Source organism: Zosterops lateralis (genome assembly GCF_965231275.1).
Source record: "Zosterops lateralis genome assembly, chromosome: 3".
NCBI lineage: Eukaryota > Metazoa > Chordata > Aves > Passeriformes > Zosteropidae > Zosterops > Zosterops lateralis.
In genome coordinates this window covers 103,627,058-103,699,146 of record NC_139764.1, presented here as the reverse complement: position 1 = coordinate 103,699,146, position 72,089 = coordinate 103,627,058, and the positions used below count along the sequence as shown (strand labels likewise).

The 72,089-nt window shown below is 41.1% G+C and overlaps 1 protein-coding gene and 1 long non-coding RNA gene across 2 annotated transcripts; both read left to right on the top strand.

The window, feature by feature from the left end:
• The first annotated feature begins 23,338 nt into the window (after nt 1-23,338).
• OSR1 (odd-skipped related transcription factor 1) lies at nt 23,339-32,232 on the top strand. Its single transcript, XM_083858524.1, has 3 exons — nt 23,339-23,857; nt 29,110-29,802; nt 30,324-32,232. The coding sequence occupies exons 2-3, from the start codon at nt 29,156-29,158 to the stop codon at nt 30,457-30,459; spliced, it is 783 nt and encodes a 260-aa protein (XP_083714650.1). The 5' UTR covers nt 23,339-23,857; nt 29,110-29,155; the 3' UTR covers nt 30,460-32,232.
• Nucleotides 32,233-33,452: 1,220 nt separating this feature from the next.
• LOC310908000 lies at nt 33,453-63,085 on the top strand. Its single transcript, XR_014589760.1, has 3 exons — nt 33,453-33,557; nt 60,092-60,153; nt 63,004-63,085. It is a non-coding gene; the product is annotated as an uncharacterized lncRNA (long non-coding RNA).
• Nucleotides 63,086-72,089: the final 9,004 nt, after the last annotated feature.

Below are 72,089 nucleotides of genomic sequence, written 5' to 3'. Positions count from 1 at the left end.
GAACTGCAGACTTTTGTTGGGGAAATTTCTGGGGAATTTAGAAAGGCTGTGGAATTAATGACCTTGGTCAGAAACCTTTGACCCCAAAAAAATTTTTAAAAACAATACCTGATATTAGTATCATTAAGAATAATAGATCCTACCAATGTGTTTCACACTCTCTCTCCATAAAAAATACTCATTATACATTTTTGAAATCTCCTGTAGTTTGTTCTCAAAACTACAGACCCCACCTGCATGAGAATATCTCTTAATCTGGATTCATTTGAAATATCAAAAGCATCCATATAAGAGGAGACTGGAGATTTACTCCTTTGCTAGTTTTGTTCTGCTGAAAAATGTTGATTTATCAACATGAAAACTTGTGTCCATAAACATAGCCATTTTCCAGAAAATGTCTTTGAATATTTTTTCCTGTTAAGGAATTTCTTATCCTTAGAAATGTAACTAATTATCTGAAGTAAATAGTTCTTTTATAAAGCGCCTGAAGGTTATGGGGAAATTCATGTTCCACTTGATTCATGCAGGAAATTTTAGTCTACTAGAAACTGGAGGAAAATTATCTTAATTACATAAAATTGAAGAGTCTGTCTACATACTGGAGAATAAAGTTTTGATATCTTCAAATTTTTTCCAATTTGATAAAACAATTTCCTATTCTGTTTTATGCTGATCTCATCAGCAATTTCTAGAGAGGTTTATAGAAGATTCAGCCACTGTTTTCCTTTTAATGAACAGTTAATAAAATTTTAAAACCAAAGATCATAAACACTGACAGTAACACTTTTATTTGTAATCTTTGAGGTCCTTATCTCACCTGCCTCTAGATTTTGTAATTAGATTTTGTAAGTGCTCCCAAGTGTAATGTTGAACATGTCATGAGCCACTGCTGTTCACCCACTATGTCCCCTATGCTGTCTATTGTTTGAGCTAGCAAAATGTTAGATTTACTTTGCCTCACAGCTGTTTCCCTCTTGGTGAGGTCTGGTGCTAAAAGACCTTTAAAGCATCATCACTTATCTCTTGGTGAGTTCTGTCAGCTGTAGCAGAAAGGTTCGTAGTTCATGAAATGGAGATATTTTGCCAATGAAGAGGGTTATGAGTTCTGCCAGCTGTACCAACAGAAAGAGAGATGCTTCTGAGCCAGCCAAATGAGATATTCAAATGTAAGGCACTTCAACCATTAATGATCCAAGGGATGTACCAGGCCCACCAGTGCCTGCAAACTTGAGTTCTCTGTTAAAGACATAAGCTTTAATGGCACTCTCTACACTCCATTTCCATGAGACAATATGAGGCACAGATGGGGCTCCAAATGATCCTTACCACTGCTTGATTGGTAACAAGTACAGTAGATTTGACAGGAAACAGCCCCTGCCTTGCCTTTATAACGTGTTTCCTCTTGCAGTATTGCCACAGCTACTTCTATTTTGGTGATGTGATTGGCTTGCAGATGCTGGCTTAATGCTTTTGTTTTCTTCCTTACACTGAAAATAATTGGGATTTAATTAGTTCCCAGTTTAGAAGCTCTGACCAGAGAGAGCATGGTACACAGCTTCAGCCTGGTCTTGTCTTTTTATTTACACAACAATTGTACCTTCCTTCCTATGCATCACTCGGGGCTTCTGAGCAGAGGCAAAGTTCAGCTACCATCAGACAAACAGACATGAGGGAGTTGGACCTGTACACCCATATAAAAAAATCTACTCAAGTTAAGTAGTGAATAATGGGCAGCTTGAAGTAATTTTCCTATATTCACTCCTCACTTTCATTTGTATTGCTGACATCTGTAGTTGGAACTGAGATTGTGTCAGCAATCCCTTTTCAGGTGTTTTGGCTTACAAGTATGATTTCTTAATTTTGTTAAAAGTGAAGGCTATCAAGACACAGCGGATAGTTGATAATTCACCATATTTTTGAGATGAAAAGTGTCCTTCTATCTTTGAAGGTTCCGTTCCCTAGATGAAAAATTAAAATTTCTCAAATTCTAAATATTGTCTCAAAATAAAACATTTAGTAGGGATTTTAAGGAGTTTGGAAAGGGATGAACAGATACTAAGAATTAAATATTTTGTAATGTTTTGCTCCATGTTTGTTCAGCTGAAAGGAATTTATTAATTCACAATGGCCTCAGCTAAAACTGTGATTAATTTTAAGTTTCATTTTTAATAATTTTAATTAAAAATACTCTTAAATTTATTATTATTGTTGTTATTATTACCATTACTATTTGGACATTTAGAATGAGAGGCTGGAAAGCAGCGCTGGAGAAAGGGACCTGGGGGTCCTGGCTGATGGCAAATTGAACATGAGCCAGCAGTGCCCTGGCAGCCAGGAGGGCCAACCCTGTCCTGGGGGCATCAGGCCCAGCATGGCCAGCCAGGCAAGGGAGGGGATTGTCCTGATCTGCTCTGGGCTGGGGCAGCCTCACCTCGAGTTCTGGGGACAGTTTTGGGTGCCACAATGTAAAAAAGATGTTAAGCCATTAGAGAGCACCTAAGGAAGGTCACAAAGATGGTGAAAGGCCTTGAGGGGAAGCTGTGTGAGGAGTGACTGAGGTCACTTGGTCTGTTCAGCCTGGAGGAGACTGAGGGGAGACCTCACTGCAGTTACAGCTGCCTTGTGAGGGGGAGAGAGTGACAGACACTGATCTCTGCTCTCTGATGACCAGAGACTTGAGGGAAGGGCCTGAGGCGAGTCAGGGGTGACTTAGATTGGACATTAGAAGTAGGTTCTCCATCCAGAGAGAGGCTGGGCACTGAACAGGCTCCCCAGGGAAGTGGTCACAGCACCAAACCTGACAGAGGTCAAGAAGAGTTTGGACAATGCTCTCAGGAGCATAGTGTAACACTCAGGGTGCCCTGTGCAGAGCCAGGAGTTGAACTCAATGATCCTGATGGGTCCCTTCCAACTCAGCTTATTCTGTGATTCTATAATAGGCCTCCTATTACCCAAGATTTTCTGTTATGGACCTCTGAGCTCTCTGCTTCCCTCATGCTATGCTTTTAGCACTCTATCCCCCAGACTGCCCAAACCTATCTGACCAATGCAAAGTGTATTGTCTGACTCTCTGGGCAGCTGTATGTCTCATTGTTGTTGTTGTTTTAATTATTATGCAAATATTTTTGTTCTGTAAATGATCCCACTGACTCTTGCAGTAGAATAGCTTCTTGAATTTTCCTCTCCAGTCAGCTGACGAGAATAAACATAAGATATATTCTCTTACAGTGCAGGCATCTGTGTTTCAGGGACCTCTCTGCCTCTTCCTTCACACCTCTGTGTAGTTTCCTCTCTTTATTGCTCCACCTTATGTAAATATACTTATTTAGCTATCTGTGCTCTCAGTGGAAGATTTACTGCTGAGAAATAAAACAGTCTTATCACAAGTGACTGAATGAGAGCACTTTTAAAGGATTCATCTGGAGTTCATTAGGTGAAAGGAACTCTATCAAGTTATTTTCTTTATCTCAGAACTGGACCTGAGCAGACTTATTTATTCCTTGATAGCAAGAATAGAGGACTAATTTGTGTATGATGTTCTATCATCTCCTGAGCATGACAGGGGGTAAAATTTCAAGCTGTAGTCCAGACATCATTGAGCCCTTCTATTTTTGTGAACAACTGAGATCTAATAATGAGACTCTTATTTTATTTTAATAAGATAAATAAAGAACTTTGAAACAACTGTGTACCAGAACAAAGAACATGTGCATTACAGAGAAAAAAAAATAACAGGACCATATCTAGCAAGGAGGGCATTACACACATTATGGACTCTGCTAAGGTTGCATATCTGTGGAGGCCCCTGCCTCTGAAGAGGACATTGAAAGGGTCATGCACCCTGCACTCCCTTGGAGAGCAGATAGTGCATGAGCACCCCGCAGCTATGGATTGGCTACCCCAGTTCTGTTCCCTGGTTGGTCAGTTCTGTATCCTTCCCCTGATTGGTCAAGTTTCGATGCCCTAATTTGTTTATTAATGTTCTCCCTGATTGGTCCATTTCCTCAGTTTCTAACCCCATTGGCTGTTGGTAAAACCCCACCCCCTTTGGTAGGTGCATAAAACCCCAACAGCTGAGCCCTTCGGGGTCTTTGGCCCGTCGGCAGAGGTGAAGTAAAGAAGCCTCCCGAAGACCATCCCTGGCTTCTGTGTTTCCTTCTGCGCCGCTTGGGATCACCCCCTCAGGAAAAGCAGCCTCCAACAGCTAGAGCCTTGTCCGGACTGATAGTCTTGGACCTCACAAAAGAGCTGAAATCTACCGAGGCACCCTGCGCCACCTGGGCTGAGGCTGCCTTACTCAAGGCAACTTGCTAGGGAAGGTCGCTGCCCTCAGAAGAGCTAGCCAGAGGCAGAGGCCGGTGGCGATACATATCCATTTCAAAGGCATCCGAATAAGGTATTCTTCAAGGTGTGGGGAATGTCAAGAAAAATAAGACAGGCCAGAAGGTCACTAGGCACCTTCCAGCTCTAATCTTTCTAAATATCAGACAGAGTGTAATAACTTTGCTCATAATGTTCAAGGAATAAATAATTTCTTCCTCTATAAATGTGGTTGCTGGAGTCAAAGGACTCTGGTGGGCAAGAGTGTGACTGGAATGAGGTAGGCTATTCACTTGAGATAACTGAGTTGTGTAAAAGTCATTTAAGATGAAGCATCAAGAATATATGGCAGTAATCTTCAGTCATGCACTGCCCAGTAGTCAACATTCTCTTAGGCTCTTACAAGGTTTGCAGTTTATGAAAAACATTTAAGTGTTTCTGTTACGCATTTTGGTTGCCATGTTAACTTGGCTTCCATCAGACTGCAACAAACCCAAAACACCTCCTTACATACTTGCTTTATGACATTTCATTAGAATGCCAATATAACAGTTTTATAGTAAATGTAGGATATGGCAGGAGACTAAAATAACACTATATTCTCTAAACACTTTAATCTAGGTTTAATAATTTTAAGGTTTTTAGACATTTGTAACTTAACCTGTGGGCATAATCTAGTAGTAACAGTGCTTGAAAGAAGTTATGAGCACTGTGCTCTGAGATTATAAGTGGCTCAAATAACATAGTGGTTCCAAGGGAAACTAAATCTTTTTAAAACCCCTCAAACATCAGTTTAAACTGTTAACTTTAATTTTATTTTAAATTCATGTTAGAGTAATTGCATCAAGCTGGGATTATGTGTGTTCTCTGATTCTGTCTTACAGCACTTCTGCCTCTTTTAACCATTTCCTGTATGGGTGATTCTTACTTGTTGTTTATTAATGGAAGTTTCTCCCTCCCAGAGTGTATTCAGTTAAAACAATATCTTACTGATGAGAGCTTTGCTGGAACATTATTGGCAGCACATGTAATTTATGCATTATGAAGGGAAGCATGTAATGCTTAATGTATGTGAGGATAAATTTTATTTTGCAGAAGATTTGTCAATTTAAATATAGGTGTTCAATATCCAAAAAATAGAAGATTATCGTTATTACAGAAATAAGTATTTCTCTTTTATATAGAAGAAGATTGCTACTTTTTACTGGATATATCTTCTTTTCAAACACCAAGCAGGAACAACAAAAGCAGCACTTTTTACAAGTTTTGCATATGAATGTGGGTCCATGTTGTGGTGCTTGACACATCTCACAGGAGTCCAAGATGGAGAAAATGTTGGGCAAGCACCTCTGAAAATCACACATCCTTTTTAGCCAAAATATTTGTAGCTTGGGGGAACTAGAATTGTTCTGTGAGTTACTGTAGACCTCAAAATAGTCTTAGGGAGAAAAACCCCTAAACTTTATTGCCTTTGTTTTACAGCAGAGGAAACCAAGAGACAGAAAGGTGAAAGCCAAAAATGTTACTGAAGAAGTCAACAGAGAATGTGGCTCTTTGTTGGAGCACTTTGAACAAAACTCCCATTTCAAGAAAGCTAAGGAGCCTACAGTGAAAGAAGCAAGAAGGCTGAGAACCTTATTTGGTTAGCAGAGTAGGAGAAATCTAGCACCAGGAATATCGCAGTCTCTAGAGAAGAAAGATAGGGCAAAGAATTAGCACTAGTACCATGGTCTAGCACCAAGAATGCTGTTTATGTAGGATGTACGTTAAGTTTTTGTTCAATTTTTCCACAAAGTCCAGCAGCCTTAATTTAACTTGATCCTACTCTGAGATTAATTATGTATTAGCTATGTCCTCTAAAACAACAATACAAAACACTGCTTAATGAACAGCCGAGAAAATAAGCAGATGCCTGGAAGAAACATTTCAAAAATCAGTCTGGCTTTTAAAGGAACCTGAATGTGTTCTGCACCTCTTTCATCCCAAATTCACATACAGTTCATATGTTTATTTACAATTCATTTAATGCCTTGCTTATAGAAGTTTGATGTTTTAGATTCCTCAAGCCTTAGAACTTCTAAGTGTTTTCCTCAGCTGCTGAGTTAAGATAATAAAGGATATATCACAAAAGCACGTTCATTGATCTTCCATGAATCCTGTGTTCTAGTACTGATGAACAATGTTGTTATTTAGGTTTTTATATATCCTGAGCAGCATTTCTATACCATCTTAATAATAAGGAATTTGTTTTTCTGTGGAACCGTTAACCCCAGAAAACATGCTAAGTGACTCTATACATAAGTGACTAAGAAAATGCTGTCTTTTGCTTATAACTGCCTGGACTAGTAAAAAAAACCCAAATATACCCAAAGAAGACATTGAATTCTCCTTCTGTCCTTTTAGGGAGTGACAGCCTCCCTCCATATTGCAACACCAATCTGAGACTTATCAGAATCTTATTTCAAATGAGAGGTACCATTTCAAAGACAAGAATGGCCTGCTTTGCTCATGGACTTGGACATAAAACAGAGGGAAAATAAAAGCCTGGTGGCTGAGGTCTGCCATAGAAAAAGTAGCTAGAGTAAACACTGGGTTTTTATGGGTTTCCAGCTTTTGGTTGCTGCCCTACTCCATGTGTAGATTAAGTCAACCTCTGGCTTTAAACTCAGTGCTCTCTTGAAGTTGTGTGCCTGCCCCAGATTATGTCTTTTCCCCAATGAATGGCACAATATTCTTGTGATCTGAAGGGCAGCGATTAGACAAGTTATTTGGTGTGCAAGAGCCCCATGTATTCTCCTCTCCCTCATTTATTACAGGAATCTGAATCACAGTATATCACTCCAGGGAGGAGGCACCTTTGCTCTGTATGTGAATGAAGGCTGATGCTCTCCCTAGATTACTTGGTAAAAAGTTCTGGCTTGGGGTGTAGTCTGTGTTTTAACTGGCAAAAGCTGGGCTGTAGACCCATCAAAAATACTTATGAAGAGAGGCTGGGAGTTGTGTATTTGTGCAGAAAACATATTTTCCTCACGTTATATGTATGGAAGCATTGACACAGTGGATAAACCCTGGATACCTCCAGGATTCATCCAAAAAGGCACCTTGGAGTTACAGCTGGATTTAGGTGTTTAATCTAACTGTTGTCTGGATTATTTATCACTTTTTTCCTCACAAGTACTCTTTGAACTTCTCTTACTGGAAAACCAGCATGTTACAAATAAGCATATCCCCAGCAGCTGGCAGTAAGTTAAAGAATACTCACCCTGCAGCATTTCAGGTCTTAATAAAGCCACTGACCCAAGAAATAGAAACCTATAAAATTTAGTGCTGGCGGGTGAAGAGCTTTCCACTGAACCTGTCTTCTTAGATCATGGGGTTTGGCTGTGCTGTGTTTATACACTCTAACCATGATACAATATATGTGTATGGGCCACTCTCTTTTCCAGATCCTGCCCAACCAGGTTGCAAAAGCATCACAATTTGTCCCCACATCCCACAGCCCTGGTGGGTATGCTAAATTTTGTCCCAACAGTCTAAACACACAAAAAAACCCCTCACTTTCTCTCTAGCACAAGCACTGTTTTGTGGGGAGCTATTCCCCTGCCTGATGGAGAGAATTCACTTTGTAAACACTTTTACTGTCAAAACTTGGCTTTTGAAGCTCTGCACCAGCTCCTGTTACTTGCCTTTGACTCTGCTCCCACCACAGACAGATCTCCTCAGTATGTCCACGGCTTCATTGCCTCAGCCGAAACCTGGAAGCAAGTGCTGAGAAAAAAAAAAAAAGCTGTTGTGAGGTAGGAAACATGTCAGTACAAAAAGAAAAGGGATGGGAAGAAAGAACAAAACTAACATCAGTCTGAACAGCCCTACAATTGAGGAGGGAAAAGTTTTTCCTCCTTGTTCTTGCAACAAGCAAATACTGAAAGTCAGGCGGCTGTGTCTGTTCTAAAGATTTAGGGGTTTATAGTTTGATTCCAACTTTATTAATTCCAAAAAGCATGTAAAATAATTTGACTTTTTAGTGCTTCTGTAGATAACCAAGACAGATACACAGCATCCTAGATAGGACACTGAGTATTGAGTCCAGCCTAAGCACTGGTAACCTACAGACATAATGCCTAGAACCTGAAAGGGAAGATAATCTGAGCATACTTATGCTCAATGCACAGTCACTTTTCTTAAAAAAACCAGATGAAAATTAGACAAACATCTTTAGTATATTGCTTGTTCCTGGGATGCTGATTCAGACCCACCCCAGCCCGAAGATGTTTGGACCTTCTGGTTCCACCTTGAGTGAAAGTACCCAAAGACTGCCAATAAAAGAAGGCGAAGTGTGTTACTCTTCTGTGCACATATACATACACACATACACATGCCAACACCCAAGTGTATCTCTGTGCACCCACAGATGGTGTTTAATCATGAAACCAGCTATTGGAACTACTCCCTGAGGACTGTGAAAATCTGTCCTTTTGGTCCTTTTTTCCTAACATTTGTAAGAAATGTTATACTTTGACCTTAAATGGGACTAAACACAGCCTGTAAGTGAACAGCATAATACCAGGATAGAAGATATTTACACTGAATGAAGGGCTAATGAAAGCAGTGTAGCCTGAGGCTGAGCCTCCAAACCTCAGCCCTGGCTATAAACAGTCTATCTAGCCAGGCTGTTCTCACCTGCCATGGACACAGCAAGAGATCCCCCCCCTCCCTCTGATACCTTGTTTCCTGTCCTGTGATGTGATGGTGGCAAAACTTGTGTCCCCATTGCTTTCGTAATGTGAGAAACACCTATATCCTACAGCAGGGAATAGGACATAGGGATTAATGTCTCTTATCTAGAGAGCCTCTAACTCCATCCCACCAGGAAACGTCTACCTGTTTAAAAGGCAATGGCATAATCAATTAACAGATGGCAGAGGAGGAACATTGAATTTGGATATCTTTGATTCCTTGGTATGAGACTGGCATAGAAGGCTAACAAGAGCCATTTGTCCTCCCACACCTACACACAGCCCTTTCAAGAATGAATTCTACATCTCCTGCACTTATACTGATTAGTTCAGCTTTCATGACAAATAAATGGTGTGGTGATCCTTGCCAAAAAGAAAACCCCTTCAAATCATTAATTCTTAATAAAATTTTAAAGGCTTAGGCATATTCATGTGGTATTTGGAAAGATATGATTAAGAGAAGTCATCGAGTCATAATGTCACCTTCACTTAACTGAATATGAATCAACAAATTTGATGAGTCCAGGCCAAGCCTTAGCAGAAAGGATTGTACATTGCAAAGGCTGTGCCCTACCACTGGAATAACTTGGCAAGGCTTGCTGGAAACATCAGCAGAGGAGCTGTAGATCAAACGAGGAGGGCTATCCTTATTACCATCCTGTATCCCGAAGGGCCAAAGGCCATGAGCAATATGAGAGAGTGATTCTGTGCCAAATACAGCAGGAGTGTGTTTGTGTGCAGCAGGTGCTAAAATAATGGGCTTTAAAACAGGTTAGATGAATAGCACTCTGTGACTGCCTGCTTCTTCCCACTGATTCCAGGGCAGCTTACTCCAGAGGCAAACTTCTATCTACACTGCAGATTTCTAAAAGTGAATAAGACAGTGCCATTCCCTGTTGTTTTTCACGCTTCCTCCCCAGAAAACAGAATTATTTCTGTTATAATTGCTAGTGACTACCAGTGATCACTCTCTTGGTCACTGAAGTTAAGAAAGAAAACAACCAAGCAAATACAAACTGAAAAAGAAATCTTTTTGCTAATTCCTCTATATCACCTACTTTTTTAGGTCATACTAAATCCTATACATATTACCAGAGTGGAAAGCCATCAGTATGTACCTACAGAGTCCATCACATATGGAATTTACTTCCAACATAATTCAGTTATGACTTCCCTTATAAATTCATAGAGACTGAAGGAAAACTCAGTTGCAGGAGATGGCTTTAAAGTGAACCTTTAGCCTGACAGTCAAAATCAGGCTGTGTAAATTATGCAAAAGTAATATCTGAGAAGAAGCATTCAGCTAAAAATTTTGAACTTATTTTTTTTGGTCATGATTTTTGGTAAAAATGTCTTAAAGAGTGAAATTCTGTTTTTATGGAAATCTGGGGAAAGTAGGGGTTTAATGAAAATGTTTACAGATTACATGCCCATATTGAGAGCCCTAACACAACATGTTGAGTTAAAGTAGAACAACAATGTCTCATCAGAGAATTAATGAACATGTGAAAACACAAAGAAGCCTCCATTGCAAGCAATTCAAGCAATTCATTGTCAAATGAAAAACTTAATATACTATCCATCAAATGATATAAAATAAAGCCAGATTAGGAAGAGCTTCCATTCAGAATCCATAAATGTCATGAAGTGTGAAATATTAAAGTTTCATTTGATTTGAAATGTTAAGCTCAGTCAATTATTCCCAAGCATCTCCTTTAGCAATACAGTAGCTGTGCTAAATCTAGAAATAGTTGGCTTAAACACTGGCTTTAAAATCTAAAGTAAGAAAAAACACCAATATAAGCTTTATTAAAAAAAAAAAAAAAAAAAAAAAAAAAAAGGAAGATCTTTGACAAAGACAAAAAAGGTGGAAAGGATACTATGGTCCTCTAAGACAGGAAGTCAGGATTGTATGGTCACTGGAAATCAATACTGTTAGTTCCTGTGAGAAGTAGATGAAAAATATCTAAAACCAACCACAACTACAAACATCTGGATGTTCAGCTGCCCTGTTGGATGAGAGGAAGCAGGTGCAGTTGTCCTCTTGGTTTGAATTAGCCTTACACTGCTGATGGCAGACATTCCTGGAAGAGGATAACAGCCCCCAGATGGAAACATGAACAGTCCCAATGCAGTGGACAGGACTGTCTGGATTTCAGTAGAAGAAATGGTGCTTGGGTACAGTTAGCCACAATAAGGATCTCATCTTTGAAAGTCATAACCTTTTACATACCCTCTTTCCTCAGTAAACACTCTCCCTTGAGCCAAGGAGAGATGAGAGAGCCTCAAGCAGATGGAAAAGGAAGAGCAAAGACACTCAGCTGGCCAGCACACAGCAAGGCTGCAAGAACTGAGGTGTGTACAGACAAGATGTATCTGTTCAGAGAGGAGATTTGTAACCAATATTGTTCAGGTCAACTGAGCTGGAAAAATAGCTAAATTGTACAACTGTCTGGTTTGTGAATAACACAGTCTTACTTCAAAGGGGGCTTTATTTCAGACAGTGTTTGTTAATCAAGTTTATTTGTATGGATAAATGGGACTGTAGATGCAAACATTGCATAATGATATATCTTGGGTATCAAGTATGTTTGGCACTTAAATTGCTGTAGAAGCACCATTGGGACCACTAATTCAAAATGAAGGAGACTCAGAGGAAGTTCATCAAAAGGAAATTGGACATGAAGCATCCATCTTTCTGAACAGGATTTGTTTACCTTAGGATACAAAAGCCAAGGAAGAGGAACATCAATGAAGATAAACAGTTTAAATTAGCACAAAACATATGGGTATAATAAAGTGCCCATGAGATGTAAGATGTGGGACATTAGAACCTGAAATGGCTTTCTAATAGAGATAAAACCATGAAAACACACCCAAAGTAATTCTCAGCAAATTTACAATTATGTTTAAGAAATCCATGTGAAGACAATGGTGCTGGTTTTGATTGGGACAGAGTTAATTTTCTTCACAGCAGATAGTGTGGGTCTGTGTTTTGTATTTGTGCTGGAAATGCTGTTGATGGTGCAGAGATGCTTTCATTACTGCAGAGCAGCTCTTAAACAGTCAGGGTCCTCACCCCATCCCACCAGCAAAGAGGCTGAGTGGGCACAAGGAACTGGGAGTGGACACAGCTGTGACAGTAGACTCCAACTGATCCAAAGGATGTCCTGTATCATATGGCATCATGCTCAACATATATAGTAGAGGGGAAAAAAAGTAAGAGGCGGAACATTCAGAGTGATGGCATTTTGTCTTCCCCATCACCATTATGTGTGATGGAGCCCAGCTTTCCTGGGAAGGGGTGACCACCTGCTTCCTTTTAGACCTGGGGAAATAGTTTTCCAAATCCTTGTTTTATTTTCCTAATGCAATTTTTGTTTGTGAGGCTTTTAGTTTACCTATTAAGCTGCCTTTATCTCAACCCAAGAGTTTTCCCACTTTTGCCATCCCACTTTTCCCCCCCATTCCCCTGACAGGAAGTGAGTGAGCTGCTGTGGGGGGTCTAAGTTGCTGGCTGGGGCTAAATCATGACAAAAATACAAAACTGGACATTCAGAGAGCAGAGACTGAACCACTCTGACTCAGGAAAACCATTCAAGTTCAGTTTCTAGCCCTAATTTTCTCCTGTAAGTAAAAGTCGATTTGTACCTTTAAGTTATTTTCCTTCCCATAAGGATTATGCTAAGAGTCATGACTCAAAAGGAAGTCCCTGCAGTTTCCAAAGGAGATCAAGAAATGTAAGTGTAGACCTCTCTCTTGGATAACGATCCACAGGTGAGAAAAGCAGCATTATCTGATTTCAACTTTGCCCTTCTTCTTTGGGAGGGGGTGGTGACCACAGGGTCATCTGGTGACCAGTCAGAAGTCATGATGCCTGAGCAGAGAACAGCTGTTGTGGAAGGGGTAGGGTTCCACTTTGAAGCTCCACTCCTATCCAGGACACTCTAAGACAGACATAATGTCCTGATTGTTTTCCATCAGCATCAGAAAGAGTAGAGCAAGGTATAAATCACAAGTCCATGACTCTGGTCCTGCCCCAAATCTGCCCCCAAAGAGAGCCTAGCAGTTAAGAAATTTACCACTGCTTTGTGTGAGGGAGTTTTGTGAAAACATTCACAATTTAGGAAGTAATTTTGGCAAGCTGACAATTCCAAGCAAATGCTCCCCAAATTCCTTAAAAATTGCATTGTGACTAAATTAAGACAGGATATAACAGTAGCTGAGACAAGGCCAAATTGAAGAAAATGCAGATTGCCAGCAGCTATTTTCCCCGCTGTGAAATATGATAGCTAATATTTTTCTTTACATAATCCCTGGCAGTTATGTGAACATTTTTAACCACCTTTTACAGATGTATATACCAGAGCAGAGAATTGATCAAGTGCTTTGAACAAAGCTATACATGAATTTGGTTGAAGCAATTGATCTAATTCTGCACCTCTTCATAGCCACTTTTGTCACTTTTTCCCCTTCCTTGGGTAGAAAAGTGTGGTTTTAGCATTCACGTTCACCATTACACCAGGGATATCCTCTCCTTAGTTGCTTCACTTGAATTTGTTTATTGTGCTACTGTTCTCTGATCATCCTTATTACCACACACTGAGCCAAAATTATTTTGAAGTTGTGAGAGACTGAACTGCTAATGGTTAATGACTCAAAACAATTGCCCATTTTTAATTCTTTTGGCTCTTCTAGCCAGTATTTCTATCTTAGTTTTTCAGTATTGTGTTTACATTTATGTTATATACTTGGGGTTTTTAAATAGTTCCACTATTCCTGCTTTCTACATTTTTTTTAAACTTCAGTACCTTTGTCATTTTTGTTATGTAGAGTATTGAATTGAAATTCAAATGGAATATTAATTGGAATTAACAGGGTTTAAGTCTCACCTGTTTGTCTATTTCTCTCTTCCATTTTGGAAAGCAAAACATGGCTTATTTTCCTTCTCCACTTTGTTGCCTATATTGATAAAATAATTCCTACACCTTGCTGCATGCCAGCCTCACACTGACCACTGCCCCCTTCCATGGGACACTTGGTCACTGAGTCTGGATGAACCCGGCCTTCGGTGCCTCTCCCTTGCTGTGTCCAGAGCCTGTTGGCTGTGGTTAGGGTGTTTTTTTTTTTTTTTTTTTTTTTTGTTTGTTTGTTTTTTTTTTTTTTTTCTCCTGTGGCTTATGCATTCACAATCCTCATCAAGAGATTGTAAACTCAATATTAGTTCTGAAGTATGTTCACATTGTATTTTGGTTTATTGTGTAATGATCTACCTAAATTAGATTGGAATCAATGGGATCTGTCATCTAATTTAGCTGACTGGAGAGCAGACAGTAATGAAAAAAGGCAACGTTATGTACCTTACTCAATTGACAAAAAAATCCTGTTATCACTACTAAACAATCTAGAATTCCTAACTAAAATGTCAGCATAAAAAAAAGTTAGATGGTAAGCTTTAGCATTGAGGGGTGTTCTCTTTCCCATTACAGGAAAGAGAACTATTTATAATGAGATGTCAAAAATCTCCAGTTACTGTTTAGTAACAGTAAATAAAAGTAGTAACAGCAAATAAAAAACTCTGTGGCAACACAAATATCACAAAAGAAACCACAAAGATTCCTGATGTAATCATAAGGGAGAGAAAGAGGATATATACGTTTTAAAATGCAGTTAACGTAACTCGCTTATACAAAAATATTTAAGCCCCAAGAGACAATTATTCATGCTGAAATATTTGTTTGGTAGTATTTTCAAGCATCAGCGCAGCACAGTGTCACACGGAGATTTCAGGCGAAAGTTATTTTTTGCTTTAAGACAGAAGGTCCCAAAATGAAGGGTTTGACTGGCGAGAGCCCGGGCTGTGGGTTATCTCAGCTGCTGTGACTGGTCAATACCCACTGCAGAAAACGCTGATGGAGAAGGAGGCGCGGGGAGGCGTTCGCCAGCAGGTGGCGAGTTTTCTTCAGGATTGCACTTCCAGGAAGATATTTTTATGGTCCCGTCTGTTGTTCAGTGATGCCCTGACTGTATTATTCCTACAGCTTCAAACGCAAAAGCCTATCTCAAAATAACCTTAAAGGCCTGACCTCAAATCACCAATAGCAGGAAGTTCTGAGTTAGGGTTGAAACTCTGTCACTACCTAATCTTCCCCTTGGGCCAGTTTATTGCAGCTTATTTGATATTTAGGATCACCTGACAGCACAAAGCCCCCCTGTTAGATGACCTTTACCTCTAACACTTCAACATGACTGTGTATGACAGAAAATTGTCTTTCCAGCTTGACTCTTAACTTCCTTTGCTTATGTGACTTTTAGTTGGCCCCTCAGGTTTATTCCCATGTAGTTTCAAGGGGAAGTTATATAGTTTTTGAAAACTAACATTAAAAAAATACCACAAAAAAACCCCCAACCCTAAATAACCTCTTTTTTTTCCCTATAGTGCTGCTATATATTTAGAAACTGCTAAAAACAGGAAAACCATTGTGAGTGATTATACAACTAAAATTTTGGTTTCTTATATGTTATCCTAAATAAACACAATTTTAGGGTTGTTCTAAATAATAAAATTCTCACCAGATCAATATTTCTACATACTTTAGCCAGGCACTAGTTCTGTATTATTAAAAACAACACTTTGTGTTAAAATAACACCTTTCCACCAAGTAAAAGCCAAGAAATTGGATCTGCAGTGACAAAATATTACAGTTGCTAGATATTAATGTCACTGAAGTCAACCATAAAAAGATCATATAGTTTTCTGTGGAAGAAAGAATACTTAAACTCCATGGCTGCTTCAATGTCCTGCAGTCATGTCAGCAGTGTACCTGTGGCTGAGGACCAAGTAGCCTCTGGTAATCATCATATTATAGAAGAGAGGGGGCACAGATGTGGTTTAGAGGACCAAGGACTGATGTAATTGAATTTAAAATGTCCTTGTCCCCTGCAGAGAGTTGGCCATTGTATCTGCCAGCAGCACTGGTCAATGAGTTTGCAGCCAAGGGAGCAGCTATGGACTACATATTTCTTTGGAGCAGGTAAGGTGCCTCCAGTGCATGAACCTCTCAGTCCTGTAGAGAATTTCTATCGCTCTACAGGTCGTGAAATAGTGGCAGTTTCAAACATTTTGCTGAAACAGTGAAGGGCAAAAACTTGTTTTTAAAGGTGACTCCCACCGACTACCAAGCCAGGTTCTGCCCTCCCTGAATGCCTTTTTAAGGTTCAGGCTTGGGACATTTAAAACACCACCCACATTTCTGGGATGTAGCTGTGATTCTACAGACCTGACCCAGCAGATCTGCCCCTGGAGCCTGTCCAAGACTGTGGAGTGGGTTTGCACAAGATCCTCCTGATCTTCAGCACCCCTTCTTCCTGTTGGCAGTGCCAGACAGGCATGGCAGCTGTTGTGTCAAAGGCATAAAAGCTCACAGCTCTTGACAGATTGTTAAGAGCTCTGTGGCACAAATGATGGCTCAATCACCCCTCATGGACTGCATGTACCTTTGGCCCCCAGTGTCCAGTCTGTTGGAATGAGAGGATGGGAGTATTGGCAATTGACTGAACTTAGAGCCTTGTTCCATTACATACCTATGCAGTGGACAAAGCCCAAACAAGATCCCAAATAATTAGGATGCAAATTGTGGAGTCCTGTCAATTTGTATTGCTATCTCTAGTTCTGCTAATTCCAAAGGAGATGCTGAACTGCTGCCATGAAATGTTGCTGTAATCAAGTCCTAGGAAAAGCTTTTCTAACCACTTCTGGTGCAGAAAATGTTTCATATTTTCATTTGTAACAGGCTTGATGTCACATAGGTGTATGACCTATCAACCACTGCAGATATGTACTTCATTAAGTCCTGAAGATAAAGCCTGATAAAAATGTAGAAATAGAAAAGACTTATACACATCCACTAACCTTCAGGCTATGAGTTGAGATACCTAAAACAAGGACCATTGGGTCTGTGTATGTGCCAGTGTATGGTCAATGAAAAAAAGGGAAATGTTTCTCTAAAAATGATCACAACAGGAAGTTCCCTGCTTTCAGGAAGTGCTGAATCCACCGGAGGTTACTAGCCCAATGTCACTGTGATAAAATGACTCCATGGAAGATAAATTTTGTGGAATTCTGATTCCAGTCCTGTGATTGACAGACCATGGCAAGAAAATGTTGCCTTTATTCACTGAAAGTTATTGAGTCCTCTTTTAAGTGTTAACAATAGTAAATATAAGCCTTATCAACTTATGTATCCTTCAAAAAAAAAAAAAAATCACTGATATTCCTTGACTCAATATATATATATCTTCCTACTTCCATTATGCATCCTGTAAAGCTGTCTGTGTTAATCTCTCTCTGTACCTAGATATACATGCAAAGGTTCTTCCCTTTTCTAGTGCATATGTATTTATATGTATACACATGTAACTCTAATTCCATATGTATCTTTTGGTACTACCTAGAAGTAATTCTTTGAAGTCTGAGAGATTGCTCTTGGTGATCCTTTTTCATAGACAAACCAGAGCTGGATGAGTTGGAGGATACTCCTACTGAGTTTCCAGGCTAGCAGAAGTGTGTATTTTATAGCAGTAGAGAAAGGATTTCCCTTTAAAACATGTGGCACAGGCATAATCCACAACAAAATGATGTGATGTCCAGGCTGTGCTGGCATTCCACTTCAGTGTCCCAATTCACACTGGTCTTTGTCTCACAGGCCCCTTTGGAGCTTGTGTCACCAAAGCCTTCAGTTCCTCTGGGATCATTAAATCCTTATTCAATTTCCAGCAGATATGGGAATTGTATGCGAGCAAATGTAATGTACACAAATCATTCCAGCCACCCTTGTATTAAATGAACTTTTTTAAGAAGCTGGTTTTGACCTGATAGAACATAATGGTTTCAAGGGAACCATATAGTCATTACAATCCATCATATAAATGAATACTTAGGGACACCTAAATCCAAAGATTATTTGACTGTTGTACATATACTTGCTTAGAGGAAGCTGAAGGATAGACCCCTCAAATCTGCAGTGAGAACATCTGTACTTTTAATTTTTTTTTTCTTAAAAATGAACACATACAAAAACTTTCTCAGATTTCAAAAATGATCCGTTAAATTTGAATCAAAGTGACCCCAAGCATCAAATTACATTTTGGATGTATTGCTAATAAATTATTGGTTTAGAAAAGGAAAGGATTTCAGAATGATAAAGAGTATTTTACATGACCAGTTCTGATTGTAGACTCTGGTTTCTCTATAACCTGATGGTTTTTCATGTGTTTTTAATTACTGTGTACTGTACTCCTTTAACAACTATGGCAGATACTGTAAAGCCGAGGAAAAGCAAGTGATATAAAATACAAAAATGTTCTGCAAACCCTGCTTTTGCTTCCTTTTGTTGCTCTCTCGCAATGTAAAAACAGATAAATGGTTTCCTCTTTCAAATACAACAAAAAGAAATGACTCCTGGGAGGAGCCCTAGGATGCCAAGTTTGAGCCTGGATTGAATTTTTATGACCACTGTAAAAACTCCTGAAAATAGGAAATTATAATGGAAATGCTGACTCTCACTGCACCAGTGTGAGCAGCACCACCACGGCATTATTAGTGATCTAAAGGGGCTGGAAGTCAAAGTGGAATCATTTACACAAGCGGCTTCACACCGCTTTGCAAACAAGGGGTGTGTGGGGCGGGGGACGAGTGCTGGGGGGAGATCTTGCGCTAATTAGTCGCTTGCAAAATCCATTGTGATTCTTGAAGAAGACAAATCCCCTATCACTCTATTCCGTGCTCTGGATTTTCTTCCCTGAGCCGCAGAAGTTGCTGGCAGAGGGTTTTCCCCGCCGGCTGGGCGGGGGGAGCCGGGACTTGCGCGCCCGCGGATCTCCCCCGGCCCCGGTGACTCTCTAGAGAAGGGCGGCGATATATCAAAGCGCCGGCTTACATCTCGGCATGGCAATCAGGCAAAAACGATTTTCCCCTTGTTAGCAAAATGGAGATGTTCCAAAGTTTGGCTTTTATTTTTCAAGGAGCCCTAGAAGTTTGAAAAAAAAAAAAAAAAAAAAAAAAAAAAAAAAAAAAAAAAGCTTCGAAATTGGCAGAACAACGTTGTATCCATCTCTGCACCGGTTTTTTGTTTGAGGGATGGAGGCGGGGGTTGCTGTTTGAACCGCGTTTACTCGCACCGCGGGAGCAGTTTCCACCCGCGTTGTTTGCCGCTATTCTTCCCTTTCTTGTCATTAGCAGCTATTAAAACACAAAGGCTCCGTGGAACCTGAGGAGCGAGCTGTGGTGGGGAGGGAGGGGGGGATCAGTTTGGGGAAGGGGTGCGGGAGCGCCTGCGCTGCCTGCGGGCCCTGCCCCGCGCCCGCCGCCCCCAGAGCCCGTGCCCTTTGCTGCCCCTCTCTGACTCTCCCTTTGCATCTCAGCCCGGGCCATTCCAGGGAGGGCAGAGCCCACACACTCCAATCCTTCACCGCGACATCGTCGGAAGAAGAGGAGAGACCAGGCAAAGCGCAGAAAACCAGAATACACACACACACCACACACACACACATATATCTGTATCCTGGGTGCCACAGATAACGGGGGCTTTACACCTTGTCCCGGGAGGAGTGAGGACAAGGAGAGGAATGCTGAGTGCACTTGTGCCTGCTCTCCCCTGCGTGTCTGCCGCCGGGGCTGCTCCATCCTCCCGGTGAAGCTCCGGGAGCGGGGAAGCTTTGGAACCTCCGCCGAGCGCTGCCGGCTGCTCGGTCCCGCTCCCTTTCCCCGGAGCGCCGGGAGCTGCGGGGCCGCCGAGCGGAGGCGGCTTTGCCCGGCCATCCCCACCCACCGCCCTGCGTTCTCCGGACCCCAGGGGCCATGGAGCCCCTGGACTGGCCGAGCGCACGGACCTCCCTCCCCCTGCTCCGCCGGGGCCGCCGCTCCCCCCAGCCCCAGCGGCGGATGATGCTCCGCGAGTAGCGCACTTGATTCTTCTCAGTAAAAGAATTTTTTAAGGAACAAGCGCAGTTCCCCGGTGGAAAGAAAGTCCCACGGAAGCAAAAGGGAGTTTTATCCTGCCCGTGGCTATGGAATGGGGCCGGGAATCGTTTTCCCTGCAAAGGTTAAGCGGGTGAAGCTGCGTATCCCAGGTGCAGCAGGGAAGAGGAACACCAGTCAGGCAGTGCAGCCCTCTCCCAGCACACGTGTAGGTGCGCCCAGGGGTGACCGGCACCCACAGGAGTTGGAGCCAGAGGAGGCGCGAACCCCGAGCCCGCGGTGCGCAGGGTTAGCCCTTGAACCCAGAACTCGTTAGAGAGGAGGAGACAAGCGGAACAGGCTCCCCACGGGAGGGACGGGGAGATGCCCTCAGATGTGTCCCCCGTGCCCCCCGAGCCGGCTCCGCGAGGGCCACAAGCCGCTCCCCCGGTTCGGGCACCAGCAGCGGCACCGCCGGCCCCGGGGCGAGGCGGCAGCGCCCGACGGCGGCTCCGGACTGCGGGGGGACAGACAGACAGACAGCCCGACGGCGGCTCCGGGCTGCGGGGGGACAGACAGACAGACAGCCCGACGGCGGCTCCGGGCTGCGGGGGGACAGACAGACGGCCCCGGGTGCCGGGAACGGGCTGGTGCCCGGGGTGCTGCTCCCCAAAACCGGGGTGCACAGAACTGGGGGCCTTTGACTTGCACATACATGGGACAGGATAGGGACGGAGATGATTTTGGGAAGGGGATACAGGTAGGAAATAGGAATGGGGGCTCCGGTCACTCCAGTCATCACACAGGTTTTTCTTGAAACGAATTGGGTTTCGCTGTCACGTCTAAATCCTACAAACGTGGCTGGCTTTGGGAGCAGATGCCTCCACTTTCCACAATTCTCTTGAAGTCGTAACATTCCTAATCGACAGCAGATCTGTGGAAAAGCGCAGAGTATTCCCCGCGTGTCAGAGCGGTTTTGTTCCCCGTTCCCGGGATTAGGTTCCCCACCGCTGCAAGTTGACATAATGCAAATTAGCAAGGGACATCATAAAAATCCGTTCGAGAATAAAGGGTTTGGAACACCATACGCTTCATAACTTAAACACCAGATATTTGAAACAAATGCACTTAACAAGACAGTTAACCTGAAACTTCAGTTCTGTCGCCAGCGGGCTGACAAGTCCAAATATTTTTATTTTTTAACAAATACGTAAATATTAGACGACACATTATCCAGGCAGCTTTCAGCTACATCTTCCAGGGCTACTCTAGAATAGAATGATATCTCAAAGACCTGCTTTGATTATAAACTATTTTCGCGTGGGAATATTTTTTTGTCTCCCTCCCCCGTAGACAATTAGATCACTTACTGCCACTTATTTCGATGCTTAAATATTTATTTCGGAATGATGGGGTTTGTGTCTGGAAGCGCGTGGTTTTTATTTTGTTCCCTCAAAGGCAGCACGTGCAGGTATCAGAACTGGTTTTGTGTTCACTGTCTCAGCAAATCCGCTATTTCTCCAAAGTGAACTGCGATTTTTGTTTTATTAGTGCATGCACCCACCCTCATCTAGAACAAAACCTTTCCTATGGGAAGAGACACATCTCCAGTTAAAAGAGCCCGTCTGCGATCTGTATCTTGGTCTGGGGACACTTGGGAGTCTGACATTCATGTTCAGACAACTGGACTTAAACTATATTTAAAAATTCAAACTTATTCACAGAAGTCAGCTTACAGCAGCGAATCACAGGCTCGACAAGAATGAAAATGCGAGGTTTAGGGGTTTGGGTTTTGAGGGATTTCTCTCTTTTTTTTTTTTTTTTTTTTTCATGTTCGGAGAGGGGGGTTGTGTGGTTTTCTTTTGGGTTTTGGGAGGGTTTTTTTGAGTATGTGTGAGTATAATAAACAAAGAGTGAAAATAACAGCACGAAATGCGAGAGAACTGAAGAAGAACAGGGAACGTCTTTGCTTCGCCTTTGCCTCATAAAAATGCCACTCGTTTACAAAGAAAGAGAACGAAAATCTCTTTGCCTGCCTGGAGCAGAGTGCAATGTTGGACCCCAAGTTGTTCATAATAACAGAGAGAATTTGGGGCTGAAATGGCAGGGCTGGGCTTGCTTCGCCACGCTACTGTGATGTTCATGTATCATTCTGCAGGATGATAACGTCGTGTTTTCTTGTTGCTGTTTTGTTGATTTTGGTTTTATTTGTTTGCTTGTTTTTCCTTCGGAGATGAAAAAAAAAAAAAGTTAAAAAAAAAAAAAAAAGAGTGTAATTACAGGAGTGTCATGAACAATAAAAAGCCACACGCGCGCCCCTGAGCGCGGTGCCGTGTTTTCCCGGTGGATCTGTCTTCGCTCCCGTGTTATATTACCCTGCCTCCTCGGGACAATGTAATATACCCGAGCAATTTTCCCCCTTCCCGGATCTAAAGGAGTGTGAATGGATGGATGAATAGAAAAACAAATAACCGAGGAGATTACGGCCTCAGGATTAATTATAAAGCGCGTTTAACCTTTTTTCTTTCGAGGGTTGTTTTGCTTTTCCTGTGCCGCCCGGGCAGTCGCCCCCGGACACAAGCAAAGCTCTGCGGCTCCGCATCCGCGGGGAATCCGCGGGGAATCCGCGGGGAATCCGCGGGGAATCCGCGGGGAATCCGCGGGGTTCGCTCGCCGTGGAACCCTCCGGGCCCGGGGGAGGAAGGACAGAAGGAAGGCGCCCATGTCAGGGGCGCTGGAGAGGAAAGTGGGGATCAGCAGGGATGACGGGACGGGCGGAGGAAGCGGCTCTAACCGGGGGTGGACCCCTGACAGGTAAGCGGCTCCCGGGGTCCTCTCTGAAGATCTGCTCAGAGAGGCAGAACAACTCGAGATCCCTAAATCCATCGAGCGGGAGCAGGTTCCCTCCCCCCATCATACCCCCAACTTTTGCATCCTTTCTTCCTTTGTGCCCCTCCCGCCCCCTGGGCAGGTCCCGGTGGGTCCCGTCCCGGGGCTCTGCTCGGCGGGGAGGGGGCGCAGCGCGGCGGGCGGGAGCGCTTCGGGCGCGCTTCGGGCACGGTTCGGGCGCGCTTCGGGCACAGTTCGGGCGCGGTTCGGGCGCGGTTCGGCGCGGTTCGCGGCCGTGAAGTGCAGAACGGAGCGGCGGGGCCGGATGGGCTCAGGCAGCGCGGCCGGGGCAGGGTCCCTCCCGTCCCCGCGGAGCTGCGCGGGGAAGCCCCGGCCCCGGCCCCGGGAGGACGGTCCGCAGAGCGCGGCGGGCCCCGGGGAGATGCTCCGGGGGAGGCTGCGGGAGCGGGGCGGGGGGGCGAGGTGAGAGCTTTGCGGGCTGCTGCGCCTCCGGGAGAAGCGGGTTGAAAAGTTGGTTCTTCCCAGCCAGAAAGTTTCTCCCCGCGTGCGCATGCCCGGAGTGCGGTGGGAGGCGGAGGGGGGCGCTGGGAGGGGGGGTTGAAATAAGGAGGAGGCAGGAGGGAAGGGATCGGTTCAGTCTGAGCGCGGCTGCTCCCGGGCGCGTTGGCTCTCAGCGCACGCAGCGGCTCCGGGAGCGGGAGCGGGGGCAGCGCCGCCGGCCGGGCCACCCGGACACCTGGCCCCGCTCGGACCTGCCCGTGCCCGCCGGAGGAGCGCTGGGGTGGGTGGGGTGAGCTGTGCCCCCCAGGGCCAGCGCAGACACTGACCTAGCCCAACCTCCTTTTTTATTATTATTTTTATTTTTATTTTTAATTTTTTTTTTATTTTTTTTTCTTCCCCTATTTTTTTTTTTTCCATTGTTTTATTTTACCAGCTCCAATTTAGCCCAGGATCTTTTAACTGCTGCCAGCGGTGGAGCACAGATCGGGATTAGGTAAATAAAAAGAACAACTCATTCTGTTTGGTTTTTATTTTGCCAAGCCTCGGGGGTTGGGGATATCGATTCAAACACTTCCTTTACCTCCTTTCTTTCTTTGCCCCCATCCCCTCCCACGGTGCACTGGATGGGGCAGAAGCGTGAACGTTGTGTTTCACGTGAGGAGACTGTTCTCCCTGGGGCGGGCTGGGGTCAGCCTGCACACGGGGCTCGGATATTTTGATGCTATTTAAAGATTTGTCCTCCCCTTCCAAAGTTGTGTCTCCCCCCTTGCGGAGAAGTCGTGTTTCTAACCCGAGCTAAAAATGACACATACGAGCAAAACAGAAGCTGCATGTCCTTTACGGCCTTGAACTTCCAGCTTTTCTCTTTTCTGTTATTGGCTTCTCTTTCTTCTTCAGTCTCTTCTTTCTATATTTCTGCGAAGATTCTACTTTCTTTTTTTTTTTCTTTTTTTTTTTCTTTTTTTTTTTTTTTTTTTTTTTTTTCTTTTTTTTTTTTTTTTTCTTTTTCTTGCAACTCCAGTGTTTTAGGATCTGAAAAGCCTTCCCTCTTTCTTCCCAAGGCCGTAACAGAATTGAGCCTGATGTTTATATTTGTCTGAATGGATTGAAACAAGCTCAGGACAGGAGAAACGAAGCCTCTCTAGAGGCTGAGCCTATAAAGTGTCGGTGACAAGCCGAGGATTAGAGTACAGTTGTTATAGCTGGCTTTTGGGAGGGAACCTGTAAAAGCAGAGCATTGTGGAGATTCTCGTGGCGCTGCAGGGGCTGTTCGGTAGATCGCGAGGCAGGCGGAGGCTCCGGGCAGGTGCACGGCGGGGCCGGTCAGTCAGTCCGGAGTCAGCGGGACAGAGCCCCGGCCCTGAGGCTGCCCGGGCCTGGGGACGTGCCCTGCTGCCCCCGGGGCTGTCACCGCACAGCCTTGGCCCTGCCCGCTGTGGCCGTGGGAAGAGAGAGGAACGGAGGAGAGAAATCCTCCCTGCGGCCGGGACAGAGGAAGGATTTATTCCCGTGTAGGGGAAACACCGGCTATTTCTCTAGGGAGAAAATCAGGGTGGACGTTGTGCTGGGGGCCTTTCAATACCCGAGGGGATTAAAAAAGCACACACAGAATTCCCCCGAACCCGCCTAAAAACTGCGGGAGGCGGCGGAGGACTCGGCCCTGCGGCCGCCCGGGGCCCGCAGCCTCTGGCTCCGTCCAGGGCCCAGCCCGGACCTTTCCTGCTGGGGATAAAGGTGCCCCGGGCACTGCTGCGCTCGGCCCCGGGCGTTATTTATTATTATTATTATTATTTGAGAAACGAAAGCCCATCTCGTTCACCGCGCTCGCAGTGGTGGTCTGGGGAGACTTGTCAACACCGATTTCGTGATAAAATGTGAATGATGATTTTATAAGGATTGAGCGGAGATATCCAAGGCACACGCTGACTGAGTCCTTCCAGTCCTCATTAATGTTAGCAATTAACTCTTTCACGCTCAATTAGCCCCAAATAAACCCGCTTTAATAGATTCTGCACACTTCATTAATACTTTGGATAAATCTGTGCTGTACAATGCATTTTATTCCTCAAGAGCAACACGCTCTAATAATGCGGAGCGAAAGGGGCAGTTTTATTCCCTTTCCACTTAGTTTCCCAAACGCAGATAACTTGTGAGCTCCATTTCCTCGCTTTAACTTTAGGAAGAGAAATTTTCTTTCCCTCAAAGGAGACAAAATAAATCGCCGACCTGGTGGCAAAATGCTGCACACCGATGGGTGCCCCTCAAAGGACGGGGCTGCCAGGCTTGAAAAAGTTCAGGCAAAACTTGGGAACACTTTTTGACAGAAGAACCTGATTGCTGCAGTTCGAGGTTCTCGCAAGAATGCATCATTTTATACCCGCCACTTTATCATGTTTGTAAAAATAAGCAACGTTCTCAGGGTAATTTACCTCCTCCATTCTTCCATGTGGAACTAATTAGCAAACCTCATTATTTATGAGTCAGGTATTTAATGTAACAAATATCCCTTTCAAAGGATACATCGGAAATTGATAATTCAACGTAGAAAGGAAAAATACCTACTAGCCACAAGATTACTTAAAAATCCATTTAATTTCCCCTCTTGCTATGCTACCAGCAGAAAGCCGGGGAGATTTTTTTTTTTTTTCTGGTATATAGAGTAGGTAGAATTTAATCTGGAGAGTTAAGATTGAAATGGTCTTAAAACAGTGGCAACTGGACAATAGCATTACCGTATCTTCACTCGGGGCAAAGGGTAAGAAAGCTGGAGACAGATGTGGACTTTCAAGTTTATGATCCTATTTTGCAGGGTAAATTTATCTTGGCATGAGTGGGGTTTGTTTCAGTCAGAACACAAGAGGCTCGTTCTTAATTACTCTTCGATCTACTTTGTGCTAAAAAAGAAAACCCCACACGGTTTTATTGCGATGGGGGAATTCAAGCAGACAACTCGCGGGGTCTTCTTCTGAAAAAAAAATAAATTAAAAAAAAAAAAAAAAAAAAAAAAAAAAAAGGCGACCCGATAACGATCTGTTTACATGAAGTAGAATTAAAGGTGGAGGTGGCACCGAAATCAAAGAAAGGTTGATCTCTCTGCGGGCAAGTGGGAGACCAGAGAGTTACTACACTGTGAAACACATTCGCTTTGATGTCCCGAAGTGAGGGGACTTCTTTATGAAATAGCCTGCTTTTCATCCATATTTTTGACTATCCCGGTCGTACACAGCAAAAGTGTAGCTTACATTTCTGGAGAAGTGCCAAGAAACTTGTAGTAACACGAACGCTCTTCTCCCACCTCCTCTTTTCTTATTATTTTCTTCTCCTCTCCTCTCTTTTGACCCCCCCCCGCCCCCCTCTTCTATTTGTCTTTTGCTTTTTCAACCTTTTTATTATTTTTATTTATTTTTTTTTTTTTTTAATTTAACAGAGTTGCTCTGGCAAAACCAAAAAAAACTGTGGGTGCAATGGATGCTATTATGACCTGACTGTATTTCTCCTTTTTTTTTCGCCTTGTTTTTTATTGGGAAAATCGAAAGAGAATTTTTAAACGTTTTCAAGCTAGAATCTACCCGTATTGACATAGTCGATTTCTGCTTATATATTCCGCGTTAAGTGTTTTTTAATACAAAGAAAGAAAGATGGATAAACTTCATTTGCAATAGCCTGTTTCACGTTTGAGAGAACTGGAGCTACCTAGACAGGGAAACAGACATTTTCAGGTACCCGGAGGAGAGACAAGAGTGTTCCCTGTGCACTTTGTCCTCGGGGTCAGCAGCTGAGGCATTTGTGCTGTGATGTGGACATGCTTAGTGTATAGGCAGCACTAACTAAATGAAAGTATATTCCCAGTAGAGCAACAAAACAGTCTGGTTGATTCAACAGCCCTAAATAGTTTAGCAAAAAAAAGAAAAAACACCACCTTCCCCCACTCCTCCCCGCCCCCCCCCCCCCCAAAAAAAAAAAAAAAAAAAAAATAGAAAGAAGGGAAAAAAGGAGGAAAGGGAGGAGAATAGAGAATATAATGTGTGCATTTTTCAATCAGCCACTATCAGAAATGTGTCCAACTGAAAAACAAAAAATGTCACAATCTCTTATTCTGGGTCATTGCAGTGGAATTCCTCTAAGGTTTGAGCTCTCTTCCTGCTGCTGATTTATGTAAAGCAGAGCGAAAGGTGGGCCTGGAGTATAGAGCTGCTCAGAGTAAGCTTCTCCCTCTCACACCCTCCCAGCCACAGCTCCTCTTTCCAGGCAACAGCACACATATAAATCAGATTTGTTTCCCTGGTCTTTAGACCTCTTCCACCAGCAGTTTCCACACCCCCAGACTTCCAGCTCAGAGGGACAATTACTGCTCTGCTGTACTTTGCTGCCTCCATTTGTCCCAAGGGGCTTTACTCTTCACCTGGGGATGAACTCTAATCCGAGTACTGCGAGGATCCCTGTTGGGATCTGTGACTCAGCAGGGACTCTGTCAGGATCTTATAAAGATCCTGTATGGATCCTGTGGGAACCCTGCAGCAAACTTGTGGAGATCCTGGCAGAAAATAGCCCCACTGAAGGCAAATCCCAGAGCTCACTGAGGGGAAAGGGAGTATAAGCTGGGGACTGTGGAGTAAGGAGAAAGCTCTCTGGGCTGCAGGGATGTGACGCTTCCAAAAGCCATGGGTGCTCTCTCACACCCACAAAGGGAGGAAGCTGCGTCCCCACCAACAACCCTCGGGAGGCATCTCCTGCCAAATGGTTGACAGCAGCCAGGGCTGAATTTTCAGACTGGGCCAGATGTGCCTCAGTGCTGCTGCCTTGTAGCATTTTCCCCTCCATCTTGTGGGGTGGGACGGAGAGGCATCTGGCCCAGAAGAGAGGCTAGGGGCTTGGCAGGACCCTGAAACACAGACCAAAGCAGTGGCACCCAGCCCAGGGAAGGGCTGAGGCCCTGCAACTGCTGGTCTGGGTGCCTCATGGGAAGGGTCTCTCCAGTCCTCATCTTTTAGCCTTTTGAAGGGCTCTAATTAAGCAGTTGCTTAGATTAGGGATGTGGGCTTGAAGCCAGGCACTTCTCCCTGGGAAGAGCAAATGGCACTTCAGATTCGTCACCCAAATTCAGCATTTTCCTATTTCTTTTTGCAGTACACAAGAGAGAGGGCTTTGGCTGGTATTTTCCTCATAATTTTTTTTTTTCATCAAAATTATTTTATTTTTTTGAAAGAGGGCGAATATGCAGTTCTGAGCATTCAAGTGCCTCCATCATCTCAGAGGCTTGGCTGAGGCCAGACCACAGGAGCTGAGCAACCCCGGGGCAGCAATTTCTGCGTCCTTCCCCACATCACCTCAAGAGTCAGAGCTAAACACAGTTTCTGTGGACAGATGTAGTGGGCAGTATCTCACTATTTTCTAGAGGTGATCCAGGAAGGGATTTTAAATTACTAGGAGATGATTGAGCTTTTTGGGCCAAAATGGCATCTTGGCTATTCCAATGTACAGGACAACTGGAAGTCTGCAAAGTAGGGGATGCTGCTGGGAAGCAAATGATTATGGATGCAATACAATATTTGTGTGCAAGAGAAAGATGTGGAGAGGGAAAATCTGGGGACACACTCACAGTAAACATCTGGTTAGGCCTCTCTAATTCCAAGGCAACCTCCTCCTCTGGCTTTGGAGAGGGATATTGATGAGGGGTGAAGTAAGGTGCTTTGTTTTCATGTAAATCTACCTCTCCCTCTTCCCCCCTCCATCTTTATTTTCCAGATATTTTCCTCCCCTGCTCCCAAGATCCTCCTCCTGAGCTGCCACCATGGGAAGTAAAACCCTGCCGGCCCCAGTGCCTATCCATCCTTCCCTCCAGCTGACCAACTACTCCTTCCTGCAAGCGTTCAACGGGCTGCCCGCCGTGCCCTCCGACCACCTCTCCAACCTCTATGGCTTCAGTGCCCTGCACGCCGTGCACCTGCACCAGTGGACTCTGGGCTACCCGGCCATGCACCTGCCCCGCTCCTCCTTCTCCAAAGTTCCCAGCGTCTCCAGCCTGGTGGACGCCCGGTTCCAGCTGCCCACCTTCCCGCTCTTCCCGCATGTCATCCAGCCCAAGCAAGAGGCCGCCAACATGACCCTCAAAGCCAAGCCCCGCTTTGACTTTGCCAACTTAGCAGTGGCTGCCACACAAGAGGACCACTCTAAACTGGGACAGGCAGACAGCCAGGGCTCACCTGCGGGGCTGGGGTCTTTGCTAGACGTGACTAAACTCTCTCCGGAAAAGAAACCCACGCGGGGAAGGTTACCGTCCAAAACCAAGAAGGAGTTTGTGTGTAAATTCTGTGGCAGGCACTTCACCAAGTCCTACAACCTTTTGATCCATGAAAGAACCCACACCGACGAACGGCCCTACACATGTGATATTTGTCACAAGGCTTTCAGAAGACAGGATCACCTGAGGGATCACAGGTAACTATTTTTCTTTTTCCTGTTCTTCTTCCCTTGTGTATTTGTACTCTCCAGTTACCCATCTACACTCAAGATTTTTACAAGAAAAAGTTAATTACTCATCCAACCAAGAGTGTTCCCTCTAGTTTTCCCTTTACCCACTCTTGGTGGTAGAGTGCAGGTAACTCACAGTGGAAGATATACCTCACTCACTCCATAAAGACAATTTCGCAACCTCCTTTTTAGCTTTTACGGACGTTTTCACCCTCCATTTCCATCATGTGGGCTCTGCCTCTATGATCACTTAGAAGTGTCATGAAGACACACAGTCTGGTGACTCCAAAGTAATCCCTAAGAAATAAAGCACCCTATAACCCTCTCGTACCCTCCTCTCTTGCACACACACATACAGACAGTTGCCCAAGAACTGCACTCCAGCACACTCAATCTCAGCAGTAGGTATAAGAAATCTCCAGCATATTCTCCCACTGATGAGTTTAGGCCAGGTATTTCTGACATCTGAATTGTTTCTCTCTCTCTAGATATATCCATTCTAAAGAAAAGCCTTTTAAGTGTCAAGAATGCGGGAAAGGATTTTGCCAGTCCAGAACACTAGCGGTCCACAAGACACTGCACACGCAAGTAAAGGAACTGAAACCTGCCAAACTTAAGTGTTGAATCTTCAACTTCTATGAACTTTTCCTCCCCTTCAGACTTTATACCAAAACTAGAGCAGAAACAAAACTTTCAGGACGGGAGCACTGGACTTTGTGCTTTGTTTTTATTTCTACTTTAAAAAGGGCAAAATCTGCACCCCTTCAATCCCCCATCCAAGCAATTAACTTCCTAAGTCGTGGGTGAAAAGATTGTTTTACATTTAAAATATACGTGAATGATACAGAGAGTGCTAGCTGACTTGTGTGGCTTTGATAAACTTTATGCCAAAAGGTGGTGCTCACGTGTTGGACAGGAATCTCTTTAAAACCAAACAAAAACCCACAAGACATCCCCGACCAACCCCTGCACCCAAAAAATCCAAACCAAAATCGTATCTTCCAAAAGTATTACTTAAGAAAATCCAGACTCTTATTTTATACATTTTTTTTTTTTTTTTTTTTTGACTGTATAAAGCTTCTTATTTTTACACTTCAGGAAGTACAAAGAATTCCAGAAGACGATTAAGAACTGAAACGGTGGTTTCTCATCACAGCACCATTAAGACAAGGAGAGGGGCAACTTGCAAATCTCATTTGCTAGTTTGTTTTCAGAAAAGGAGAAGAAAATTAATGTTTGGAAACGACCTAAGTCTCTCAAGGGAGGAGTATCATGCGTTAGAAAATGCATCCAGACCTCAGACCCACGGGTTCCTGGTGTTGGGACAGATCAGTGCTCATGGGACATGGAGACCTTTTTTATTACCTTGTGGTCTAGTGTGCTGTGAGGAGGTTTGTAACTTCTGGACTTGTTTAAAAAACCCAGAGGAAAGAAAGATGGCAATACGTCAAACTGATGGTATGCACAACGTGGTTTTAGTGGTACTTAAAGTCTTCGTGTGTCCTGGTGTGAGAGAACAAATCTCAACTTGAGAGCGTATTTTTTTTAAATGCTGGCTTTCTGAACAGTGTATTCAAATTAAGAGACATTCCAATAAGTTCTGTTTATTAAAAAAAAAAAAAAAAAAGTTGTATGGCTGTTTGGCACTTTATGCTGATTATTGGTAATTGACATTTATCACTGGATTGTGTGTGGTTTTTAAGTATTAAAATAAATTGTTATTTTACAGGCAAGTCTGCATGGACTACATATGCGTTCATTTGGTTTCTGATCCCTTCCCCGGTAAACTGTCAATATTCAAAACCTATGTTTTTTTTTCCTTAGTTAAGTTTTTATTTCCTCGGAGGTTGTTTCTGCCAATTTTGGAAGGTCTGGATCTTTTTTCTGTGAATTAGCTTTCCCCCTCCTAATTTTCCTTTTCTCCCTCCCCCCCCTTTTTTTTTCTTTTTTTCTTTTTTTTTTTCTTTCTTTCCTTTTTTTATATTTTTTTTTTTATTTTCTTTTCTTAATGCTGACAAAAGTAAACATATGTAGAGAGTCAAATAATTTTCCTGCTAGTGAGAAAAAAAAAAAAAAAAAAAGTCTTGGGTAACTAAATCGTGGGTATTAGCTGATAAGATGAGGTGTCAGAAGTGTTATAAAACAAATCAGATGAGTAATGGGTGAACTGTTGCTGCTCTCGGAGCCCAGAGGCGCTGCGGGGAGAGACGCCTTCGCACCCCCATCCCTGCGTTTGTTTGAGCGGCCGTTTTTCAGTCACATCCTCGGCCGGTTCCGCGCTGATTGGGGCGGCCTTTGATTCCCGGCAGCTGTCTTAGATCAGAGATGTTTATTCCACTGCGAGACCTCTTTGGATCGAGACGGGGGAGAGAGCTCAGTGCTGGGGCATCCGCTCGAGCCTTTGAAGCGCCTCTGGCCGCCGTCCTTTCCCGTCCTCTCGGCAAACCCTAAACCTTCCTCCTCCCGTCACGAGTCAGTGCCCCCGCGATAAGAGAAGCCTCTTCTTTTGCAAATTAGCGATGCGGCAGCGGTGACCCCGGAGCTGCCCGGCGGCTCCTGCGCGGATGCTCATCGACCCCACCGCTCGCTCCGGTGCGGCTCCTTTCCCCTTTCCCCTTCCCCCCTGCTGCTTTTAGTAATTATTTCTTTATTTGGTAAAGAATCCTATCAAGGTCTGGAAAAAAGGTGCGGTTGTAACTCATTTAATGTAAGGGGAGGGGGGAGAAATTTCTCTCTCCCTCTTATTTACTGGATACCCATCCGAGCGCACTAATGAAAAGGCACTTGCAGGACGGGCTCGGACCCACCTCCAGCGCGGGGAGGCCCTCGGGGAGCTCGGGATGCGAAGTGCCGCCTGTGCCCGCACCCAGCTCCGGGGGTGGGAGCACGGGCAGTTTGAACAGGCTTGTTTTGGCTTCGCTCCCCACCCGCCACTCGCTTCTCACGCCGCGTGGAGACTTTTGGTTTTGGCATCTGAAAAGCAGCAAGTGAGGGGTGCGGGCTGAAGTCCGCAGTGACCTGCAGGCAGCCGGGGCTGGCCCTGCGCGGGAGGAGGGCGGGACGAGCGCGGAGCCCTGCGCGCCGCTCCGCCGGCATCTCATGCGCGGAGCCGGGCTGGAGCGAGGAGCATCCATCCCTCCATCCCTCCATCCATCCATCCCCGAGCCGGGCTGGCATGTTTGCTCTGCAGCTTTTCTCGGAGGCCATTTGAAGGTGCCCACCTCCCCGGTCCTCCGTGGGGGTTTGGAGGGATCGCCTTGCACAGTCCCCGCAGGAGCGGCCGCGTTTCCCCGGCGTCCCGAGCGCTCCATGGGACGCGCCCCCCGCCCCCGGCGTGCCCCGCTGCCGGGCCAGGGGACGAGCCAGCAGCCCCGAGCACCGACACGGTGTTAAGGGGCAGCCTGAAGGCTGGTGGTTCATCCTCCTCCGTGCCCTTCTAAACGGAGAACCGGAGAGAAAAACCCCGATCAACTTCCCCGTCCCTCTTGTGCCGCTCCTGGCACCCAGTAAGGGAGCAAGGATGCGCCCGGGATCCTGCCGCCGAGCGAGGAAGTTCAGGGATTGCCGCCTGGAACCAGGTTTTCAGGGGCCGTAACTGCGAGGCAGAAATCCGAGTCGGGTCCACAGGGAGGGAGGAAGGGACTCGGGTCACTCCACCGAGGCTTTCCCACGGTCGCTCCACCGTCTCCTGAACAGCGGGAAAGCGAAACACCCGTGGCAAGGTAAGAAACTGTGTCAGTGGCTGGTTCCTGGGAACCATTAGAGCTGCGGGGTCGCAAAGGTGGAGAAACCACTCCTCCCAGCTGGGCAGGAGAAGGGTTTCATTTGAAGAGCTGAAGCTTGGTGATCTGGCTGCCAAGAATTTCTTGGGACCTGCATTTTTATGTGCAATTAAAAAGAAAAAAAAAAAATCCCCAGAACTGACATAATTAGAAATACAGATGTACTAAAACTATTTGGGCATGCCGAGCACGGGATGCACATACAACCTCTTAATGCCACTTGTCCTGCACTCGACTGTGTGTGTATTTCCTCCTCCCAGAAGGCCACTTTAGCCCCGGTGCTAACAAAGGCTATCTATCTGGTCATGCTCCCAGCTGCATGGGGGAACAGTTCGCCTTTTCCCTCCAGTGTTTTGAGATTTGCTAGGCAGTATCAGTCCAGTGATTCCAAGGAAAGCAGAGATGAAATCATGACAGTCAGAAGAGATAAGTTGTACTAAACCCCAAAATAAATGAAAGGAATTAGATGGGAAATGTGCCTTTTTAATCAGGATCACAATTTAAATGATTAATTGCCTTCCCTCTTTCTTTTTCTTTTCTATCTTTGCATGTGTTTTAATCTGACATTCATGCAGTGAATAAAACTTAGGCCTCTGTCTGCCAATCGAGGGCTGATTCTGTTTTCACAGTTGCTTTAAATTTTGCATTTTCATAATAAAAACATCACTGAATGGGAGTTTGCAGGAGTAAAAAACCAGGCACCTGACTCTAGTTGCCTCTTCCTGCAAGTTTTATAAGGGAAACAGATTTTTTTTTCTTTTAATTTTTTTTAACCATTTCCAGTTACAGAAGGAAAACATAAAGATGTGTTGGCACATCTCTTGCTCTCTTTCCCCCCCTTTGCATTCCAGTCATTCTTTTCCTGCCCATAAACTATTAGTACTCCACAAGAGCCTGATTCTGCACAGCCTACTAAGCCTGGTTTTTTTTGTTGGATGCAGGAAGAAATCCTGTCAGATGGGGTCTTCAGGGTACATTCGTGAAACAGAGCAAAAGCCTCTCCCAGAATTTGTACTGGAACAGCAAATAGTTACTTTTCAGCTGTGGATTGCATGTGCCTCTGAAAAGGGGACCACAAATCATTGGGTTTTTTAAAGGTTCCGCATGAGTTGTATATTAATCCCAGTTTCCCTAGGGATGGATTAATCCCAGCTTCCCAGTTGTGTGGCTAGAGACAATGTGGATGGGGTTGGGGGCAGGGGAGAAGGGAGATGGGAAAAGGAGAGGGAAATTAAGAAGATATATCACAGGAATACGTGGCCCAAGTGGCGAGGAGCCATAAGCAGTTTCATTACCTTTTCTACCTCTGTCACCACATGTAAACTGAAGCAAATCACTTCGGCTCCCTGTTTTGGTTTCTTCATCTGTAAATTGGGGGTAAATGCTGCTGATTTTGCTTCCAAGAGACTTGGCACACTCACGTAGAAACCCCTGCTCAACCCTCAGTAGTGAAAGGAGAGACTCCAACTCGTACGAGGGCAACTGAAAGCAGGGGCTGATCTGGGTGACCTAATGGAGTGTGTACGACAAATTTATATTCACGTGTAATTCTTTTCCAGCCCTGGCAGTTTTGTTGAGAGATGGAGTCCTAGAGCCCAGTATGCTTTTCTTCTCTACATTCCTATCCAGTGACTACACAGGAGGAATGGCATGGGCCAAATTCATCCCTGGTGGGACTCCAATGACATCAGTCATCTTTATAGGAGTTTTTTGAATGGAGTCAATTGGGTTTTACAAGGACCAAGTTTGGCCACATGCATATTTAACTGCTCAGAGAGCTGCAGCAGTGAAGGAAACTTCCCTTCCCTTGGAAGAATCACTTCTCAGTCTGGGAGACACAAACAAAGCCATTGATTTGTTTTACACAGTCAGTTTACCTTATTTAAACTCAAGGAGCAGCCGAAGTGTGCTCAGCATCCAGCTGAACTTCAAAGAAACAGCAGCCTAGCTGCTCTAAAATGTTCCCAGCTTTTGATGGAACTCTTCATTTGTTCAGAGGCTCAGTGCAGGTGCCACTGGTCCCCAGCAGACCCCTTTCCCTGGCAGAGGGCAGTGCCCTGCAGGAGCACCAGCAGAGGCCTGTGAGCAAAGCAGTGGCTTCATCACAGTACTGTGTCAGGATTGTTCCCTCTGCCCTTCATCAGACCTGGCTCTTCCAGGCTCCCTGTCTTCTCAAACATCTCTGCCACTTCCAGGTCACATCTCCTTCTATGCTGCTCTCTGGGGCTATAACTTCACTACCAGTTACATCTGATGAGAATGTAGTAGATCACCAAAAAGGAACACTCTCTCCACCACCTGTGACTTGGCTGCTGGTGCTGACTCCCCCTACACTTTACTCCTATGCTTTAGCTGCAGTCTGACGTTGCACCAAACATATACAAAAGTTTATAATAGCATTGTAGTTCCTGACTCAGTGGCTATTGAAAAATAAACCAACAATTTGATCAGTGTCAGTGATTACCAGAAGTTTGTCTACAGAGTTTGTCACCACTAATCAATTAAATTATTTGCAAGGTCAGTTCATTCTGTTTTCTTATTGCATCTTCTAAGGAACAAGTCAATTTGAATAACTAGAGAACTGTATTGTTAAATCTGAGTAGAAGAACGTCTGTTCTGGTCATATGAGGGACCTCAACCGTTTCCCATGGGATGAATGTCGTGCCTCTTTTCCTGATTTCTAATGTGCTTTCTGTCTTTACTAGATCTTTGAGTCATGGAAGTCACCTTTAATTTTCAATATTTTTACATTACATATGTGTAATAATGAAATTATTACTAGATCTTTGAGTCATGGAAGTCACCTTTAATTTTCAATATTTTTACATTACATATGTGTAATAATGAAATCTGGCTTTATAGGCTTCTTCATCTCTTCTACAGCAACTTGACTTGACTGAATCAAATGGTGCTATTCTAGTTTTACAGCTGAAGTTGTGGATGGTTTTTCTGAAGCCACAAAATCCATACTATTGAGACCAGCTATCACTTTTTTGTCTATTTTTTAATTTTCCTAATTTTAATTTACCACTGTCTTCTGTCCCTATTAGTCTGTATGCCATTTAGGAGAGAGAGAAAAAGAAATCATTAACAGCTTTTCAAAAGGATACACCAACTTGTACTAGAGATTTGATGCTCAGTTTTTTTTTTTAATTTATTTTTTATTTTTTATTTATTTCTCAGGTAATATATTGCTGTTTTTTTTTTTTAATTTACCTTTCTAATACTTCTTTCTCTCATCTTTTTTGTTCCTCAGTTTTGATAGAATTCTTGTCCTGCCCATGTCAATCTATGTTTCTGCCTCCTATTCAGCTCCATTTTAATTTGCCTGCATGCTGCTGAAACTTTATTTTTATTTGTCATATCACTGTATCTCATGACTCTGTTTCAATCTGGCCTTTTTTTTTTTCTACCCTTTGGTTTTCTTTGTCAAGCTCAAGTTAGTGAATGAAATTCACTACCATATTTCTTTTTCAAAGTCTCTGAATAAATTCATCTCTTCGCCCTCTTGTTTTCTTCACTTGTTTCAAATAATGTCATAATTTCCAGCCTTTTCTCTTCACAACACCTTTTCTCTTTCTGACCTTTTGGTTTAAAACCAGAATTGCTCAAATCACATTTTATGAGTGAATGATTAATATATTTAACAACTTTTTTTATCATTTCAAGGATTGTCCAGACGCAACATGGCTTTCCTCCAACTGTATGTAAAGATATTTCAGTTTATATATGTCTTGGAAATCCTTTTGAGGCTTGCTTTTTATCTATTCATTTTCCAGGAGTTCAGTACTAGGCTAAAAAAAAAAAAGAAGTTTCAGGTATATTTTCAGAGAAGAGAGAAGAAAACTTCCTAGTAAGGAAATATAAAAATAGGTAAAAGCAGATCTCATCTAAAGTTATATGAGGAAGGAGGAGTCTGTGTGCTAAACAGTACCCTTTGGGAATAGCTCCACATTGATGAGTGTGTTCCGAATCCTGCTGCCCTTCCTCACCTGCCATAGCCCTCGAGGCTGGTCAGACACACGTCCAAAGGGAGAACTGCACAGCATGTCAGAGAACAAAGCAGGATCTATACAGGGCTGTGGGACTATTCCTCTGCCCAGGAAAAGGTTCTTTCGGCCTCTTCCATCTCATATTGGTCAAACTCAAACCTCAAGAATAATAATTCCCCATGTTTCTTCCCAAACTTACACAGACTGCTGGGGCCACTTCAGTGTTTCAGGCACAGCCACCTCTGTTCTGCAGGTTTTCCTCCTTCCTGGATGTCTCTGCTGCATGCAGAGAGCACCTGCAGCCTCATAATGGTACCTCTTCTGGTCTGATGTTCAGCTGGTCTCACTGGGATCTGCTCAAGGGTTGCTGTAGCTGGCCATGCTGTCATGAGGGCTTAAGGATGTCTTTTTTCTGAGCATGGTGATAGGACAGCTAATTACACACTTTTATTTTTGTTTTGGAATTGTTTGATCAGAACTTTAGCAAAATTCTTTATTTTTTCCCAAGATAATTTTTTTTCACTTCAGATGGGAAATTTTGTCTTATGAGTGAAACTATATTGGCTACAGGCTGGCAGGTTCTTTTCCCTGTCTCTTTGCACATGTGAAACTGGGTTTATGTAAGTGTTCTTGAAAGGGACGTGAGAAATAACATCATCTGTGGCAGAAGGAGAAATTACAGACCATCAAGAATGTGCCACTTTCCATGATTTCCCTTTGAACTGTCAGTTAATTCTTTTGGTGCCTATTGTGTACTTATTTTTGTGTTCTTCCTTGAAATGCACTTCACTTGGAAAACAACTTCTCTAACACTTTACAAACATCTCTGCTTTCACCACCCTCCAAGTGCATTGCTGGACGTCTACTGAACATCCAGTGAGTTTCTGGATACTGCTGGTATGCCAAATATAGACTCTGTGGTGAAGGCTGCCCTGAGCAACTCTGAGCACAGTACTGGCTGCTGGTCTTAGCAACCAATAAATAATTAAGAAGCTGGATCTTTGATGATCCTTAAAGAAGGATGACTCACCCAGCCCTCTACTGTTGATTTCTTCATTAGCACAGACTTAGATCCGGGCCAAGAATTGGTTTTCCCTCATGCTTTTATTTGGTGACCACTTGGATGTGGCTTAGGAAACAGTTAGTGTGTCTCCAGCAGTTGGGAAATGTTTATTTCCAGCTGTTTATTTCCCTCAATGGATTAATAAGTCTATTTCAAAGTGCTGCAAAAATGAAAAATAGATTTTCAAAATGGGGAAGGAAGAAAATTCACAGAGACACAGTGTTTTCATCAAACTCCCTTTTCCCTGAACCTCAATGTTTAGATGAATATCTCAGTTTCCTTAGCTTTTCAATGTTCCCAGTCAAGTTTATAAACCACATGAAGGGTAATAAAAGTAATTCCCTCAACTGGAGAGAATAGAAGGGGAAATCAGATGGAGATGTTAATATTTTGGAACACAACCTTTCCACTGAACTGGTATCAGCTTGATTATCACATTATGCAAACAGCATGAAATTCCTGCAAAGATTTCACTCAGTATAAAACAGTCAGCAAGAAGGACTCAGTGCTTGATGCCTTTTACTGAGAAACTGTGATCCAGGAAGCCTCCTTCTCTTTTCCCCTGGCACAGAGTTAAGTCTTAGACATGGCACAAGACTTTCTGTCTTGTTTACTGATGTCTTGTATTCCTTACCATTTTTTTTTTTTTTCCTTCTTCTTCTTCTGACTTTGGGAGAAATATCTATTATATAGTTATGATTGTTATAAGAGGCATTTTATCCCTGGATGGATGGAACATACTGTCCTGTTCTCCTGGGCTGCAGGAGACTTACCAGGTTCCCTTCAATAGCAATCTTGCAAAAGTATAATGAGCACAGATAAAACTGATCATAAGTACAAAGCTCTCATTACTGCTGACACTCCTGTGAGAGCAGTGAGATGCATCAGAAGGGGCTGAAGGGTGAATGAGAGAACAAGACCCTCTTCTGGGCAATTCCATGGCCAGGCAAAGAAGCAGAAATGATGGGTAAAAGTCTGTCTGGCCCTGGCATATTTCTCAGATCAATTCCTGCCACTGTGGACAATATGAAAGAAAAAGATCAAGAGGGAGATTAAACCTGGAGGTATGAATGGGGATTTGAAAGCCATAATTCCAAAGCCAAACTTCTAAAATTAACATATGAGCACCAAACCCAATTTTCAGAGACACAAAGTGCCAGAAAGTCCCAACTAAAGTCTTTGTTGGCTGCAAGTGTTTAGCACTCACAGGATTGATTTTGGAACTTAAATTCATGATTGTTAGCTTCAGTTTTAGGGTACCCAGTTTATAAATGACTCCTTGCATTTGGATCAGTGTTTGTAGATCTCCAGATGCCGAAGAGTGTGACCCAAAGGTGGATTTGGCAACTCCAATATGCTTTAGGTCAAACATCTGTAAGGAACATGTGTCTGATTTCTTTACAACTTCGTTGTTTCAGTAGATGGTGTATCCAGTGCAATGTTATATCTGCTACTGAAATAGCTGAATGCAAATACCAGGAACCTCTGGGAAATTTTAGTTAATAGGAAAATAATCTAAAACAAATTCATCTGGTCATACAGCCAGGAGAAAAGAAATGAAAATAAAAGGAATTACTGATCCAACCAAGTAGGCACAGAAATGAAACCCCTCTAGGATTTTCTTTTTAGTTTCTCCAACTTCCATTAATTTAACGAGCAAACTAGGTCAGCAGCACAGTCTTATTATGCTAATAAATGAATGCCATAGATTCACTAATGTTAAAATGTCCAAACATTCCGCATCATTTGCTGCTTTGCAGAGGGAGCTGTGGCACAGCGACTCTGTATTTGGCTCGAATCCTAATTCAGATGCTGAGCCCTATGAGTCAATGTAGGAACTGCTGTAATGAAAGCCCAGCTATGGAGAAAGCAAGCTGCAGTACCACTGAACATGAATTAGCCCATTTCTAGCTGGGGTAAGAGAAGTCATGTAAACTGCATTTGAAGTTTCCACATTTAGATCTTATGCTGATAAAAGACTGGGAGGTCAGCCTGAGATGGGCAAAGTTTTGTATCAAGCTCTCATTGCAATACTGATGTATTTGCTTGTACTCTTCAGTAAACTTCAATAGCTAAACACTGTCCAATCTAAAGCAAGTTCTGAGATGCTGTTTTCTCCATGTGCTTCCTCTTTGTGAAAGGAAAGCTTATTAACTGTTAAACTGGTTATCAAAAATCTCAGTGGATCAAACAGTGATAATTTTATTTCTCATGAGGTGGGTGGAGATCTCCATGAGGAATTCCATGTCCTCTCTTATTTTTATTTTTTGCTGTCAAGATAAAAAAAAAAAAAAGGAAAAAAATTGCAAATAAACACATTTGACTTAATAAAGCTATAAATCAGTTTAGTCCTTAAAAAAGCTGTTCTCCTGATCTGGATTCAAAACTCATTGAAGAATAGTTTCTTGGAACACAGGTAAAAAGTTTTACACAACAGATTGAAAGTGAACAGTTTACCAAAAATTCAAATGCTGAACTGCCTTTGCAAGAAAAAATGGCATATTTATATAAACAAAAACACCTCATAAATAAAAAAACAAACAGAAATAAAGCTTAAATATATTTAGGGTGAAATTATTCACTTTATGGAAATATTTCAACACTATCTAGAATACTGTAGTGCTTCATCTGCCTAGTTTTATAGGCATAAAAAAGACTTTTAAAACAACACATTCTGAATTTATAAACTGTACTTTTCATTGACAAAAGTAATAAATTGTACACTGAAAAGTGGTTAAGACATGCTAATTCTGGCTCTCCATTTCCAAACTAGTATGTATCTATCTTTGGGGTGTTTTTTTGTGTTGCTGCTCTCAGAAGCAAGAGCTACCAAATCCTATTGAGAATATGTACTACTCTTGAATTTGGCATTGCTGAGGGCAGTAATTCCTGTCTGAATATGAATGTATGAATAGGCACATCCATGGCTCCTTGGCTGCTTCCATGTATCGTTTTTGACCTGTGGGGAACTTGTCTAGATGATAGAGTTTGCAGCTTTTCTCAACTTATTCTTATTTCAAGGAAAATTTCAAGACTTTTTGGATCTTGGGAAGAATTAATCCCTCAAAATGCTGGCAAGCTACTTGAGGAAGGTAATCTTAGGTTTGTTTAACTCTTCCACCTTTTCTGCTGATGTGAATTGAGGATTGATCTGCCAAAAGGAAATTTGCTTGAAAATGGGCATTGGCTTTATAATTGTGAGTTGGTTGTACCAAAGGTTTGTTTGATCACTTTATAGTATAGACCACCTAATAATATTTAAATTTGAGAACTTTTTCCTGTATTTTAATCTGTTTGTCATCAAAACAGTTCACAGTGACTCAGAAGCCCTATATCCACCCACGTGAAGTCAATGTTTTAGGTAGCGTGTCTTGAAGAGATACCAAAATCAGCATTTGTGATCTAGGATGAAACAGAAAATTAATGAAAAAACTTTAATCAAACTAGTCACTCTTTTTACTTAGCACTGAGGCTTCTATATGCACAGCATCTGAAGCTACATAGTATGTAGCTTTGTGTTTAAGTCCATAACTTAGATACAGCAATCTGTAACAGAAGTTTGACAATGGAGAAAATGAAAATATATTCAGAACATTTGTTTAAAGCATAATACAAAATTAGTCAAATTAATGAACAAATATTTACTATATGAGAGTATTTTAGTGTTTATGTTGTCCAAATGATCTTTGCTACATAAATTGTATGTGGATAGCCAATATTTGCTTTTCAAACTGTCACTGGCTGGACTGGCTGCCTGGCAATATTCCTTTTTCCTGATTAGATGTGTGAGTAATATTTCCAATTAATATTTTTGTTGTTCTGGGTTCCACAACTACTCATATATGACTCCTTTATAGCCGGTGTCTGAATCCATTATGCCAGAAAAGTTCATGGAAATTGTGGCTTGAGGATATTAATTAATGAAAACAGCAAAACGACATTTCTATGCAAAATGAATTGTAGTGTTTTCCCCAGCCTAACACCCAGACAACCGTTCTCTGGTAATAGACAATGCAGATACTTATAAAGAAATAAATATACATAAATAAAACAATTGAATTTTATTTCCTGCTTGAAAACTGTGTGTGGGTGGCAGTTTATTCTCTTCTCTTATTCCAACTGGGTCAGATTCAAGTTGGACTTGAACACATTTTGCATCTTGCCCTTTTTCTTGTGAAACTTGGGAACTTGTAGAAAGGGGTCATTTGGCAGGAGAAAGAGTAGTGTTTAGACTTAGACTTTGCAACAGAGGTGAAGCTTAACTTATTGTACTCATGGTGGCTGGATGATGCTTGGTTGTTCTCCTCATATCAGTGAATAAGAAGCCAGATGTATTTTTTTTCCCCTATAATTCCAGACACAGACTGGTGTCTTGCCAGGGTCAAACAAATATCCATGTATTCAGAAGCAGAAATCATGATCATGCGGAAGGGTTTACAGTCAAGTTGGAATGTCTCAGAGTCTATTTGTAAGTCAATGTCCACACCCAGGTTTTTGTTGCAAAAATCAGTTTGAAAAGGAGGATAAAATACTTTTACTTAAGTATTTTGACATTTTCATCTACATTATATGCAAATACAAATAGTTCGACCTAATTTTTATAGGTGTTCTGTAGACACGATGTCTGCATAGGCTGGCATGAGAGTGAGTTACACATTTCACATACAAGTTTATTATTTCTTGTTATTGCAAAGGTCAAATGTTAGGTTTGAGCTCTAGGAAGCCCAGTTTCAGTGTTCTGTATTGTCTTAAGGGTAACATCCAAATTGCTCATGGTTGTTAGTTTTTTAGATAACATGCTTCTGAAGATACAAAGGTGCCAGTCTGTGGAGTGGGTCAGGGATGGGTCTCTTGACTCTCAAACTTATGAATACACTGAAATGTATTAAAATGAACACTTAAAGTCTTTGTCTATACAGCAAAAACATTTTATCTCACATGCTGTTAAAAAATCTTTGGGATGCAAACATTTCAACCTTTTACGTTGTCTGTAGGACAACGTTTAAAATTGGGAATTATAGATGTTGCATAATGAACATATTCCTTAGGAAGAAGAGCAATGAGTTTTATACCCTCTTGCTAAAAGGAAGTTCGGTGGAAGTTTCCTTTAGAGTCCTGTCTGTGATGGTTTGGTGTGGTTGTGGAGCCAGGCTGATGCAGTGAGTGGGAGTGGAGGCTTCCAGAAGTGATGGGAAGAGAGGAAAACAGGCAAGGTCTTTTTAGAATAGAGAACATAAAATCATCAGTAGGTATAATATTTGCTCAATGAAGAAATTGCCCAGCAGTTCAATAATCACCACAATTTCTCTGGCAAAGTATTTGCCTCACTCTGTTGGCAGAACTTCCCTTCACTGCTCCCAAGGGTTAGAGAGCTTGGGTTAGGGAAACGTCACCTCCTCCTTCCCAGGGAAAGTGCTGTCAGAAGCTGTCCTGTATGTGAGAGTAGATTGACTTGGACACCAATATTTCCTGTCTCTTCTGTATTTTTCTCCACCAAGGAGCTAGATAGCACCAATGTGGGTCTGAACCCTCATTTGAGAGCCCATTTTGGGATTTCTGTTTCCTCCTATGTGTGGTCTTGGGACGCTAGCAAGTGAAATTTGAAGTTCCTCTCTTGAGGAGATTCAGAGGTGACCTTATCACTCTCTACAACTTCCTGAAGGGTGGCTGTAGTCAGGTGGGGGTTGGTCTCTTTCTCCAGGCAGCAACTCACAGAACGAGAGGACACAGTCTCAGGCTGCGTCAAGGGAAATATAGGTTGGATATTAGGACGAAGTTTTTAATGGAAAGAGTGATTAAATACTATAATTGTCTGCCTGGGGAGGTGGTGGAGTCACCATCCCTGGATGTGGCACTTGATGCCATGATCTAGTTGAGGTGTTTGGGCATGTGTTGGACTCGATGATCTTGAAGGTCTCTTCCAACCTACACATTCTGTGATTCTGTGATTCCTTACTTGATTGAAATTGTACAACCACATCAACTACGAATATCAAATACCTGGAGGTTTTGCTCTATTTCTGGGAGTTTTAGTGCACTATTGCCAGGAGACTGGATAAGAGAGTAGAAGAAGAGGCATCTCTTGTTTCTAGAGAGTCAGAAATAATCTTTGAATGATATTCCCCTCTTGATGTGGGCTGTTAAAACATGACTGAGTCCAGATTTAAAAAAAGACTTTTGCAAAATTTATCCTTAGCGTGTTCACCCAGTGGGAGAGAGAAAGACCTCCTCTCTAGAAAGACATCATACACCACTGTAATTGGCAACATGTGCATTAGACACACAACCTAAAATTAAATTGACATGTCTCAGGGATTCCATCTGCTGTCAGATCTAACCTACCACAAACTGAGCTGCAGAGCTGGACTCACTCAGAGCCTCTGTCTCTCCCCTCAAGCTTCAATGATATGATAAAGTAGGAGTTAAGGCACAAGATTTGTCACCATCTTTCTGTTAATTATTCTGAAGAAAAATATGATCATCAAGATGAGAAATAATAGCTGAAGGCCTAGAAGTGCACTTGTCCTGTGTGATGATTTCTTACCATTTCTTACATCTGATTCATTTTGAGACACTCATTGCTGATGGAGGTTATTGGATGACTATTCAGCAGTTGACATGACTTTCCATGCAAATTGTTTCTAGAAATGGACTTGACAACAAAATTAAATAAAATGAATTATTAATAAGAATTAAAAGGATGGCTGGCCTCTAAAGGAATGTACAAGTCTGTAAGCCAACAGAATGACTTCTAAACCAAATATGACAAAACATAGTTGATCCTATAGATGTCTGTTAAAGTCAGGGATTAAAACCCAAAGAAGCTTCATTGGCCTAAATCATTCCTTCCTTATGGCTAAAATGGCTCATGGTAGTGGGCACTGTGTTCCCCACTAGATCTTCATTTTGCTGTGTATTGTCAAAAAGGTGATGTCCAGATGCATAGGGACTGAAATACTGATTTTAAAGTGAACAGGAGAAGGCATTTGCAGTTCATCTGTCATGAACAGACAGAAAAAAAATTTCTTGACTTAGCAGATACTTGCATTTAAAATATTTTTAGCCTGTAATAGTAATCCCTAACTATTAAAAAAAAAAAATCCCAAAAAGCTAAACTAATTGGAAAGAACTGTTTATCACAGCCAAGCATTCCCAGAAGGGGAATCAATTTATATAAACACACTAAAACTGACCTATTTATGAAATGTTGTGGAGAGCTGAGAAGAGAACCACAACAGATCTTTATCTTATATTCACTGTTTTAAAAGATCAACGGTTGGGTGAAGGCTGAGACTGGCTATTGCATGTGTTTTAGATGTGGATGTCAAGGTAATCTAAAATCTGTTGCCAAAGTCACTGTGATTGCCAGCAAAATGTAAACTAATGTTCTAGGTCTCTCATTATATGCTTAATATGAATGTGCTTCCCTTTGCACATAAATCACAATGAATGCAGCAATCAGTTGCTCCTGTGAAAGTCACAAAATACAAATGAGAGAAACCATCATAAATAGTAGATGTAGCCCCTGAGGAAAAAAAAAAAAAAACCAGAAAAAAACCAGCACAAGAAGGATATATTTGTAATTTAATATGTGGTGATACTCTATTTAAAAAGTTACATTAGTATGTATATAGGCAGATTTATTTTTAATGCAGTTTAATCTAGTAAATTAATATGCACGTCAGAAAAATATTTGAAAGCACCAAATATGGTCTACAAGTTCTATTTTGTCCATAAAATGTCTGTCACCTTCAGAGAACTTTCCACAGACCTCATTTATCTTAACTAAAAAATAATATCCCACTGCAATTGAGATCAATTGGAAAATTACCACAGAAACCATCAGAGCAGCAGTTTCTCCCAGCCTTAATTTTACCAGGCAAGGATTCTTTACACACAGACAGCAGTATCTGTCTTTCACTAGGTGAGAGTTAACCATGCATGGTCATGTACACTTAAGAAAGACTGAGAAGGTGTAAAACAACCTCCTTGTGTCAGGACTTTTTTATAACAGGTTGGCAAAGTTTAACTACATCATTTGATTCTCTTCATTAATCCCCAGATGCCAGACCTGCATCCAGAGCTCCTTGGGAGCTTGGGCACATATTGCAGAATGCTCCATGTTGGGAGTGGAGCTGCCTAAAGTATCATTCAGCAGCTCCTGGTCTGTCTGCACTGATTTTCCTGATGCTGATGCAGATGTTTCTTCTGAGCACCTAGTTACCACAGAAAATTTTAGATCATACAGAAGTACTTTATTAATGCTGGAAATTGCAGTGCTCAGTCTCAAATTCTAGTTTCCCTAAAATCATTGCAATAGTGAGGCAGAGCCTTAAGCAGCATCATTCCAAACCTACAAAATTAGAACAGTTGGAAACATTGACAAGGAGTAAAACAAGTTTCCAAATGAGAGAAACACATACAAGTTTAGGAAAGAGCGAGATATGGATTGTCTAAGAGTGCCCTGTAACAGTGTTTTATTTATGATGTTGCCAGTAGCACTTCTCTAAGCTAAGACAATCACTGTATAAACATGGATATTTCTAAGAGTGTGAGCTTTATTCGCTGAGGAGTTGAGTAAGAGATAGGGGGAAGGCAGACATAGCAAGGAGGAAGGGAGGGGAAAAGACTGACAGAAAAAACAGGGAGAGTGCCAAGGCAAGGAAGATAGTGTTTGTGTTTGAAAGTAGAACTTGAAGCTGTGCCAAGTCAGAATTTTCTTCAGGAACTTGAGAGCTGAAAACTTCATGAGCATGCTCAGATCATGGGCAGAGAGACACTACAATTTCACTGTAATGTGCTGCTATGAGCCTGGCGAGAGAAAATGGAGAAAAGAAAGAAAGAACTGGCCTTTGGCCACTACTGCAATGAACTGAGGAAGGATAAAACACAAGCCTTAGCAATTATTTAGTAAGCCTGGCTCAAGCAGATGGTATTTAATGAAATCTAGTAGCAGGCAGGGGATTTCATGCCCTTTCTATTCTGGGACAATAATTAAATAAATGATACATATACATAAATAAATACATAAACAGATGAGATTCAGCTGGTGGGTTTGGTTTAGCTCTGAATTTGCAGGAGGAGGTTTCTGAAAGACAAAATTCTGAAACTCAGGCCTAAATGGCTGAACAAACATGGGCTTGAAGAAATTCTGCTCAAGTTCATAAATCGTTGGAATAGCACAAATTCATATTGATGGGAATTATCTAGAGTTGAGTTCAGCCAGGCAGTCCACAGCTTTTAGTTTTGGTGCTCTGTGATCACATCTACATAAGACACTCTTGTTGGGAAAATACACTTAATTTGGAAGTTTATTTTAAAATTTTATTTCTGGCTCAGCACAGTTCTGGATAGTTTTGTGTGGACTGTACCTTTATCAACAAAGTTGTACGAAAAAAATTGCTTTCACTGCAAATTTATAAGAGAATAAAATTTTAGTATTTTTTAATATAGGCTTTAAAATATGGCATCTCATCTATGGGATTTGTAAGGTAGGTAAGATTTATAAGGTAGGAAGTCATCCTCCTGGCATATCATGAATTCTAAACTAGTATTTAGAAGATAAACTGTGGAATTTGGACAGAGTCTAAAGCTCCTCTCCCCATGCAGGGAAATAATGACATCCATGGCTGCAGGGTCTCAATGTCAAAGGTTTCCAACACTTAATAAGGTGTGTTAATTCACTACAATTAACGGTCTTATTGTCATTGAAAATGCTTAATTCCTACCAGAAAAAGAATAAAAGAGTCAAACCATCATTTCTCTCTTGTTTGTTTTCTCCAAAATGGGGCAGTATAGTACATTGCAGTGAAAGAAACTAAATGGATTGGAAAAGGTCTGTAGAATCTTGTGAAGCAAGAAAAAAGGCAACAAGGAATGATGATTCACTGTGCTTTCTGTTCCTCTGTGGGAATCTTTCTACTGGTCACTACTGGACTCCATATGCTGGACCAGCTGAAGCCTTTTTTGACTTAGTCCTGTGGCTTTCTCTCCTGTAGGAATCATCACTGTTCAAAAATCTGGATGGCAGTGTTCTACTCCTGCATTTCAGAGATCTGAAGAAAAAACCCAAGAGATCTTGGTCAAACATTGCTTTCTTTAATGTAAAAAATGGTAATGACATTTCCTCCAAAATGTAACTGGATAAACTTTACAGACACCATTCTGATGAAAACTCAGAGCATCCCATTTCCTCCTCCAAGCACCAGCACAAGAACTGCTTGCAGAATCACAGAGCTGGGACTGATCTCAAGAAACTACCCACATTTCTCCTGCCTTAAAGGGCTGTACTTCTGTAGTTTCTGACAGAAGTAGTTCTAATCTATTTTAGAGATCCTCAATAAAGAGGAGTTTATGACTTCCCCAGAAATTTTACTTCTGTTTGAATGTGATCACCTAAGGCCCAACATGGCTCTTCCATGTTTCAGTTTCATCATACTCTTATTTTTGTTCTGTTCAGCTTCAATAGAAAGTGTATTATTCCCATTTTCTTGTTTGCAGTCTTTTATATGTCATTATGTCCTTCTTTTAAGGCTTTATTTTGTGCACTTAGTTCACATTTGGGATAAGACCTTTCTCTGGATGCTCCATTCTATCTTTAGCAAAAGAAATTTATTCATGCAAGCAATCCAAAAATCTTTATTAAAAATAATAACAGCAGCAGAAACTTGTGTGTGTGCAGCACTTTATCCATGCACACCATTGCTTTGGATTGGATTCTATGATTCTGTGTAACCAAAAAGGTCAAGAGCTTGTAAAAGAGCACTGGGGCAGAAGTAGACTTTACTATTCTATAATTTATTTAAGTACTTTATCAAATATTTGGAAATGTCATACTCATATGGAAGTCACTCATATTGCAGCTGATCTGCTACTGCATTCATGTTGCATCAAAATAGAGAAAAAAGGTAATAGATAAGTTATTCTTGCTATTAAAATCTACAGCCATATTTTTTCCTGCAGAAACCTCCATGAGAAACTGTATATCTCAGGCCTGATTAATTAAATGAGGATTTTTTTTTAAAAAAAGGTAGATTTTTCTTAAGTGTTTTTTTTTTTTTTTTTAAGTATACAAATTTTGATACAAACATGTCTTTTCTATGCTGTGATAAACCTGATCTGTGCAAGTGACTTTCATGCTCTCAAAATAATTCAGAATTAAAGATCACTCCAACTTGCTTCACTGGATATCTGTTTATTCTTAGAAATACTGAAGATTTTAAACAGTATGACACTGTCCCTTGTCCCTGATTAGTAATTCAGTAGAAGTGTCATAAAAAAAATCATCAAAGAAATGAAAATAAGTGGCGTGACACTGGAGACCCCATTCGAGCAATGTTGCAGCTCATGCTGGAAATGGAATCTCCAGTTTCATTTGTTTTGATGTACTGTATAAATATTTAAAGAATGCAAGCTGCAATTTTATCCAGCCTTTGCTGAATTTCAGTGTCATGTCTTGGTGGGGGTCTTAATGCTGATACTAATTGCTCTTAGAATTGCTGGTTCAGCAGACCAATGGGGGCTGTATGTAAGCTCATCTCTGCTCAGGAAAACAACACAGAAAAAGTTTGACTTGAAGCAATGGTTCAATTCATATTAAAATACCACAGAAGACAGTGAGCCTTGTATGCAGTTATGAAATTCAATGCATGAATCATGAATCCCATCTAACCCTACTCTGCGCATATGCCTTTACTTCATTTCAGGGCTTTTTGATGTAGAAAGGATACTTTCATACACAGTAAAGTAATTTAAAAGTGACTAAAACAGCCAAATAATTTCACATAAGTAGCAGTGTCACTAGAGAATGTTTTGTGATACTTTTATTTAGAACATTCATATCTCATAACCTGCTTATTGAGAAATCAGATCCTTGCAAGATTAGAGAGCCAGGACACTCTGTCTCAGAAACTAACAGTGGTGTAAGATCAACAGTTGAAGATTGATATAATGAAGAGACAGATGTGATGCTCTGTGGTTTAAACAGGACCATCAGAGCTAAAAATATGAAATGAAGACCCTGGAAATTCTATCATGGGTTAATAACAGAATCGCATTCACCAATAAAATATGTCTGATGGATACAAGTAGCCTAACTTAGAGGATGAAAACCTGCCACCTAAAAATGTATTAGACTCACATAGTAATTGATGTAGCATGAAAACTTCTGGGAAACCATAAAATACCATCAGTCATTTGGCTGTCAATTCATCTTGATTCCCAAGTGTGTGTTTGCTGAAGAGTGTTCACAGCATCTGAATAGAAGTATGGGATAATACTCCTGTAGGATTGTTCATCTAACACCTATGACATCCATACTCTTAAAAAAAATAAGGCAGGGCTGCTGTTTGGTCCTGAAGCTAAATGACAGAGGGTGATTCCTGTCAACAAGACCTCTTGAAGAGGGTGATTCTGTTCAGGCTGGGAATGTACTGTTTCCAAGCTGTGTTCACGCACTGTGAGTCATTGCATCTCAGAGCTGTACCTTGAAGCATCATTCAATGTCAGGGAAAATGACAGGACTGTACCTAGGTACTCCTGTACCTAGCCTTGTTTCATTAGGAATACAGTTGAAATTCATGCACAAGAGCTTTATCCAGCATATCTGCTGGTGGTGATACTAACAAAGGAAAGGGAGTGTGTGTGACCAGCAGCTGGATGACTTACTGGCTCAGAGAAAAAGTACAGAAATAAAGTAGAGTAAGTCTTGGTTAGTTCTGAACTTCACCAGCCTGCATGGTTCATCAAAAATCACCCAGACCAATATTTTCAAGCCTTTAGTCTCTAAATGTAGCCATCTGGAGGAAAGTGTTGGTTTTCCCTATAAAAGGATGGATTTTTGTTTAAATAGTAGCTCAGGAAACAGAGAAAGATATTGTTAAATATTACTGAGGTGTTTCTGGGAGTCACAAGACTTTATTCTTCCCTGGAAGAGGATTATTGATGAAGGCATCATTTAAAACTAAAAAGACTCCCATATTACAACACAGCAGCTCACTGAGCAGACAAAATAGGGGCAGCACCAAAGAATGTAACCTGGTTTTGGAGCCTTAGGAGCTGGAAGGCAGTTGGCATCAGAACTGCTGGTTTTTGAGTTCCCCAAACCATTTCAGAGGCAGTGTTTTCTAAAATTTTGTTTTGTCTCTGGAATTCAAGAAGTGTTTGTTTAATCCACTCAGGCACGTGTTGTGATTTTCAGGATGTCCTGTGCAGGGCCAGGCATTGAACTTTGATGATCCTTGTGGTTCCCTTTCAACTCAGTATATCCTATGGTTCTATGATTCTGCTTGATTTCCCTGAAAGAACAGATGAAAAAGTTTTCTTGTCATTAACATTGTCCAAAATATATTTGTGTCCATTTCAGAGAGAACCTATCTTGTATGATCTACTCTCCAAGGATGCAGTCCCATGTTTAAACATGCCTGTACAAAAATGTGGGGAGTATACTTATTTCAGTTGCTTCATATATAGATGAATATAACACTGACCTCAAGTTGTTAATCTCACTTCAAAAAAAATTGTCTTTTCTCCACATGATATGACTGTCCTCTGTGGAGCTTGCAAAAAGTACAAGTTTAAGATTTGTGTCCATCTTTCTTTAAGGCAAGGAAATGCACCACACTGCAGTTTTCTCATTCTGCTCCATGAGACTTAGATAATTCACAGAGCTGTGTAAATAGCTCTAGAAATTTGCCCCATGGGAGATGTGCAATTCCAATAATCTCCTACCTTTCTTACCCCCGAACTGCAATTTACTCCCTTTAAGGAGACTTCTGTTTTCAAACACAAGCCTCTATTTTGGTTTTGGTGCAATGAAGTCTTGCAAAGAAAGCACACAATGTTCTCTCTTGTAGCCTTTACTGTCAGTTTTTCTAATTTTGCAATGTCTTGCTAAATTTTTCCATGCTTTGTAATTCTGATAAGAACACCAGGAGTAACCAAGAGAAGGTTCAAAGTGAAAAAAAGGAGAAAAAGCTTCCTGATTAGCAAGAAAAATAAGTATTAAATGGCTAATATTATGACAGGTCTGCAATGCATGTCCAGTTGGAAAAAGACAGGAAAAATGTATATGAAGGTATAGCAGATTCATAATTACATTTGTTCTAAGCCATTGTTTTTAGGCCTGTTAATGGGTGATAGTTTATGAACCTGCTTTGGGATTCTTCTGATTGAAAGGGAGCATAAAGTGCAAGCACGACTGCATTATGTACTATATGTCAGATGATTGAAGAAATTAAAAACATGATGGACTGTGGAGTGTGCTGTGAAATAGAAATTAATGAATAAATGTGCTAAGAAATAAATTACATATTAAGTATATTAAGAAGCATAACTTTTAGTAGAAAAAAAAATTATTGTTTGCAGGTGATCTAGGTTTTTTACTTTGAAAGCAAAATCTCAAAGTAAAGCAGGTGGAGATTAATTCCTTGCCTTGTACCCAAGTCAATTAATTTTTTCTTTCTGTGGTGTTGAGGGAGGAACCCAAGATTAGTTTTCAGAGTGTTACATGAATAAGTAAAATTAATATGATATCTCTATCTGCAGAGTGCATTTTTACATGGGAGGATAAATTACTTTTGTGTCACTTTCAAACCTAAATAGTCTCTGTCAAGAGAATAAAATATCCATTAAAAAGATATTTTTAATGCTTATCAGAGGTGTTTCTGTGCCAAATACACACTCTCCTGTGAAGTACAGAATAGTGTGCTGGTTACTCCTTTGATCTCAATATCCTTCATCCTGGTCTGCTGCCAAGGATCATTCACTCTCTGCACACATCAGCTGGGACAGGGAAAATGAATGCAACTGAATTCACATCTCACTTTCCCTATTCCTCTGCCTCTGATGTCCCCAGGGAAGCTATTCCTCCCTGGTGTGGTATGAGCAACACCACCTACAGCTGTACCCTCAGCACAGACAGATGCCATCTTCCTTTCTAAGTCAAACAACAAAGTGCCCCTCTTTAAAGCTTGGAGCCAGCCATGTTATGATGACTTCTTTGAGGAAGGACAGCCTGTGGCACAAATACATTACAAAGTATAATGTAGAACTACTGATCTAACTCTGCCCACATCAGGATGTGATCACCTCAGCATGGCACTGTTAGTTCAGGTGCCAGCACTATTAGTTCAGGTGCAGCAATGTGCTAACACGGCTCTGCTATTTCCAACATCCACATAATTTTTCCTGCAAAGCCTTGCCATGCCTTGCTCAGCTCTGCTGTGTGGTACAAGGACTTATACAAATGCCCTGTCTACATGATGCCTCCTGTTAAATAGCATATCTGCATATATCAAGAGGTCTTTATTTGATTTAACAAAAATCAATAAAGCTCTATGTAGGAAAAAAACTCTTCAGTTGTGGTGAGGCACTGGAACAGATCGCCAAGAGAAGCTGTGGATCACCCATCCCTGGAATTGTTCAAGGCCAGGATGAGGCTTTGAGAAAGCTATTGGTCTAGTGGAAGGTGTCCCTGTCCGTGTCAGAAAGTTGTAATGGGATGATCTTTAAGGTCTCTTCCAACCCAAGCCATCCTGTGATTCTACTCTATGAAATTAGGTGGCAAATTGACATCTAGTAAAAGACTTGCCTCGAATAGCTCACCATCCTAATAAAGCAGGAGGAATAGGGGTTTGCCTAAAACAGCAGATTAATGGCTGGCATACTGGGGTTTGAATTTGCACTGAACCAGCTCCCCCATGCCTCTGGTGATGCCTAAAGATCTTTAGCTGTTTGGGAAAGATCTATGGTTTATTCCAGACATCACAGGATGCTGCCACTCAGGGGTGCTCTGTTCAGGATACATACACCGAGGGAAGCCAGGATATATCTGTTGTGTTCTATGCCCACCTGTGCCCACCAAATTACAGACACCTAATAGTGATGTGAGGGCTGGTCTGTGGCTCTATGGCCAAGTGTGAACACTCACAGCAACCAAGACAAGTCTTTGGCAACACAGACTATGGCTGTGATTGTACAATTGGTCTGGTCACTGCAAAAGGCAGTGCAGGCTGACAGGGGAAAAAGCACCAAGCACTGTTCTTTCATGCTTACACCATGACAAGCACAAGGTGTGCAGATGTTCACAGCACCTTAGGGAACAAATAATTTGGGATTCACCTGGAAACACAACATGGAGATGGTGAAGTCACATGCTGGAGATTTTAGAGAGCAGTTCCCTCATGACAAATCTGTGATATCATACACCATAAAACCTCAGAGTATCTTAAAGTAAATACACCGTGTTTACTTAGACTAGACTAATTTTTCTGTGTCATTTTTTCATGTTTCATTTTTTCTATTTGTTCTGATTTCTACCATGCTTTTAGGGTTATCTTAAAACTTTACTGTATCATGAGTTTGGATCTGGGTGTATATAGCTTCCATTGATTTATTATTTTCCTACATGCTATAGAATAGAATATTTCAGTTGGGAGAGACCTACAATGATCATCTGGTCCAACTGCATGACAACTACAGGGGTGATCAAAAGTTAAGATATTAAGGGCATTGTCCAAAGGTCTCTTAAACACTGACAGACATAGGGCATTGACCATCTCTCTAGGAAATATGTGCCTATTTCTATATTTAATTTGATATGGTGAAGTTGTGAGGAATCATCAAAGTACTTTGCCCTGAAGTGCTGCCATCAAAGAAACAACAGCAATGGGTCCAAACAGCCAGTGCTTTGCACACATAATTCTTCTCAGCCTAAACTTACATTTCTGCACTAAAACAACCTAAGTGTCCCCTGGAGAGGGATTGATTAGGATTACTGGATTACTTATATCCATTTTAATGTATTTTTGTGCAGCAAGGGTGAGGGAAGCACTTCTATTGTGAATTAAAATAAGGCCTTTTCAGTCAAAATTGCTTTGAATTTCTGTAATCATTAACTTAATAATGGTAATTATGATCCATTGCAAATTTTCCATGCCTACAACACTCATGACACAGCTCACAGTAGTAAACCTTGCAGAGCCAGGAATGTTAGACATTCTTTCAGTCGTTTTTCAAAGGATAAGGGTTTTACTGCATATGTGTCTGCGTGCATTGGACTTTGGTACTGAAACAGACCTTGTGGAATATGGTACCCACACAAGTGACTCCTGTTCCTCTCGGTGAACAGCCAGAGCATCACTCCTCTTGCGCTAACAGAGGTTGCACAGGGTTACTTTTACAGTCAGGTGATAGATGCAGCTATCCTGGAACAGTCAGCTTGGAATTGTCTATCCTGGAACTGCAGACACCAGATGGGAATGACCCATAACCTGCTTGTAGAAATTCCTTATGTGTTGGAAATTCTTTTGTTTCCTTTTAAATTATTTGCACTTATTCTAAAAATCCTGTTTAGCATTTATTTCGTGATTTTTCTCATTCTAATGCAAGATGAACAAATTTTGAATACCGTCTCATTTACATACTAATATAAGATCAAGGGAAGAATTTCTGATGCAATAAACCTTAAAAAAGTAATACAAGAAAAAAGTTCAACTTCTACACAAAATTGATCGAATTTTTCAGGCTCTTGGACCTTAAGCTGGTGAGCAGGCAAATGCAAAGCAAGAGTAAATGTATACCACTAAGGTAGGTGATAGATGAGAGAGAGAAAACTTACTTTGATATGTTCTTATGCTACCTGGTTGATTAGAATGATGTTAAAAAATATATGATTTCAAGTCTATACATTGCCAGATAATAACTAAGAGTGAAACCCCTGAGTTTTGAACCCATATGGCACAGGTGCAAGTGATTACTCCAAGTTACGTGAACGGAGGCAGCACATGCCGACATTTGGGCACGAGAGGCTTGACATTTGTACATATGGGTGCAGCTCAAGAGCAGTGACAGATTTTCCACTTTCCATATCTGCAAGCCAGACCTCGATGAGATGATGATGCTCAGTAGAGGCAGTGAGAATCAGCTGGTAAAGTGGATTAGATAAGGATAATGAAAAGTTTCAGGAATGCATGTAATAGGAAAGGATCGCAATTCTATTTATCTTACTGCGATTCCTAAAAGAACACAAGCTACAAAGTTTTGGTCTGTGCATGCACTTAAAACATTGGAACTCTGAATCTAGATGTATTCATTCAAATCCCTTTTACTGTAAAAGAAGATCATGCATTTCATATCACTCTCACCATTGGAGTTTAAAGAATCCAGTCATGGCCATGATTTGGCTGATGGACCACACTGGTGTGGATCCATGAAACTGCCTTCCACTAACAGTCACCTGCATTTTTAGGGGCAATTTTAAATTTTGGTGAAAAAATAATAAGTGAAAGCAGAACAAAAGAAAAACCAAAGCCCAAGTGACTGAAAACTCCTGGAACAGACCAAGTGAAAACTGATTCCTGTGCTGTTTCATGACACATCTAAGCAAAACTCAGCAGAACAAAACCCCTTTGAAGCCTTTAAATGTTCAGTGTTTGCTGAGGTGCATTGCCTTGCACCTGCATTTGTGAAATAAGATGTATTTTGAAGGGGGCAGGGTTGATTTTGGAAGGTGAGATGGCTCACTTTGTTGTGCAAGTCAAGTGCAATGGCAGCACACCACAGATGTCTGCCACATGTTTCCCACATTTTAATATTCAGTAGCAAATGTTCTTATATGAGAGCAAGAAGAATAAGGTTCATTTCATGAAAGCAGGTGAAGTAAACCCCATTGAGATGTGTGTCATATGGAATGCATAATGGATGATGGTCCAGATGCATCCAAAGAGAAACGTGCCTTGCGTGCAGCTGAGATAGGGAAGCTTGTGGTAAATTCTGCCCTTTGTCTATGAGGCTTTGGCTCTGGACAGAGATTCTTCTCATGTGTTTCTGCCAAATATTTTAGTATTTAACTCATATGTTCTACCATATATGGGTATCTAATTCAGCACTCTTGTGTTTACCATTTGCATATTTTTTTCCCTTCTTGTTCTTGCAGAATTGCTTAGTTAAAAATTCAGTGTACCCAATGATTACTGATTTTACATTAACTTAAGAGAAGACTCACACTTTTATTTTGTAATAAGTAGAACACAAGGAAGAAAACAAAATAAAACCTCAACCAAATAAAACCCCTAAAAAATAATGGAACAATTTGGAATTTTCGGCAAGAGAACATTACAAGAAAACTCTGACCTCAAAAATATACTTGGCTATCAGACCATCTATGGGATAAGTTACATTTTAAGTATGCATAAGATAATGTTTTCATACATTTCCACTGCATGAAAATCCAACCTGGAAAAGCTGGATTTTCATACAGTGGGAGGTATGTTTCCATTTTACAATGGTCATTTAGAAGATGAAGGACCTAAATAAAATGTTGTTTGTTTGTCCAATTCGAATATTCTCTGGGATCTTATTCTAGTCTAGTTGTCATAATGGTGGTTACAGCAGTTAGTACACGGGTCCCTCCTATGAGATGGAATTTGAATTTTTAATAAGTCTGACTGAATTCAGATGATAGGGGTCACAAAATAAAATATAGGGTTTTACCAGAATGCTAATGTGTCAAATCAGGCTGCTTATTTAGGTGCCTAAATATGTATTTACTGTCTCATGTTTGTGTTTTACATTAGATTTGCATGAATAACACTTGAAGCCTTACATTCTTGGCCTGAATAAATGAGTAATGTTTCTTTAAGGAAAAAAATAAATAAAGCCAAAAAGCTAAAAACCCCAGAGCCTTCATTAGTTTTTGTGCTAACCAACATTCTTATGTTTTATATTCAAACCAACATATTAACATGAAACAATCATTCCAGATGGAAGAAAATATCACTTCTAGGGTCAGGAAAGGGGTACATAAAATTCTGGCAAATTAGAAGGAAAAATCTACAGGGGCTAAAAAGCTCATTAATATATGCTTTAATCCCCTTGTGGATCGTTGTGGTTTGGACCTGCAAAAACTGAAATGAGAAAATGCTACCATAAGCTGACCAGCTTTAGTGCTGAAAGGCAATATCCAAAATGTTCCTCAGGCTTCCAGGGAATGAAAGGACTTGAATGGATATTTCTATATTGTTCTTCTGAACAGCTGACTGAGTAGACGCCTACCTTAAATTAACATGTCTCAGGCTGTGGTGTGAACTTCAACAGAAAGCATGCATCTAGCCAAAAGCCAGCATAATTTAGAAGGTATAACACTTTATAAGCAAGATATTTTAAAAGTTTTGTTTAACAACAAAAACAACAAACAACAACAACAAAAAAAATTCCCAACCATAGAACATTTTTGTTTTGCCTTGGGGATGGAATTTAAGAAACAACAGTTTATGCCATGATTTAGCTAATCTACCTAAATACAACATCTGTAACTCCTTTATGTGGTATTTAGTATTTTGACAAGAAAATTTTACTCTTTTTCTGTCACAAAACATTAAAAGAATATGTTAATACATGCTCTAAATTTGAATTTTAAAAGCAGAATCAGGTGCCTCTTCCTTTATATCACCTGGTAAGACAAGCAAACAAGTCACCTCTCCTTTTACTGTCTCTCCTTCAACAATGGGTTTGGATCTTTGCAGCTGCAGGAGCCGCATCGAGGGGCACCAACTCATAGAATGTGAGGCAACATTTTTTAACTATATTAGGCTACAACACCTGATTCTTGACTCCTTCTGATCTGAGCCAGTAATTATCTCCATGAAGTGGAACTCATTTCACATGACTGCTGGTTGACCAAAAATCAAGAGTTGAAGTCCCAACATGAGGCTGCAAAGCCAAGCATGTGAGTGAAGTTCTGCATGAATTTCACCAGCTGGCTGTACACTAGAAAACTCAATGTCTATGGCCAGGGCCTGCAGGCATACTTGAAATGCAGCCCATCTATTTCATACCTTCTAAAACAAAATGTGATTTATAATTGGCTCAGGGTGGGCCTCTTGGATTCAAATCTCCTACTGGAGGAAGTACTTACACAGAAACTGCTACTTCCACTTTTCTTCCATCCCTTCTATACCTCTCTCACCTACATACACAACACTTACATGTGTGTTACTCTTATAGTACATGTAACTGTTGATTACTTCAAGACTTTGGATCAATAGAAACAGCAGAAAATGAGGCAATTCTACAAGCCAGGAACCTGAAACATTTCTGAAATGATTCCTAAACATTAACAGGAGCCAGGAGGTATTTTGATAGTCTTATAAACTTAAACTCATTTATTACAAATACTGAATTTATTGGTTTATTATGTGAGCAGGAATTGCATATTGTATTATAAAATCAAAGGCCAACATAGTTCAGATATCTTCAGATATAATTAAGACTTCCATGTATTTTACAAGATTTGAGAGAAAGGAATACTATAAAGTCTATAGACCTAACTCATTTAAAAAGCTGCTTGTGTAATCAATTCACATTTTTCTGTGTGTTTTATGGCATCCTGGAATATCTGCATATACATTGGACAATTTCAGTTATATTTATAACATTTAAGGCTGTGGATCTACAAATATAGATGGGATATAACTGCTAAAAGGTAGGTCTATTTTTATGCATGTTATTATTTATTTTGCATATCACAGTAGCGCCTAAACTGTATGCACATGTTTAATGTCACTAATGTCAGTCCCCATTCTGGCAGCAAGATCTGTCCTTGATTTGTAGCTGAGCATCCACAGGATTGGTGCTCTGGTTTGCTTTCCAGTGGTGGGAGGCAGGCTGTGAAATAAACCAGGTATTTTTTAAACAGAGTTCATTTGAGGACTGCGCTCAGAAGCAGCTCCTGGTCTCCTGACCTCCAAATCTTCTTTATGATCCCCAAAGGATCCAATCCCGTGTCCCTCACCTGGCTGATCTGTCAAGCCCATTCAAGCCTCTAACCCACACATATTCCTTTGATTAGCTCTATGCACCCATCCTGAAAAACCACCCCAAGATCCTGACATCCTCCTGGTGTGCAGGCCAGGGCTGCTGTCCCTAACCCATGTACCTTGTTTTGTCCTGCTCCACACCTGTGCTAGTGCTGGTCTGAAAAGAGCAGTTCTTGAAGGCTTTAGAATGGTGCATCAGTGCCAGCAGCCCAGAGAGTCACAGCCAGTTTTAGTTCTAAGCCAGGGCAAAGTCAGCTACAGCTCCATACTCTGGCAGGGTAACACTTTCTCACCCTATCAGTGAGGAACTTACATAAGAGAAAGGAGAACTGCATGGTAACGTTGGCAAGTGAAATATAAAGGTTCACATATCATGACCTCTTGCATGAATAATTTAGTTAAAATTAGCATCATTACTGTGATTGAAATGAAGGATTTCTGAGCTGTTGATTAAGATGTTCATTTTGAAGGATTTCCATTCTGTTAACATCCTAAAATTGTCTCATCCACTAATACGGATGCCCATAATTTTGGTAAAAAGGCATCTGGAATAGAAGAGGTGTAGGGAAGTATACTCAGAAGCCCTCTTCCTCATATCCAGGCAAGCCTAGAGAGACTCTAACCCATTGTACCACTTCATGGTTTTTGTGCTTTAAATGGAGCAGTGTCATCTTAACAGTTTAAAGAGATCTGCTCAGCTGAGAGGATGGTGGTGGCCTCCAGTCATGCCTGGGAAGTGCCTGTATACTTGCTGCCTGTATCTGTTATTAATTTGTGTCTTAAAATAAACTTGTAGGCATTCCCACAGGAACTTGAAGTTGAAAATATATGAAGGATTGGCAAGATCAGATTCATAATGATGCATTGTTCACATTTGTGATCAGTTTTTTTGATGCTGAATATGTACCGTACAGTTTCACCACAGATTTTTTTCTCGAACAATCAGCCTTACTGCTAAACATCTAAAGCAGGATGATGTAAAGAACAAATTACTGCACAGTTCACTACAGTAGGGGAAGATTTATTTATCCAGGGAGATTTCAAATGGACATTTAGGTACTGCCACAGTGACAGATAAATTAGCATGGGAAAGTGCTGCTGATTCTACTTTCCAATAGATCTAGCACGTTAGCAGAACACCATGGGCTGGAAAAAATTATAATCTACAAATGGAAAATAGCAATATACTGAAATCTAACCAGGGAGTCGGAGGAACATGTCTCCTGGAATGGCTCCTGTGTTGGCAGAAGTGACTGGGCAGTGATCCCAGAGTGTATTAATCTCCAGTCATGAAGCTAACACAGGAAGGTCATTTAGTTATTAGGAAAATAAAACAGGTTTTATAAACTGAAGTGTGGTGATCATGAAAGGATTACACTCCTACCAGTTTTGCTCAGGACTGTCCACTGGCTATGGTTAGGACTGGCTGTTACAGATTGTCTCTAATCTGCAGGGCAGCACAGCTTGCAATCACACAATTTGGCTTTCTGTCTTTGCCCAAAAAAGGTAGTCCCCAAATGTTGCCAAGATCTGTGTCTGAGAGTGGCATCTGGCAGGAACTACAGCCATGACAGAGAGGGTGTTAACAGCTAAAGAGTACAGGCAATTACTGTTCACTGCTTTAGCTAGCACCTTCTTCTTGTTTTATTTGGTAATACAAGCATTACCCATATATCTTATAACAGCTATCTGCACAAGGTATCCTCTGGATGTCCCTTGGCCTACAAGAGCATCCCAGGACATGATCACTGGCAAGTCTGAATCTCAGTAGGCAAAAGAAAGGACAGAATGCAAGAGTACAATACTTCTCACCAAATTTTAGTGATTTATATATAGTCGATTAAATTATTTATTCCATTTATGGGTTGAAGCAAGAACTTTCACAGGAAAGCCACCTCAGCTGTCCACCTCACAGGGAGCAGGTTTAGTTTAGATTTTAGGAAAAGTTCTTTTTTGTGAGGGTAATGAGACACATGGACAGGTTACCCAGAGGAGTTGTGAATGTCCCATCCCTGGAAGTGTTCAAGGGCAGGTTGGATGAGGTTCTGAGCAACCTGGTCTAGTCAGAGGTCTCCCTACCTATGCCAGGAGGTTGGAATGAGATGGTCTTTAAGGTCCCTTTCAAGACAAATCATTCTATGATTCTGTGATAGGATTGAAAACCTCCAAGGCATGGATACTGCACAACTTGTCTTGGTAACCTGTTCCAAAACCGAACTGACCTAAGGTTTTTTGCACATGCTAATTTGTGACCTGTCCCTGGACATCTGACCAGGGACCACTGCACCAAAGACCACTCACTGGCCTTCCTCATTTATCAGCACAGACACAACCCTCAGATTGCCAAGTGGGACCCCAGCAGCTGGGGTGGGACCATCACTGAACCAAGGAATGCAGCCTCTCCCCCCATCCTGGCCTTAGACTCACACATCATAGAGAGAGTTGAAAAGAGATCAGAAAGAAAAAAAAAATATTGTTTTCACTACATCTATGTTTTCATTTGCTTCATATTTTAGGAGCCATAAGACAAAAGGGCAAGAAAGGAAGCTACAAATCCTTTTCAAAAGGCAGAGAAAAGAAATCAGCAGCAACAACAAGAAGAAAAAAAGGAAAAAGGTAATTTTGAAATATGTCCTTAACTTCTAAGCTGTAGAGCCAGGCCTTGGATATTGTTAATGAACCATTAGCCCTGTCTTAATCACAACATCTCTTTCTTTTGTTCTCACACCCCACTGCTTTTTCGCAGCCGGACACACTTGGATTTTCAGAAGTGACAGCACTCCTCATGAGCATGGCTCACGCTGGTTATAATGGACACATCTGTGCCTGCAATGTTTGTCCATCATATCCACTGTTTGCTTTTAGCAGCACGAGAGGAGAGTGTGGCAGCCTGTGTGTGTGTGCATGTGTGGGAGCAGCAGCGAGAATGCAGAGACTACTTAAAACCCTGCTAAGCTGCTCTGTTTCTCAATACTGTATTTATTGCAACTCACTTTGTAGTCAGATGAATGGAGTATTTTTTTAAAGAAATTTTACTCCCAATTGTTTTTACTACAACATAAATTTGCTGACTCTTTATTAGACAGTAAGAACTTGGGCAACCCTTTGTGAGACTCGATCTTCTATTGAAATGTTTTCAGCTTTGCACTGGAAGTTGGCCTTTCAGCTGAATAACAAAAACTCACAGGCAAAGCTCCCCATACAGTCACAGCACTGGTTTTCTCTGCACAAGCCTTCCTCCAACACTTCTCCTCAATGAGCTCCCTGTGGCAGCGTCAGTACTGGTGATTGAAACATGGCCAGGGCGTGCTGCTAAATTGTGAGCACAATTTTGAGCATGGTTTTGGGCATGGTTTCAGCCCTGGCCAGCAAGCAGCTCCTGCACAGTGCCTGGCAAGGTCTGGGGAGCTGCCTGAGCGATCTGGCTGCAGCAATGCTGATGTGGTGAGAGTGTGAGTCATGCCACGTCCTTTTGGCCCCCTGCCACAGACTGGCCTCCAGTATTTACTCGAGGAGATGCAATCACACTATCTGCCCTTTTTTTACCCTTTCCTTTTATTTTTTTTCTTCTCTTCTCTTTTCTTTCTTTTTTTTTTTTCTTTTTTTTTTTCTTGTTTTTCCTTCTCTTTTTTTATTAGTTTCTTTTTCTCTTATTAATTTTTTATATATATATATATATATATATATATATATATATATATTTAGAATTTCCCCTCCCCAGCAGCAATTTAGATTACCATTGTTTTAGGCTCCAATTCTGCACTGAAGTTTGCATGAGTGAATCTTTCTGCAGCTTTGGAGTCTTTCTCATCTCTTTGCAACTCTGTTTTTACCCTACAGCAATTTCACTGACCTTGTGTTTACACTGAGTGAGGTGAGGGAACACCCTACAGTGCTCTACATAAGTCTGACTGTTTGTTGTTCTTGAAACTATAGAAAGAAATCCAACATAGGGAAAGGATAAAAACCCCTGTACTTTTTGGTCTCCTAGATTATTTTTATTTTTGCTTCCATATTTTTCAAAACAGATTTTTTTTTTTAATCTAGAATTTACATTTCACGCAATCATAGAAACAGAGAATATTTGGGGTTGTAAGGGACCATAAAGATCATCTAGTTTCAATTCTGCTGCCATGGGCAGGTAATACATGGATGTGCATTTCATGCTGTTTTTCACGTTCATGTTAATTAGAATATAAGATATAAAGGGATGAAAAGTTAGCATTAAAGCACATTTGGATTTCATTTATCATTTTGTACATCTTCCTATCATCATTCATTCAATCTGTTGCTATGTCCCCTTTTGTGTATTGCATCCTAAAAATCCTTTGGAACATTTCCAGAATGTTTATTAGCCAAAATGGATATTGTGAATATAATGGTGCTAAATATCAAATTAATTTCCTTATTGGCTCAATATTCTTGGATTAGTAACATGCTGCTTTGAAATAACTAATATTTCAGAAACAAACTGATTCATTTGTATTTATTATTTATATCATTGAACTAAAGAATAATAACGTGAAGCAATAACAAAAATTAATGTTAAAAAGATTCATAATTTACTTAGGAATGTTGGTAGCTGGAAGAGCAATGGCAAATATAATTAAAGTTGCATAACTCTTCCATTCTATCCATTCTTTAATTCACTCATAGTTTTCTTAGTTGATCATTATCCATTCCCAACATTTATATTCATAGTTCCTGTCTGTAAGTGATTTTTTTTGGTGAAAATCTATGTAAAAAATGTTCCAGCAATTCTTGTGAATAACAAAACTACAAAACTCAGAACTCAAAACAATCCCACAAAAAATTAAAAGCTATTATTTTCCCCATAAAAAGAATAACTCAAAAAGTCTGGCTTTTAAGAACAGCCTTCATTAAGATAGCTTGAGGAGGAGGATGAAGAGCCAAATACTTTTTTGCTACAAATAGGGAAATGTTGATAGGAAAAACGGGGCTTGTGGTCATTTTCATGTGCAGAAAATCTGGCACATAACTTGCTGTGGAAATGGCCTCTTTTGAGAAGAACTGGTTTGGTAAACACTGGCTACATTTTGACCAGAATAGGAATCTTTGGCAACTCAAATCTTTTTGCATGAAGTATATTTCTTGTATGTAGCTGGGAGCTGTTACTCAGGGAACTAGTTGTGCAGTGAGTGAGAAACAGTTGAAAAATTTAGGTTAAACAGATATTTTGCCTTCCTAAAACTTGAAAGGCAGACAAGTCTTTGACACACAGTGTATCCAACATCACTGCAATGCCTCTCTGAAAATAATGAATGGATTCATCTTAGTAGGTTACATTTTAAATCATTCAGAGTTTAATTACTGCATGGATTTTGCATATACTCTACACTAAGAACAGAAATTTAGCTTAAGTTTTGACTGAATGGTCAATGATCACCACTAGCAGAATCTTCTGCTTCTGCTATCTTTTCCTTCTTTATTCTGTATTTGGGCATTTATTGACATCTGGTTTCAATTTGACTGAATATGTAATTGTAAATACAGTGCAAATAATCAGATCACTTTTTTGAGAGGAATGTTAAGCAAGCAAGCCAAATAGTTTGATTTTGCCCCAGATATATTCTCAGCATCACTTATTAAAAAAAAAAAAATAGAAAAACTGTTCCTGTCTTCATCCGTCTATCATTGAGAAAATTGTGCTGGTTCACTGTAGATGGAAAAGATCAGGGTTAATCCCAACAGATTGTGGGCTTTTCTAGCCACCTGTCAGCTAAAGACCAGCACAGCAAAGAACAGGCTGGGAGGAGAAGCTGAAAAATGTCTCAAAGAAACTCATCACTGCATTTGGTTTAAATTGGTTACTAAAATCCGTTGTGTAGGCAGTGGAGAAATAGATATGAGTCTTTTTGGATGATGATGTACCCCAGCTTCCAGACAATGGTGGTGATGCAGGGTAGACTGTCCTCTGAAGGCACCTTTCTGATTCCTTGAGATTTGAAGAGATGTTCATATATTGCTGCAGGCACCTAACCCTTAAACTGCTGAAGTCAGTGAGACAAATCCTAGAGCAGATTCTCTAATATCAGCAACAGTCAGACATAATTTTTTGGTTGAATTCAGCAATTTATTAAATGATCCTTTTTCAATTACAATAATATCAAGATTTGGCCATGCCACTTAACAGAAGTGAGAGGGGACAGGTGACATGTGAGGAAGCTGTGTATACTTCACACAGGAGCAGCTTCTGTGAATACTGAGTCTCAGAGATATTTTCTTCTCATTTCTGCCACATTCCAGGTGGAAATTGCTGCAGTCCTGTTAGTGCTGTTTATTGAATACCTAAAAGTACCCTAGTTGGCACAAAGGTCGCTTTCTGACCTTTTGTAAAATGTGGAATATTATCTTTAAAAAGTGGTTAATTTTTACCTTCATTCCCACATTCACTTCCTTTGGCAATACTAGACGAGTTTTGAATTATGTTTTTGCTTCCAACCCTGGAATTAATATTTTCAGCTGTTTGATATGTTTAATGCAGTACAAGATCTTTCCCTTGTATATATATATTTTAATCTAATTTTTACTTATCTGTAAGTACATATCATGCTATATATAAAAACAGAAAGTCTTCTGAATTGGTAAGCACACACATAAAAGGAAGGTGTGAAAAAGAACCCATTTCATAGCTCTGAAACCAGTGATCACCATGTGTCACATGAGACCACCCTACAGCAAGTAAGAAATTAGAAATGTTGGGGGCTGCTGAACACCAAATTTTCACATCAGATTGGCACAAAGTTTTTAGCACAGATGTTTCTGTAATTGTGATACACTGGGAAAATTCTCAGTGTTCCAACTTCAATGGCTCCCAGACTCACACTCCCACCTGTGTGGTGTGGTGGTCTACTCTGAACACACTGGCCTGTAATGTGAACCAGGTGCTAACATGTGTATGGCTCAAAAACCTGTTAAATCCTCCCCTTTCCGCCCTGTTTTCCTCACATCTTTAGGCTTGTTTCCTCATTTCCTATTTTCATGTTTAAAGGATTTACAAAATGGAGAAAATAGAGGCAGCAGAAATCTCACAGGACTGGAGATGTGGGAGGAAATTGGTCAGGTACTTCCAGTTTGGTAGAAAATTAAATTTGCTCACTGCTCTGTGCAGGGCATGCAAAGGTCTTTGGAAAGAAATGTGGTGATACTCTTTGTAATTGGATGATCAATTTGTGGGGAAAAACTTGATGCATTTCTTCTTTTCTTCAGGTTAAAGTACTACTTAAAAAAATTAGGCATTCAAATACATTTCAAGCCATTTATTTTTCTTGTGAGCCGTTTTTTTTTTTTTTTTTTTTGACCAACATTGTTATGATTCCTACTAGCTCTCATATAAAAACTTTGCCTAAGTAAATCTCAGTATGCTTTCAGTTTTCATTGTATACTTGTCAGAGGTTCACTGCTGAACTCACCATTGTGCACGTGTATGTTTGTGTGAACAGAGGAGTCTCAACCTCATAACACAGGAAATGTGGACCAATATTTTGATAACACTTTTATAAACAAGTAGCAGAATGTGGGGCCCAGAAATGCAGAAATAATTTTTATTAAAAGAAGACTTATGTAAAAATGTTAGTAGATAACAGAATATAATGTACATGAATTTAGTACATATTATCTATTAAAAAAATAAAAAAAGAGCAAAAGACTCATTTTCTCTCAGAATTCTAGTTAAAACAAGACAAGTAAACTGTCCATTACTTATGTTTATACATATACTCTCACTTACTGTTTGCTATTTTGTACAGGTACCATAAAACTGATAACATTTACAGCCAGAGTTTTTTGGAAATTTTCCCACAGAATATATTTGCACAGAAAATTGCTGATTCATCAAGAACTTCTTCTGCAGAGGGAAAAGATTTAGTGAACTGGTTTATAGAGGAAATATACAGAGCTATTTTGCTGAGATTAAACCTATTAATTTTTTTTATTTTCCAAAAGATCTTTTCTCATTGTTACTTATTTTAAAATTTGTTTTTAATTATAAAGTCTTGTTAAAAATATTCTTTGGAAGGCATACTTAAGTGGCTTAGAAAATTTTCCTTCCTTCCTTCCTTCCTTCCTTCCTTCCTTCCTTCCTTCCTTCCTTCCTTCCTTCCTTCCTTCCTTCCTTCCTTCCTTCCTTCCTTCCTTCCTTCCTTCCTTCCTTCCTTCCTTCCTTCCTTCCTTCCTTCCTTCCTTCCTTCCTTCCTTCCTTCCTTCCTTCCTTCCCTCCCTCCCTCCCTCCCTCCCTCCCTCCCTCCCTCCCTCATTTTTTCCTTTTTTTCCTAACTTTAGTTACAATATTGAGAAATGGTGAAGTTAGAGAATTTGAGCAATTCAAGAAGAGCTTTTTTTTTTTTTGTGGCATACTTAAAAAGACAAAATTTTACATTGCTAAAATGACAGTTTTACCGTGGAAAAGTCCTTATACTAATAACAAATTTTTCAGTTTAAGTATTTTTATATAGGCTGAGCAGTGTCTAACCTAGAAAGGTCAGTTTTGTTGTACTAAAATGGCACAGTCTGAACTTACATATCAGTTAGAAAAGGTGTGCCACATTTGTCATGTAAAACATCACTGTGCCACCTAAAAAACCCTATGAATCCCCAAAGACTTAAGCATGCCACTTCTTCTTGCTGTTGGCAATATTAAAATAACACTGAGACAGAGATGGAAACTATCCTGTCTTTGTTCCTGAGGAGCAGGGCTGCCTCCCTGGGTGCTTCCCACATCCCAGGGAAGTGTCTGAGCTCTTGGCAGCCCTCCTGGTCCCACTGACCTTGGGCTAAGGCTTCACCGCGGGGTCACTGGACAACAGATTGATCACCCTGAAAGTGCCACTTTCTCAAGGGTTACACAAACAACCTCCAGTCATTAAAATTAACTATTAAAAAAATGCCTGTTCTCCTTTTTTTAAAGTGGCTGAGTCACAGTTTGAGAATGGAAAATGGACAAAACTACTGAATAAACTCATCTTAATAAATCAATCATTTGTTTACTTCTATTTATCAGGCCTTTTAGATGACAACAGAAAAGTGGAGATAGAGGTGAATACCCTATTTTTAGAGCTATTATGACTTTTTTCATATTCAAATTAGAGTTAACTCCAATTAATACTGCAGAATAAAGAAAAGTGATTTTCTTCTACAGATGGTGTACTAAGCTTGCTTTATTTTGATGGTGAAACAGGAGTCATTACTGAAGGAATAATAACCTCACATGTACTAGGAAACAGATTCTAGCTCAAGAAAGAGCAGATTTAAGCTGGATGAAATCGCAGTGATTTATATGATATTTTCATAAAAAGATCCCTTTATATTAAAGTTCAGTTTTTAATTGACCGGAAAATCAGAACTTTGATTAGCTTTGCAAGTGTTCAGACAGAAGTAAATGTCACTTTTAAAGAGGCACAGAATTTCTATATAAACACAAACATTCTAGAAACAATGGTCTGAAATATTTTAATTTAGAAAAAAATTAAGACAAAAAATATTTCTATTTTTCACTGAAATTTGCTGTGTTGACAAAAAAGCCAACAAACCAACAAATTAAATCTAAAGTCACGACTTTGAATTTTGTGGATTGTAATGTACATCTTTAAAGAGAAATGAGAATTCATCCAAAATAATGATAAAAAGTAGAAATAATTCTTTAGTTTTTTGAGCACTGTAGGCAAAATAAAATAAGATCTTTCTTTCTTTCTTTCTTTCTTTCTTTCTTTCTTTCTTTCTTTCTTTCTTTCTTTCTTTCTTTCTTTCTTTCTTTCTTTCTTTCTTTCTCTCTTTCTCTCTTTCTCTCTTTCTTCTCCCCTTCCCTTCCCTTCCCTTCCCTTCCCTTCCCTTCCCTTCCCTTCCCTTCCCTTCCCTTCCCTTCCCTTCCCTTCCCTTCCCTTCCCTTCCCTTCCCTTCCCTTCCCTTCCCTTCCCTTCCCTTCCCTTCCCTTCCCTTCCCTTCCCTTCCCTTCCCTTCCCTTCCCTTCCCTTCCCTTCCCTTCCCTTCCCTTCCCTTCCCTTCCCTTCCCTTCCCTTCCCTTCCCTTCCCCTCCCCATTTCCTTGAAGTTACTCATTCTCTGGATCACAAAAAGAAGAAAAAATTAGACAGTTTGTCACAATTACAGATATGCCTCCTTTTTAGTTACTTTTTCTCTGCAAATGACCTCTTTCACTGCAGGATATGAAGATGCAACTTATGTAAAATAATTAATTAACTTTCAAGATTTCTGGACTTGATTCATTACCGGTTCATGTACCACAGGCAGAAGCTGACACCAAATTTAAGTTCCTAGCTAACTTTTAATAAGTGTTGCATCCTTTTAAAAGGCAAAATAAACTTTCCAATATCTGTGAAATAGCATTACTTACAAGAAGCAATGGGCCTATTGCAGCACTTGAGTGCTTAGGTTAGAATTCATGTGTTTTGACTTTGAAATTTAGATTCTCTGCCACGTCTTGTAAAGGACTCTTGGGAGCTTGAATAAACAGTTTTGAAGAAAATGCTTTGCTTTAATGATGTTTGTGTTTTCTTTGTAAACTGCAATGGAACCTGGTAACCCATGGAGGACATTTGCAGTTCCAAAGTTTTCAGCTATAGCTGAGAGAGAGAGGAGGTTATACTGAACTCAACATTTTGAGCTTGAGACTCATGCTTTCATATGAAATTTGAAATTCATAAAAATATATAAATGGACCTCCTTTCCTTCACCTTAAACTGCAGCAGATATGGTGATAAAAACTGTTTGCTAAAGGAGTATCTGTGGAGAAATACAAAGGCTTCAGGATGCTTTTTGCTGAATAAGAGCTGAGCTATCCTGTTCTCTCAGACCTTGAGGAAAACAGTTAGAAACTTGATACATTAGGACTGAGGGGAAATAACATAAAGTCTTTTTTCTGAGGAGACCTTTTATATCGGTTTATGTTTAGCTGGGAAAAAAAAAATAAAAGAAAGAAGCAAGAAGAGCTGGGTAGACAGCTGGGTTAACAGTAGGCAAGCACTTGCAACCTGGTGACATTTGTGAAAATAACAATATTTTTCATTTGTAGACTCTTCATTTAGGCAGCCAAGCTTTACAAGCAAGCGAGATCCCCGCAGAGTGAGATCCTTTCAAAGGGTAAACTAATGTGTCTTCATACCAGATGCCTTTTTCCTTGCTCATTTATGTCACTTTCTTGCTACTCTGTGTACTTTTTTGAGCTTTTCTGAACTATTACATTTTTTTAAAAATGACTGACAGATGTTGTGGATTGAATGTCTATGGCACCAATTTGTAAGCCAGTCAGTTCTGCAGAGGAAAACCAAAAAAAAAAAAAAAAAAAAAAAAGAAAAAAAAGAAGAAAGATAAAACCTAGGTCCAAATCCTTGGCTTAATGCTCTTTGCTTTCTCCAGCTCCTGCAATCTGACTTAATTTCACTGTCTCCTTCAATACTTATAAAAGTAGTGCTCACCTCAGACCTGACCTGCAGCAGCTCTTCCTGCTGCCAACTTGCAGTAAAATTTATTGCCTCGTTTTATCAGATGACATGAAACAATGCCAGCAATTTCTCCAGTGTTATCTATATGTGATCAAACAGCACTTAAATTACCCACACTGAGCAAAA

Coding starts and splice junctions, on each gene's coding strand:
- OSR1 (XM_083858524.1), top strand. CDS start 29,156: ATGGGAAGTAAAACCCTGCCGGCCCCAGTGCCTATCCATCCTTCCCTC. Junction 29,803..30,323: donor GATCACCTGAGGGATCACAG/GTAACTATTTTT, acceptor CTCTCTCTCTAG/ATATATCCATTCTAAAGAAA.